The sequence below is a fragment of the Hypanus sabinus genome, chromosome 19 (assembly GCF_030144855.1).
Source record: "Hypanus sabinus isolate sHypSab1 chromosome 19, sHypSab1.hap1, whole genome shotgun sequence".
In the NCBI taxonomy this organism is placed as follows: domain Eukaryota; kingdom Metazoa; phylum Chordata; class Chondrichthyes; order Myliobatiformes; family Dasyatidae; genus Hypanus; species Hypanus sabinus.
Genome location: NC_082724.1, coordinates 43,114,624 through 43,186,712, shown reverse-complemented (window position 1 = coordinate 43,186,712; position 72,089 = coordinate 43,114,624). Strand labels below are relative to the sequence as shown.

General features: G+C 40.2%; 1 long non-coding RNA gene across 1 annotated transcript; it reads right to left on the bottom strand.

The window, feature by feature from the left end:
* Window positions 1–30,076: 30,076 nt before the first annotated feature.
* LOC132377898 (uncharacterized) lies at window positions 30,077–56,282 on the bottom strand. The gene is made up of 4 exons (XR_009506830.1): window positions 55,446–56,282; window positions 49,103–50,441; window positions 43,978–44,073; window positions 30,077–33,589 (listed from the first exon to the last, which is right to left on the bottom strand). It is a non-coding gene; the product is annotated as an uncharacterized LOC132377898 (long non-coding RNA).
* Window positions 56,283–72,089: the final 15,807 nt, after the last annotated feature.

Sequence of the window (72,089 nt, the reverse complement as noted above, 5' to 3'; positions counted from 1 at the left end):
TAGCTAAGGTTAACATGAAGTATGGGATTTGATTTGCGTCTAACACTGGAGACTAGACTTGCTGATGTTCGCTGTCCCTACATGAGAAAATCTCCTCTGATTAATGCCACCATTGGATTTGAAAGGCCCAATGATCCTAATGGGGCTTCTATGTCCACAGATTAGGAGGCCAATGGAAATAAAAAGGCGAGATTTGCTTTTACTTATCTTGAATTAAGTTTCAAATATTTTGTGCTTTCGTTTTTGATAATTTTCTTCAAAACGTTGTTTGAAATATCTCTAAATATCAGAGACTTGTAAAACTTTATGAAATATACATGGAAACACAAAGTGAAAACAGATGCTGGAATCTGAAGCTATAAAACAAGAGCCGAATGAATTCAGCAGGTCAGACAAGAGCTGTGCCAGATGATGAGTCGTGACCTAAAAGTCAACTGTGCATTTTCCTCCACAGATCCTACCTGGCCTGCCGATTTACTCCAGGTCTCTTTTTCTCACATACAGAATATATCATAGTGTCAGAGAGTAATACAGCATGAAAACAAGCCCTTTGGACAAACTGGTCCATGATGACCACAGAATCCTCCCCATTGCCCACACTCAGCCCATAACCCTCCAAGCCTTTTCCCCCCATCCACCTATCTAAATGCCTCTTAATTGCACCGGCATCAACCACCTCCTCTGGCATCTCATTCCAGGTAGTCACTGCTGACATTATAGGAGTTACCTACCAGGGTTCTTTTAAATCCCTCCCCTTTTGTCTCATATCTGTGTCCTCTAGTTTTGGACTCCCCAACCCTGGGAAAAAGACTATGGATGTCTCTAGCCTTATCCAACCCCTCATGATTATATAAACTTCAGTGAGGTTTCTCCCTTCATTCTTCCATGTTTCAGAAACAAATATTCAACATGGCAACCTCTCCCTATAACTCAGGCAGCATCCTTATAAATTCCTTCTGCATCTCTCCAGTTTGACAATTTTCTTTTTGCAATAAGGCAACCAAAACTTCACTCAGTACGGCATATGGGCTCACCAACAACTTATATTAAAGAAACATAATGTCCTTACTCATAAATCTGATGCCCAGGTTGAAAGCCAGCATGTTAAAAGCCTTCACAATCCTATCTACTTGTACAGCCGCTTTTAGTGAACTGTGTACCTGTCCTCTCAGGTCACTCCGTTCCACAACCGTTAATAGTGCACAGCCATTCACTGTATTGAATGTCCAAAATGAAAGCTGTCCAATATAACAGGTTGGACAGAGAGCAAGTCATTTCTCTCAGATTTGTCAGCCATTCGGTGATTCAGGAGCAGGATCCCAGGTCGAATCTCGACTTAGTGTTTGTTAAAGAGGCCCTGACTTTACACAGTCAACAGACAAGGCAGACAAAACATGTGTTGTCAATGGACGGTTCTCTAAGTGGTTTTCTTAATGATCACTCCACCAATCCTCATCACTGTCAGTGGGGTTATATTTTTATTGCACTTGGGGCATTGATGCAGTTAATGTAAAATAAGCTGTAACAACACAGGTACTTGTGTCCTATTAAGTCAAACCTGGTTTTTGCAATTAAGTTTGGCAGCACTATAAACAGCCCATTGGAATGTTTTCTTAAAGACTAAAGAAGGCTTGTTCCAAAAGCAATTAATCTCAGCAAGAATTCAGGCAGGCAATAGATCTTTGAATACCATCAGTCAGTGGAGGAAATATTGTCTCCAATAACAGGCATGTTGAGTTCAAACTTCACATGGAGGGATGTGACATTGATTAATTAGCTGAATCAAAGGGATAGTTTTTAATGGTCAGATTATGAACCGAGGCAGGAGCATCAAATCAGAAAGGTGAAGATTATGTTCATCTCTGATGTGTAATGGATGATCCAGGTCACAAATAATAATACTTAGAGCATAATATTCACTGTAGAAGTTGTAGAAGTAGTAATTTTAAAGTCCTCTCAGTATGAGTGATTGTCTTTCATATCAGTGAATAAAACATTGAACAAAAGAAATTGAGCCTTGACTGATCATTGTGGGGGTACAGAAGATGATAGAATTCCCATTGTGGTATCAATGGGCTCAGGGACCATTGGAATGGTTCATTAACCAAGTGCTAATCTAATTAGAGAGCTGTTATAAGTCAGAAACATTTGAATGCAGTCATACATATTCTGGATATGACAAGTAAGTGCAGAGTCCTTCTCTATGGGGTTCTATATATTCTTTCTGTGAGTGATCACAATACAGTATATTCTGATTAATTAGAACCAGTACATTTTAGCCCAATTACAAGGTTGCCCCACTTAGCTGAAGTTTCATGGAAATCATTACAAAGGTATAAAAACAACAAGCTATTGTTTAACTGAGTAACCAATCATGTATTTAAATGAAATACAGAACAAGTTAGAACACTATCAATACTAGTACAGCACTATAAAACTGTGTTAGTTTCTAATAGTTATAGAAGGAGGAGTTCACTGTCCGCTGCTGTATTCTTTTGATTGACTGTAATTGAACAAAATCAATGCAGTATTGTAGTGTAGGTAATGGACTAACTTCACAGGATTTTATCGATGACTGTATCCTCCAAGTCTTCCTTTTCATTGTACCATTCAAGTTGATTGTTGATGTCTTCAAATTCTTTGTAGTTCCTATCTTGAAGAAGTAGTGAAATTGATTCATTTTCACTCCCAGCTGTTTTTCGCACCTCCAAGCCAGAACGTTTGAAACCACAGTGAACAAAACAGTTCTAAATTGTCTTACTGCCTAGTTCTCACCAACTATCAGTGACAAAAATCCCAGCTTTTTGAACGCAAACACACGCAACTGACATTATTTGAAAACTGTTTGCTCTTAGCACAGTCTTCCAGCCACACGTGCATGTGACTTACACTATTAGTGACTGTTTGGCAATTACCTCCTGCCCCAATTGAATGGCATATATCCGAATTTAATGAAAGGAATCCCAGCTACTTTCTCGATTAGTTTTTATCCTTTGACAATTGGTCCAAATAAGCGGCTTCCCCAATTAACTGATGGCCCAACTAAATAAAATCCACAATTATTTAGACAGAGGATTTCAGTTAAAAGAAGCAGCCATAATTACATTACTTGTGCAGAAAGGACTTTGGGCAGAGAGTAACTGGAGGTTACTGTGCTATTTCTTAAAAAGGGCTCTTGCAAATAATGGATTGGATTGCAGGAAGGAAATTTTTAAAACATGTAAATAACTGTGCATTTTTTAGTGCATCAACGATTCTAAATGTCTTGACACTTGCTTAATGGAAATGTCAATGTTCAATTATGCAAAATGAATAACTAACAACATTCTACTATAGATTTTTGCAACAAAGTGCGCCATTCAAAAGGCTTGCAGACCACAAGTGGTGTTAGGTATATAAGTAGATGCACAGAAATAACAGAGTGATTAAGTAACCAGAGTATTAATCAAGACTCCAGACCAACAATCTGGGATTAAGATTTTAAATTTAGTTATTAAAAAATCTGGATTTAAAACAAAACCACTTGTTTCATTAAAGGTTGTCTTAAACAATAACATAGCTGTAAAAAAAAATATTAATCTCACTGATGTATTCAGAGGAGAGTCTAACTCAGGGGTTCCCAAACTCTTTTTTTGCCATGGGCCCCTAATATTAATCAAGGTAGGGTCTAACTGCTCTAACTACATTTGATACTAGACCACAGTTCTTCTAAAATATCCCAGTAAGCCATTCAATTTACATTGCAACAGAATTAGTTAAAGCCAGACAGGCTGCCTGGCTTCAACTAGATAACAAACTGCGAAATGGCAAAATCGCTCATGGTCCAGCTGGCCTTACAAAATCCTCTTCATGAACATCTGGGAACTCAAGTATTATTTTTAATCCCCCCTCTACCAGTGCACAGTGGCAACATTGTGTATTTTTTCTTCAGTAGTAGTTATGTCAAGTCCGACTCTTCGTGACCTCATGGACCATAGGATTTTCATGGCAAGATACAGAAGTAGATTGCCAGGCCATTCTTCCATGCAGATACTGCTGCTGCCCAGGTTGGGACCTGGCTGGGTTTGAACTCAGGACTATCTGCCTTGAAGTCCAGTGCTGATCCCAACTGGCTACATTGTGTACCAAATACAAAATGGAGTGTGGTTAGTTAGCAAACACGAGGAAATCTGCAGATGCTGGAAATTCAAACAATAACACACACAAAATGCTGGTGGAACACAGCAAGCCAGGCAGCATCTATAGGGACGGAGTTCTGACAAAGGGTCTCGGCCCGAAACGTCAACAGTACTTCTCCCTATAGATGATGCCTGGCCTGCTGTGTTCCACCAGCGTTTTGTGTGTGTTGTGGTTAGTTACCTTGGCTACTGTGACAGTACTTCTCCAATCCCTGGCCTCTACCTTCAAGATAGACAAGGGCAGAAGATACATAAGAAAATGTCTACCTGTAATTTTCCCTCCAAGTTGAGCTCAGTTCCAATTTGGAAATACATCACCAGTTCCTCCTCATAGTGGGGTCAAAATCCTGAAACCTTCACCCAATAGCACTGTCGAGGTATCTTCACCAGAAGTACTGAAATGATTCCAGAAGGCTGCTCATCACCTTCACTAGGGCATGAACCTTTGGGCTAATGATAGGTCTGCCAACGATGGCCACATTCTGAAAAAGGGTATGAAGTATACATGTTAATATGCAACATTTATATCTTGTATTTATTTCTTCAGATGTAAAATTAACACTTTTTTCAACAATATCATCTGAAACATGTGCCAAAAATTATAAAATTCCAAGAACAGTATCCAGAGGTGAAGGAATCAAAGCAAGACTGCAGTTAGGAATAAGAGATTATTTGTAATCCATCATCCTCTTCTAAAGTATTTAGAAACATAGAATCGTAGAACCTTCCAGCAATGAGACACCATTATATCTGTGCCAAGTTTGTTGTAAGAATTCTCATTGTAGTCCAGTTCCCAGTGCCTTCCTTGTAACCTTTCACATTAGACTTATAAATTATTTAAACAGCTCTCTTCTAAAAGCTATTATGGATTCTGTTTCAATGCTGTTATTGGCAAGGCCTTCCACATCCTAACAACCATCTAAACAAAAATAAATTTTCCCAAACTCTCCCTTTGGTTTTGATAATAAGTATATGGCCTCCAGCTATCAACATGCTGGCCCATGGAACTGAATTTTCTCCATCAAAAATCCTCATAGTTTTGATCATCACTGAAAGATTCTTCAATGAAACGTGCCCAAATTTCTCAGTGAATCCTTCTCTCACTATATTCCATCCCGATCCTCAAGAAAAGACGTTTGAAACTACTTGTCACTCACTTACTTTTGCTAAATGCAATGAATTGTAAGTGCAGACCAGCCCTCTTCCTCCCAATACTCTCCCATGTGCACAACACCCCACAGACCAGACAGGCTGGGCTTCAAGTTGTGAATAGGCCTCAAGCAACATATCCTGAGGCTTTGCTCTTGGAACAAAAGACTTCATCAAGATTTGCTTCAACTAATTTGGCAAGGGGGGGGAGGGGGGGAATGGGAAACCGGAGTGATAGGGCTGAGAAAATGGAAAACAGAAGTAAATCAAAGATATGTGCAACAAAGATGATAGAAAGAACAGGCAGGAGATGAAACATAATCACAGCCAGTGGGATGAGTCACAGTGCAATAGAGGTGTGGTGCAGTTAAAGCAGAAAGCAACAAATACTGGACTGAAAGTGTTATATTTTAATGCACGTAGCATAAGAAATAAAATCGACGGTGTTGAAATTCAGCTACAGATTGGCAAGTATGATGTTGTGGCTGTCTCTGAAACTTGGCTAAAGAATGGCTGCCATTGGAAGCTGAATATCCAAGAATATATGGTGTATCAGAAAGATATGTTGGGAAGAGGGGGCAGTGTGGCCCTCTGTATAAGAAATAATATTAAATCTTTAGAAAGGGATGACATAGCATCAGAAGGTGTAGACTCTATGGGTTGAGTTAAGAAATGGCAAGGGTAAAAAGACCCCAATGGCAGCTGCATTCAGGCTTCCAAACAGCAGCCGGGATGTGGATTACAAATTACAGCAGGAGATAGAAAAAGGTGTGTCAGAAAGGCAATGTCCTGATAATCGTTAGGGATTTTAACATGAAGGTGGATTGGGAAAACTAGGTCAGTACTGGACCTCAAGAGAGAGAATTTGTAGAATGTCTAAGGTTTGGCTGTTTAGAACAGCTTGCTGTTGAGCCCACTAGGGGATCGGCTGTGCTGGATTGGGTGTTGTGCGATGATCTGGAGGTGATAAGTGAGCTTAAGGTTAATGAACCCTTACGGAACAGTGATCACAATTTGATCAAGTTCACATTGAAATTTGAGAAGGAGAAACTAAAATCAAATGTGTCAGTATTTCAGTGGAATAAAATAAATTACAATGGCATGAGAGCGGAACTAGCCAAAATTGACTAGAAAGGGACACTAGCAGGAAGGACAGCAGAGCAGCAATGGCTGGAGTTTCTGCAAAAAGTGAGGGAAGTGCAAGGTATTTATATTCCAAATAAGAATAATTTTTTGAATAAAAGAAGGACACTACCGTGGCTGACAAGTGAAGTCAGAGCCAAAGTAAAAGTAAAAGAGAGGACATGCAAGGAAGTCAAAGCTAGTGGGAAGATAAAGGATTGGGAAGCTTTTAAAAACTTGCAGAAGAAAACTAAGAAGGTCATTAGGAAGGAAAAGATGATTTATGAAAGGAAACTGTCTACCAATATCAAAGATACTAAAAACTTGTTTTAAGTCTATAAAGTGTAAAAGAGAGTCAAGGGCAGATATAGGAGAAATAGAAAATAATGCTGGAGATATTGTAATGAGAGACACAGTGGAGGCAGAGGAACTGAATGCGTATTTTGCATCAGTCTTCACAGTGAAAGACATCTGCAGTATACCGGACATTCAAGAGTGTCAGGGAAGTGAAGTATTTGCAGTGAAAATTACAACTGAGAAGGTGCTCAGGAAGCTTAATGGTCTGAGGGTGGATAAATCTCCTAGACCTAATGAAATGCACCCTCGGATTCTGAAAGAAGTAGCTGGAGAGACTGAGGAGGCATTAGCAATGATCTTTCAAGAATCAATAGATCCTGGCATTGTACTGAATGACTGAAAAATTGCAAATGTCACTCTGCTATTTAAGAAGGGTGGGAGGCAGCAGAAAGGAAACTATAGACCTGTTAGCATGACATCAGAGGTTGGTAAATTGTTGGAATCAATTGTTAGAGATGAGATTATGGAATACCTGGAGGCACATGACAAGAAAGGGCAAAGCCAGCATGGTTTCCTGAAAGGAAAATCCTGCCTGACAAATCTACTACAATTTTTTGAGGAAGTTACAAGCAGGGTAGACAAAGGAGATGCATAGATGTGGTGTACTTATGGTCTTATGGTCTATTATTGACAGACACTGGCATTTAAAATCAATTTTCATAATTCTTTTTAAAAAAGCTTCTTTTAAAATAGGAAAACATGCATTAAACTACCAACAAACAATTAAAAGCAATATAATGTCAAGCAGTCATCTGTATTTTCCTGTTTCCACTGGGACGATGGTCCTATCCTATTAACGAGGTTACCATTCACGCACCCACTACCCTGTTGTGAAGGTGAAGTCTGGAAGTGTAATCACTCAAAGACTCTCTTTAGTGCTCCACTGCAATGGGACAATAGAACAGACTGCCTGATCCATTGGTTGCCCTCCGAGCAAATATTCACAAATCATGAGATGAATCTGAAACACTGAGAGTGGTTGAAACTGGGTAGTTCCAAAGTTGGCTCATTAATCTAATTTCAATCCAATCAATGATTTGTATAAGCTTTAGCATATTATCATTAAATTCATAAGGATCAAGAATCAAGTTTAGATGTATCAGATATTTGCTGTGGTATGCTGCCATGACATTCAACAATTATGAAGAATAAAGAATTATATAAAATTCAGGTTAAAGTATGCATAAGGAATAAAATATGCATAAATACATAAATGCCAGCATACATTTACAGTGTAAACATTATAAGATGTGTTTTAAAGTACTTACTGTGCAGTGACTGAGATAATAGGTAGATGGAGTGCGGGGTGCTAACTAGAATGGTTGATCAGATTAACTTTCAGATGGTGTGAAGTGTTTCTTCCAATAGCCCTATAGCACTTCCTAGAAGGGAGCTTTTGGAAAAGGCAGGTTGCAGGGTGGGTAGGGTCTGCAATGATTTTCTCTGCTCACTTCATTGTCCTGGACACATGCATGTCCTGCAGTGATGGCAGACAGAAGCCAATAACCTTTTCTGCTGACTTGACTGCTTGCTGTAGTTTTCATATATTGTGAGGATGGGGCACCAAACCAAACTATAATGGCTGACATTGTTCTACTTCTCAAACATAGAATTCCATTTTTTGAATATTGATGTATTCCAGCCATTTTTGCTTTCAAGTCTGTCCTGTGGTTCTTAGGTGACTGATGAAGCCATAGTGACACTGTATGGGGGCAAGGAGTGGGGTTTAGGAATTACATGTTGGGCTCGTGGTTGTTAATATTGAATGTAGTGCTCTCCTTCCCCAGGTACTCCCATGTTCCACAATGAAGTGACTCTAAGTTCTCATTGCCACTCTAAATGCTCCTTGGAGTGTTTTATGGTCCATGCACACAGATCCAAGCAGGCTGGAGATGAGGTGCCACTACTTCCCAGCTCCTGTAAACCAGCAGCAGAGCACAGAGGTTCTGGTTGGACCTTCAGGGAGCACGTGGCAACCAGTTCCTCATTTTCACCCCAAAGAGGGCTGATATATGCTGTTAATTCCTTCCAGTACTGTCGCTGAGCAGGTAAATGTATGGGGTATTTTACTTTATTTTCATGCCTTGAAATAGATTGCTACTATTTTGAGATTTTTTTTGAGCATTGTCTAAATTTATTTCATTTCTGAAGTACTTTAAATCAATTTCAGTATTCTTTAGAAGTTTCTCCATGGTCTTAAAACTCTTGTGAAAACCTAGAGAGAGCTGTCTGTCAATGGACAACATCAGTGGTGGGGAAAGCTAATTTTGCTATTTTTAATTTGAGTTGATTTAAATGCTTTATATGATTTCTGGCATTCTGATAAGGGGCGTTACTATAAAGAATGCAATTTTTAAGCACTATTTTGAATTATAATTGATTTTGAATACATTTGAACGCTTCTGAATGTCAAAAACATCCATCAATGTTCAGTCATGCTGACAGCTAGTTAGCTTGAGAGTGTGGCTTAACAAGCTCTGAAACCAATTACAGGGTAGGGCCTGTCAGTTTTACTCACAGAGGTCCTGCACTGCCCTGGGTCTCACCAATAAGCTGAGAGCCAGTTTCCCTGCAGACAGAGTATCCAGGGAACCACTGTGGGTAAAGGCAGACTTCAAAAGTGAACAGCTGTTGAGCTCAGGTGATGAAAGGTCCATACTGTTAAATTTCTTTATTTGACACCAGCAAAACAATAAAAGGGTTAGAAATCAAAACTGTGCCTTTTTTCCCATGGAAAAACTACAGAGATAACATTTCACAAACAAGAGAAAGTCTACAGATACTGGAAATCAAAGTAATACACACAAAATGCCAGAGGAATTCAGCAGACCAGGCAGCATCTATGGAAAAGTGTAAACAGTTGACGTTTCAAGCCAAGACCCTTCATCAGAGTAACATATATTCTTTTGCAATCTCACCACAAGCTGGTAAGATTTAGAAAACCTGAAGATTATAGGAAGCAAATATTGAACCTTTATTCATATTTACAATCATGGAATAAGGTAACACCAGTTGTGCACTTTTCACTTGCATGCACATTTCTTTTCCCAAATATGCCTTGATTATCTGTAGAATTCTCAAAACTTAATTAGTTGCTCCGGTATTGTCATAAGTATTTCTAAGATATCACGTGACTGACAGATTTTCCTGTTGCTCATGCTGTACAGTCAAATGTCTATTTTTGTTCTCGATAAACATCAATGGCTAAGTACTCCATGCAGGGGCCTGTTTCCATGATAACGATCAAATAATAATAATTGATGCAAACACTTTCAAATCCACTAGTTGAAGCTGGGGCCTTCAACACACCCATTCAAATCTTGAGAAGATCTTTATTTAAAGAGCCTGCAATTGATTCACTGCTGACAATCCACACTTCTGCACCAGAATAAAATGGATTAATTTTCTTTCCGACAGGCTGCAGATTTGATTTTATTCCCTTAAGTAACACAAACAAAAATCATAGACATTAATCACCTGCAGCAATCTTGAGAGTTGTGACATTTTGCTCACCTTCAGCAACCATTAAGCAGTTTCTTTCCATTTCACTGCTCTGATTTGACACATATTGTCTGCATTTATTGAACTGACTTTTTTATGAAAGGAGACAAAACATCTTCGATAAGAGACAGGTTTTAGCAAAGTAATCCCAGGTGAATTACGCTTGCACATTAGATGTTGTCAAATTTATTTATTTTCAGTTAAAGTGGCTTTTATTTTACAGATCATGTTTAGCTAATGGATGAACAGCGAAGGCAGAATAAAACATAATGTTAGCTCAGTAGAATCTGCAGCCCAATTACATTCACTATTTTGTGGTGATTTGTTAAATCTCTTGCATAGAAGGCAGCAATTTTTTTTTGGCACACGAGTTAGAGATTGCATGACCATATGCAGACTCTGACAGAAATATCACAGATTAAATTTAGCAGCTCATGTCCACATTAAATTGCCTGTTACGGTGAAGGTTATAGAAAACCCATGTAAAACTTGAAAGCATCAAGTTGTCAAGCAGTCACGTTGCCTTCACGTGCCAAATCAAAACAAAGGCAAGAATATAACTACATCTCTGCAACTATGCAGCCAATTTGAAAGTATTTTTAATATTAAAAAAGCTAGCATGCATAATTAATTTATCATTGTGACTGAACTTCTCAAGATAACTGAGTAGGTGGAACAAAACATTTGTATCAAATACTGGTAAGTAAAAGAAAAAAAATAATCTGCCAGAATTTTTTCTAATTATTTCCTGTTTAGTAAATAGATTCTGCAGATGCTGAAAATCCAACACAACACATACAAAATGCTGGAGGAAATCACCAGGTGAGGCAGCATCTACGCAAAAGAATTAAACAGTCGATGTTTAAAGCCAAGTCCCTTCTTCAGGGTCCTGAGTTCCTCCAGCATTTTATGTGTGTTACTAGGGATATCTGCCTGGATGCTTGCTAAATGGCTGGTTAGCATTTTAAATGTTTTCTAACAGACAGTAAAAAGCCTACACTATTTTTTTCTACCTTCTGTACCTAATGAAGTGGTAAGTGAGTGTAAGTTCATGGTCTTTTGCTACTGTAGCCCATCCACTTCAAGGTTCAATATGTTGTGCATTCAGAGATGCTCTTCAACACCCACTGTAGTAACAGCTGGTTAGTTGAGTTATTGTTGCCCCCCGCTGTCAGATTAAACCATTCTGGCCATTCTCCTCTGACCTCTCTCATTAACAAAGTGCTTTCACTGACAGAAATGTTGCACACTAGATTCTTTTCTTTGTTTTTCACAGCATTCTCTATAAATTCTAGAGATTGTTGTGCATGAAAATCCCAGGAGATCAGCGGTTTGTGAGATGCTAAAACCACCCCATCTGGCCCCAGCCCTCATTCCATGGTCAAAATCACATAGATCACATTCCTTCCCCATCATGAAGTTTAGTCTGAACAGCAGCCGAACTTCTTGACCAAGCCTGCATGTTTTTATGCATTAAGCTGCAGCTACATGATTGATTGAATAGATATTTGCATTAATGTGCAGGGTACCTAATAAAGTGGTCACTGAGGTCATTGTTCTATGTGGTAAATGCTGCCCTTGTCTGTGATGTTCATATGTTGAAAATGAATTAAGAAATGCTTTTCAGCAAGACAATACAGTAGAGGAATGTACTTAACACAAAAGAAGCTGGAGGAAGTCAGCAGGCCAGGCAGCATCTATGGAAAATGAGTATAGTCAATATTTTGGGCCAAGACCCTTCAGCAGGACTGGAGCAGAAAACATGAGGAGTCAGAATTAAAAGGTGGGGGAGGAGAGGGAAAAATACAAGGTGATAGGTAAAACCAGGAGGGAGGAGGGGTGAAGCGAAGAGGTGGGAAGTTGATTGGTGAGAGAGACACAGGGCTGGAGAAGGGGGATCGAATAGGAGAGAAGGCCATGGAAGAAAGAAAAGGGGGAGGAGCACCAGAGAGAGGCGATAGCGAGGCAATGGGCAGGCAAGGAGATAAGGTGAGAGAGGGTAAAGAGGATGGGGAATGGTGGGGGATGAGGGAACAGCCATTACCGGAAAGTCGAGAGATCAATGTTCATGCCATTAGGTTGGAGGCTACCCAGATAGAACAACTTGAGTTCCAACTTGAGTGTGACCTCATTGTGAAAGAAGAAAGGCCATGGATTGTCATGTCGGAACGGGAATGCAAAGTGGAATTAAAATGGGTGGTCACTGGGAGATCCCACTTTTTCTGGTGGCCTGAGTGTAGATGCTAGGTGAAGTGGTCTCCCAATTTATGCCTGGTCTCACAGATATTCAGGAGGTCACACTGGGAACACCAGATACAGTAGATGACGCCAACAGACTCACAGGTGAAGTATAGCCTCATCTGGAAGGACTGTTTGGGGCCCTGAATGGTACCATTCAGGCCTCTTCCCTCACTACCATTCGTAGTGCTTTTCATGAGAAATATAGTGCTTTCATTTGGGGAAACAGACTCTGCAATGGATTATTAAAGTTAAGTTGAATACCTCAGCTGGCTCTGTGGATTAAAATTTCATGCTAGAATCCTCAAGTTCAAAATTAGGAAGTATTTCTGTATGCAAGGGATAATAGACGTGCAACTGGAAAATAATATAGGGACAATTAAGAACATTAAATTTAAGATTGATATATTTTTTCCTAACCAAAAGAATGATTCATAAAGGTGATTATTAAGGGAGGTGGAATACTGTCATTTATTACCTGGAACACAGAACTGAAGAGCAGAGAATTCATGTTAGGATAGTCTCAGACACAGATGTAGTTTGAAGAGTTAACTTGCACGTTATATTGTAAAGCTAACAGCAAGACAACACTGCATTTTTCCTTCACTGAATCAGTCAGATCTGTTTGCTGCAACAGAATGAAAAATAAAAGATACCACAAGGCCCAGGTGAGGCATGTGATAACTGGAGATAAAAGTACACACTAGTACTATCACTATGGTAACTAAGGCCTTAACTGAACAAAGGGAATACAAGGGTCTCCAAGCAGGAGATGAATATGCAGGTGATGTCAGAGGCAGCTGATTCTGTGCATCCTCATCTTGTGTTGGTCAGGAAAGACGACTGAAAGTCTGTGAAGACTTTTTCCCTTATCTACAGTACCTTATATAAAAATAACATGTTTTGCACAATTGGAAATAAAGGGTGTGACCACACCCTGAAATTGTATTGGCCTCTCCCTTACTGCTCACTGAAAGACTAATAGAATAAATATATTTGACCTGAGTCTGGACTGAATGAGTGATGTTCTTGCTCCACAATGGCATACAAAATAAATTAGGCTGTACAGTTTTAGTCACCACATTACAGAGAGAAGATGTTTGCAGTTGGGTCTGGAAATTTTTATTTTGAAAAGAATGAATATACCAGGATTCATTCCTTGAACAGAGGAGGCTGAAGAAAGATTTAACTATAAACACAAAAGATTCTGCAGATGCTGGAAATCCAAGCCACACACACAAAATGCTGGAGGAACTCAGCAGGTCGGGCAGCAGCAATGGAAATGAATAGATCATCGATGTCTTGGGCCTAGAACCTTCTTCAGGACTGAGAGGGAAGGGGGAAGATGCTAGAATTAAAAGGTTGGGGGAGGGAAAGGAGGCTATCTGGAGAGTGATAGGTGAAGCCAAGTAGGTGAAAAAGTTGAGGGCTGGAGGCAGGTGGTGCAGAGGTGCCCAGCAAAGCGGTCTCACAATTTAAGATGCGTCTCTCCAACATGGAAGAAGCCACATTGGGATATAATAGACAACCCCAGCAGATTCGCAAAAGAAGTGTTGCCTCACCTGGAAGGACTGTCTGTGGGTCTGAATGGAGGTGAGGGAGGAGGTGTATGGGCACATGGAGCACTTAGGCCACTTACAGGGATGTGTTGGGAGGGAGATTAGTGGGGAATGATGAATGGACAAGGGAATTCCAGCGGGAGCAATCCCTGAATAAAGTGGAGAGGATGAAGAGGTAAAGATATGCTCAGTGATAGGATCCCTCTGGAGTTGGTGGAAGTTATGGAGGATAATGTATGGGATGGGGAGGCTGGTGGAGTGGTAGGTTAGGACAATGCTATCACTGTTAAGGTGGCAGAAAGATGGGGTGAGCCTGGATATACAGGAAATGGAGAAGATGTTGGTGAGGGCAGAATTAATATTGTAGGGAGGGGAACCCCATTCTTTAATGAAGGAGGGCATCTCTGATATCCAGGAATGGCCATACCGGGAACAGTTGTGGTGGAGGCGAAGAAACTAAGAAAACAGAAGAGCAGTTTCACAAGAGATAGGATGGGAAGAGGTATAGTCAAGATAACTGTGGGAATCTGAACATTTATAGATGATGTTGATGACAGTTTGTCCCCAGAGATAGAAACAGAGATTGAGAAAGGAGAGGAAGATCTCAGAGATGGACCAAGTAAATTTAAGGACAGGTTGGAAGTTAGTGGCAAAGTTGGTAAAATTGATGAGCTCAACATGGGTGCATGCAGCTACCATATATACCTATTTTGGGGCCAGCACATTGATTCAATCATTTACTTAGATTTTTTTTTTATTTAGAAATACAGCACAATAACAGGCCCTTTTGACCAATGAGCCTGTGCTGCCCCATAACACCCGTGCAACCAATTAACCAACCAACCCATACGTTTTTGGAATGGGAGAGGAAACCAGAGCACTTGTAGGAAGCCCATGCAGTCACTGGTAGAATGTACAAACTCTTCACAGGCAGTGGAGGGAGTTGAACACAGATGACAGGCCTTCTAAAGCATTATGCAAACTTCCAAACTACTTTGCCACTCTAGTATGAAGAAGACACACCAGCATCTCTACTTCCTTGGCAGTTTAATGAGATTCAGAATTGCACCAAACACTGAAGAACTTCAAAGTGGAAAGCATTCTGAATGGTTGCATCAATTCCGAGGCATTGATCGTGTGAATAGTCAGAGGTTTTTTCCCAGGGCTGAAGTGGCTAGCACGATGGGGTACAGGTTTAAGATGCTTGGAAGCAGGTACAGAGGAGATGTCAGGGGTAAATTTCTACACAAAGAATTGTGAGTGTATGGAATGGGCTACCGGCGATGCTGGTGGAAGAGGATATGACAGTGTAGCAGTGTGCTACACGCAGCGCTAAAATTACGACATGGAGTCGGTAACTGCAGTCGAAGGAAAAAACTTTATTCGAAAACTTCAGCCTCACTTTTAAGCCTCCCTCAACCGACCCCCCATGGCGCAGAGGCTCCAAAGCTCTGTGCTCGCAAACCCCCGTAGGCTATCTAATTGTGAGTCGGTTCGGATGCGCCAGGAAATGGGTCGCCACATAACCCCCCCCCCCCCCAGAACCGGCGATACACCCCCCAATGTCCACAGTCTGGGCCAGAACCTGCTTGGGAGGTCGGCCTCTGCGCCGAGGCGCCGGAAACTCAGCCGGTTGCGCCAGGTCCACATGGGCCAGTTTGAGGCGGTCCACCGTGAAAACCTCCTCTTTCCCCCCAATGTCCAGCACGAACGTGGACCCGTTGTTCCGGAGCACCATAAACGGCCCCTCGTATGGCTGCTGCAGCGGCGGCCGATGCCCGCCCCTTCGTAGCGCTACAATTGGTGACACGGAGTCGGTAACTGCAGTCGAAGGAAAAAACTTTATTCGAAAACTTCAGCCTCACTTTTAAGCCTCCCTCAACCGGCCCCCCATGGCGCAGAGGCTCCAAAGCTCTGTGCTCGCAAACCCCCGTAGGCTATCTAATTGTGAGTCGGTTCGGATGCGCCAGGAAATGGGTCACCACAACAGGGTCTTTTAGGAGACTCCTGGATAGTTACATGGAGCTTAGAGAAATAGAGGGCTATAGGTAACCCTAGGTAATTTCTAAGGTAAGGACATGTTTGGCACAGCTTTGTGGGCCGAAGGGCCTGTATTCTGCTGAGGGTTGTCTATGTTTTTATGTTTTTATCACAACCTGGTATGGGCACTCCACTGCTCAAAAACACAAGAGAGCATTAGATTCAGCCAGTTCTATCACCAAGACAGCCAGAAGAAGTCAACATCCATCCAATGCACAACATCTGGTCCATGGCTACTTCGAGGAGCTACCATTAAGCAAGAAAAAACAGAAGCCTAAATAGCCATACCTGAAGCTTTAACAACAGCTTCTCTCCCACTGCTGTCTTAATCTTGAAAAAAACTGAAAAACCATCATACCAGCTCAGACTATATATTTCATTCTCTATCTCAAGCATACATTAGCATCATTGTTTAATTTGTTGTTTATTTTACATATTTGTAACTTATGAATGAATTATGTTAATCTTGCATTAAACTAACTTACGTTTTTTTTCTCATCATGTAATGCTCAGTGCTGTTGTTGCATAAAGTTATTTTTATTACTTTCATAGTCTGTGTATAACATCAAAGTATAATTTATTATTGAAGTATGTATTTACTATTATATTTTATTTTCATTTCATTTTCATTTTTGAGATTTGCCTTGCAGGCATTTACAGGGAAAAAATAAATACAATAGAATTTATGAAAATCTCTAAATATAAATAAACTTTACAGCCAGTGAAGTATTTCTGGCCACCAATTACTACAGTAACGTGAGGCAATTGGTTGCTGATTAGAACCCAGGACTTTACAGAAAATTAGTGTCTACATTTATCTAGTAGCAAACAGTTAATATACTTACATTGGAATTGATAGATGGCTTGGAAAGTGAATGGTGACAATTCAGGCAGTTCTTCATTTAATTCATCAATGTGGAAAGCTATTTTATTTTAAATTGTTTGAAATTAAAATTTAGGAGCAATAGGATTTCCCTAATTATTAACAATGTGAATATAATGACAAGGAACTGTTTACAAAATATGAAGACCAATGAGTGTAATTAATTTATTTTCTATAGGATCATAATTTCACAAAGCATGCAAGACATCTAAGGTACAGAATGGAATAAAATGCTTTGGGTAGTGTAGTCAATAATGTAAAGTTCAGTTGCTATCTTCAATACCAGTTATTAGAAAACACCTCTGGATACAAGGGTAAGCAGTGGGAAGAGGCTGAATTGGTTTGGAGCAGATCATACCTGCAATTGATTCAGATTTGATCCTTGCAACTTATTACCTTGTTCCAAAGAGTAACTTAAAAGAAGAGCCCTTTCTGTATTATCATGGGAAGCTTTAACCATCCTTCCTATAACAGGTGCAATGTCTGACAGAGGGAGGCGAGACGGCATTAATAGCATTTTCACTAATTCTTCAGATTAGGAAGACTACCAAAGAGGAAACGTATATAAGCAATGGTGAAGCATGTAACCTTACATTTTACAGTAAATTTATTTTTTAATAGTTTAATACTACTTTATAACATTAAGCGAGTCATGTTTTCATTTGTAAGTTAAGTCAAAGGATAAGGAGTAAGATTGTAGGATTAATTGAGGAGAAACATCTTCACCCAGAGTGGTGAACCTGCACAATTCTCTATCACAGAAAGCAGCAGAAGCCAGATAATTGGGTATTCAAGGAGTTTGATATTGTTCTGAGACCAAAGGGATCAGGATTTTTAAAAGCTTCCCAACCTCTAACATCCCAATACTTTTTTGCTATATTATATGCTTCCCCTTAGCTTTTGTGCTGTTTTTTGACTTCCATCTTCAGCCAAGGTTACTTCATCCTCCCCTTAGAATACTTCTTCGTCTTTGGGATGTATCTATTCTATGCTTTCCGAGTTGCCCTCAAAAACTCCAGCCATTGCTGTTCTGTTATCATCCCTGATAGTATCCCCTTTCAATTAACATTGGCTAGCTCCTCTCTCATTCTACTATTATTTGCTTTACTCAACCGTAATACTAAAACATTTGACTTTATCTTCACCCTCTCAAACTTCAAGGTGAACTCTATCATATTATGATCACTGCCTGCTATGTCTTCCTTTCCCTTAAGATCCTGAATCAAATCTGGCTCATTACACAACACCCAATCCAGAACTGCCTTTCATCTAGTAGGCTCAACTACAAGGTGCTCTAACAAGTCATCTGGCAGGCTTTCTACAATTTCCCTCTTTTGGGATCCAGCATCAACCTGACTTTCCCAATCTACCAACATATTGAATTCCCCCATGACAATTGTAGCATTGCCCATATTGCATGCCTTTTTTTTTATCTCCCACGGAAATTTTTGCCCCACATCCTGGCTATTGTTCAGAGGCCTGTATATAACTCTCACTAGGGTATTTTTACCCTTGCAGTTTTTTAATTCTACCTACAAGAATTCTACATCTTGATCCTATGTCACCTCTTTCCCAGGATTTGATTTCATTTTTTACACCCTCCATCTCTACCCATCTGCCTGTCCTATTGATACAGTTCAGCCACACTTCAGTGATATCCACAATGTCATACCAGCCAATCTCTATCTGCATTACAATATCATCTTCCTTATCCACATACTGCATGCATTCTAATATAACGCCTTCAACCCTGTATTCTTCACCCTTCTCAATTTTGCCCATGTTACACTTCAACTCATCCCACTGACTGCAATTTCACACTACCATCTGCCTGTCTTTCCTCACAGTGTCACTATACAATGCATCTACTTGTATTCCAACTGCCCCATCCTTAGCCCTATCACTTTAGTTCCCTGTCAAATTAGTTTAAACACTCACCAACTGCTACAAGTTCATCTACTGTATTCTGTATACTGCACATCTATTAGGGTCTTTTTACCCTTGCAGTCCCTTAGCACAATCCATAATGATTCAACACTTTCCAACTCTATGCCATCTCTTTCTAATGATTTGATTTCATTTTTTACCAACAGATCAATATTACTCCCTCTGCCTTTCTGACAACCCTTTCCATATAATATGTATCTGTGGATATTAAGCTCCCAGCCATAATTTTTCAGGCATGATTCAGTGATGGCTACAACATCATACCTACCAATCTGCAACTCTGCTGCAAGTTCATCTACCTTATTCCGTTTACTGTGCGCATTCAAATACAACACCTTCACCCTTTTCGATTTTGTCTGCCTTATGTTGCAACTCATCCTGTTGACTGTAATTTGCCCTATCATCGGCTTCTCTTTGCAAGGAGTCTCACTACAAACTTCTGTTGTTTATAAATCAGGTACCTCATCCTCAGCACTATCACTCCAGTTCCCATCCCCTTGTCAAATTAGATTAAACTTTCCTGAACAACACTAGCAAACCTTCCTGCAAGGATATTGGTCCTCCTCACGTGTGACCTGTCTGTTTTGTACAGAGATTGCAAAGATCCGGAAATCTGAAACCCTAACCCCTGCACCAACCCCTCAGCCACTCATACATCATTCTATCCCTGAAGATTACCACCTTGAAGGTCCTGCTCTTCAGCCTCTTCCCTAAGCCCTATACTCACAGCACAGTGCCTCTTCCCCTTTCTACCAATGTCATTGATCCCAATGTGAACTAGAAACTCTGGCTGCACCATCCACACCCTCCCACCTCTTGAGAAACTTCTGCAGTTGCTCAAAGTCGTTCTGGACCCTAGCACCTGGAAGACAGCACATCATCCTGGTGTCTCTTTCACGGCTACGGAACCTCCTGTCCAACCCCCCCCCCCCCCCCCAACTATAAAGTCTCCTATCACTATCACTCTGCCTCACTTAGCCTCAGAGCCAGCCAGAGTGCCACTGATCTGGCTCCTGCTGTTGTGCTCTGATGGGTTATCCTACCAGCAGCATCCAAAGGGTTATGCTTGTTGCTGAGGGGAATAGCCACAGGGGAAAGCTACACTGTTTACTCCCCTTACTTCAACCATCTACTATCTGAAGCCTGCATTTTGTGTATCCCCCACCTCAGCAAAAGTCCCATCTTATTAAGTTTTCAGCTTCCTAAAATGGTCCTGAGTACATCCAGCTCCAGCTCCACTTCCTTGACCTTGTCAGTCAGGAGCTGCAGTTCAATGCATTGTGCACAGATGTAGTCATCAGGTAAGGTGTTAGGCATCTTGAAACTGTAAATCTCACAGGAGGTACTACTCCTAAGGGCTTAAAGATCCAATCACAAACAAGAGAAAATGTGCAGATGCTTGAAATCCGAGCAACACACACAAAATGCTGGAGGAACTCAGGAGGCCAGGCAGCATCTATGGATGCAGAAGGACTTAGACAAAGTAGGAGAATGGGCAAGAAAGTGGCAAATAAAATACAATGTTGGAAAATGCATGGTCATGCTCTTTGGTAGTAGAAATAAAGAGCTGGGAAGTCCATTAGTGAAAGAGATACAGGGCTGGAGAGGGAGGAATCTAATAGGAGAGGACAGAAGTCCATGGAAGAAAGAAAAGGGGAGAGGAGCACCAGAGGGAGGCAATGGGTGGGCAAGGAGATAAGTTGAGAGAGGGAAAAGGGGATGGGGAACGGTGGAGGGGGAGCATTATCTGAAGTTTGAGAAATCAATGTTCATGCCATCAGAATGGAGGCTACCCAGATGGACTGTAAACCACTGTTCCCTTAACCTGAATGTGGCCTCATCGCGACAGTAGAGGAATATAAGGCATTGTTCCTCTAACCAGAATGGGAGTGGGAAGTGGAATAAAAATGGGTGGCCAATGCCTGACCTTTTCGGGTGAATAGAGTGTAGGTGCTGAGTGAAGTGGTCTCCCAATTCATGTCAGGTCTCACCGATATACAAGAGGCCACACCAGTTTCACCGGATACAATATATGACCCCAACAGACTCACAGTGACACCTCATCTGGAAGGACTGTTTAGGGCCCTGAATAGTAGTGAGGGAGGAGGTGTAGGGGCAGGTGCAGCACTTGTTCTTCTTGCAAGGATAAGTGCCAGAAGGGGGCTCGATGGGGAGGGATGAATGGACAAGGGAGTCATGTAGGAAAGCAGGAAGTGGGGAGGAAGGAAGGATGTGCTTGGTCGTGAGATTCCGTTGGAGGGGGCAGAAGTTGCAGAGAATTATGTGCTGGACAAGAATGCTGGTGGGATGGTAGGTGAGGACAAGAGGAACACTATCCCTGGTAGGGTGGTAGGAAGATGGGGTGAGAGCAAACGTGTAGAATTGAAGACATGCAGTTGAGGGCAGTCTTGACAGTGGAGGAAGGGAAACCCGTTTCTTTGAAAAAAGGAGGACACCTCCTTCAATTCTGGAATGAAAAACCTCATCTATAAACATCATTGGTTCTTGTAGTAACTTATCTGTCCCCAGGGGACTTACACATGCTAATGTCTTTCAAAACTTCCAACACCGCATCTTTCTTAACTTTGTTCACCATAAAGTTTCAGTACATTAGCCTGCTTTATGCCGATCTCACATTCGACAAAGTTCCTCTCTGTAGCAAATACTGAAGCAAAAGATTCATTAAAAACCTCTGCTACCTCTCCTGACTCTAGGCACATATTTCCTTATTTATTCTTGATCAGTCCTACCCTCATTCTAGTGATCCTCCTGTTCTTCATGTATGTGTATAACATACTGTGTTTGTTTCTTCTTCCTTCTCACCAATCCTTCTCAAGTTCACCTCTAGCTCTCGTCAGCCAATTCTTCAGCTCCTTCCTGGCTACCTTATAACTCTCTAGCTCCTTGGCTGATCTTTGCTTCTTTAGCCTTAGGTATGCTTCTTTCTTCATCTTGACTAAATGTTCCACATCTCATGTCAGCCATGGTTCCCTCACTCTACCATCCTTCCCTGTTTCAGTAGGTCAAACCTTTCCTGAACCCCACGAAAGTGATCTCTAAACGACTTTCGCATCTCCACTGAGCACATCCATGAGCACATCTGTTCCCAATTTAAGCTTCCAAGTTCATTCCTAAAATCACTATAATCCGCCCTCTCATTATTTAATACTTTTCTATACTATCTTACTATACTATACTATCTTCTATGTTCCTATCCCTGTCTAACGACATGTTAAAGGTCAGGGAGCTGATGTACAGTCTCCAGAATGCCCATACTGCAAGAGATTTGACATCTGACCAGGTTCACCGCCCAGCACCAGAAACACTTTGGCCTCTGCTCCAGTCAGCCTGTTTACATACTGTGTCAAGAATCCTTCCTAGACACACCTAATAAATTCTGCCCCATCTAAATCTCTTGCATGAAGGAGGTACCGATAAATATTAGGGAAGTTTAAGTCACCCATGACAACAACTCTGTTACTTTTGCACTTTTCCAAGATCTGCCTCTGAGTCCTTGCTGCTATTCAGGGACCTATAGAATACTCCCTTCCTGCTACTGACTTCCACCCATTGCCTCAGCAGACAATTCCCCCATGAGACCCTCCTGTCTGCAGCTGGGATACTATCCTTAAGCAATGCCATTCCCCCACCTCTTAAATTTCCCTTCCTGTCTCTTTTGCAGTATGTAAACCTCAGAACACCCAGCAGCCATTCCTTCCCTTGTCCAGCCATGTCTCTGTAATGGCCACAATGTCATAGTTCCATTCTCAAAGTTCATCGCCCTTGTCCCTAGTATCTCTCACATTAAAGTAAACACATTTGAACCCAGCCAACTGTGAACACTGATGCCCCGAGCAGTAATAGTATCATGCTAACCACTATTTACCATGGCACCCAAAGATGGAAATATTTCACAGAAGAGTCAAGCTTCCCCTGATAAATTAAGAACACTTTTTTTGAACCCCTGTAACAGTGGCAAGTGCTCTTTCCATTGCAGCTGTTAGACACAGTTCAGCCTCGTGGCAAACAGGTAACACTCTTTTCTCATATCCAGGAAGATGCTGGTTCATAAGGTACTCTGGAGGTTTGTGAACGCAGAAGCAAAGACAACACTACTGCTGAAGGAATCTTTTCTGAGGATGAGTTTTGCCTGCTTTCTGGTAGTGATACAAATCACTTTTACTTCAGTTAACATATGATTTCATAATTTGACGCAACTCCCAGTGCATTGAATGCATATTCCTTCCATCAGTGGTGTACAGTCAATGCGATGTAAAGTGCAATGCATGTATTCCTTAGCTAAAAATAGAAAGCTGAACTCTTATGGAAAAGGGCAGCAGGAAAAATGAGAATGCCACAATGTGCCCTTTTCCTTCTGGGCAGCACAGCATCCTGACTTGAAAATGTATCACTGGTGCTTCATTGACATGATGTCTAAATCATCGAACTTATGACCCACAGCACTGTGGGAGTACGTTCACCAGAAGGACTACAGTAGTTCAAGAAGGTGACTCATCCCTTCAGCCTCAAGGGTAATTAGGCATGGGTAATAGATGCTGACCCTGGTAATGATGCCCACATTCCTCAATTGAATAAATAATTCAGTACTGTTTATGGAATATGGTGTCGCCATATCTTTTAACATTAAAATGCTTACAGTCTACGGCATAAGTTGCAAAGAATATTTAGATGAACAAGGTTACAAAAAGTGCCATGTAGATGCTTTCTCATTCTTTTGTTTATGCTACTGGAAAGGGCAGCATTTCTCCCAAAACATTTAAACACCCTAAAATCAGTCTACATATTTCAAGATCAACAGGATGCCATCTAAGTGGGAAGCAAGGAAATAAAAGGACATTTTTGATTTTCCTACTGTCATAAATATATATTTAATTTATCCTAGCAACTGCGTACATATTAAATAAGCAGAACGACTGTGTGATGAAACAATGGTTTAAGCCCTACAATTAACATTCTTTTCAACTGTGTCAAAGAGTGAGGTAAAGAGCTATGATATTACTGGAAATGCAAATTTATTCAGCAGGTAGAATTATGACCCAAGTGTGCAATTGCTCTTCCAACTTAAAATGGTTTAACAGCTCCCCTGAGCTCTATTAGGGGGAATTTTATTACAAAAACACTTTTCTTGACACAGCATTGTACAGAACTCTGCAGAAGCTGTGCTTAGCAATAATTTAGTGGAACTAAATTTTTTTTTAATAAATGTGCTTAGTCATAGCAAGTTGGAGCAGATGCTTTCTTGTGTCCCTTAGGAAACACCTCTACACGTGCCATGCAGATTAGAGAGCCCAATGAAAGAGCAATTTATTCTGAATTTCATTTTACCGATAAAACAGATCATTTGTTTGCAAATTATAACCATGAAATAGACTGTTATTGCACGTGTGAATAAAGTGTATGAACTTGAATGAAGTAGAAGTTACATTTCACCAATTTCTAATGCTGTTTTTTTTTGGTTATCCACAAAGGAAGAAGCATTGTTCGCTTATACAGTTCTGCATTTGAAAAATAACTCACAGCATACTGATAGTAATAAAGCAATGTTTATTACCTACAAGGTCTGCATTTTCAAACATCAGTCCTAATGTCTTCCTGTCCAGATGTTTTATACACAATTCTCCCCTTTATTTTTTCCACTAACCTCAGAATTTGATTATACTGAATTCCTTGCTATGGGGAGTAAGAGGATGGAATGCATTTGACAAGCAAATAATAATTGAAATATTTAAATAGTAATCAATAATGTACAGTGCAATTTATGTGATATCAACTTTAATCTGACCATTTCCAGCAATTTCCTAATAGGATTATTAATTTTGAGAGGATCAAAGAGCAAGGTCACATTGCATATCGGCTGTTGTCGAGGAGCATAATTTGAGATAGAACTACAGTAACATTGACTCAGTTGGGAATAGGTTAATGCATGTTGTGTGGAGCAGCATGTTCCATTGTATATACTTGGATTTTCAGCACTTAAGGTAAGGCTCATACATGGCCTTGTTGCAAAACAGTGCCATTTACTGAAGTTGTAAAGGAGTTAAACATTGCCACCATGTGGTGAATGTGCTATGGTTCCATTACTCGAAAAATAGTTGAGAAGTATTTCTGCTTTGCTCTACTTGCACGTTATAGGTTTTGCATGGTTGTATCAATACTGCTTAATTTTGAAATTTATTACAGAACCAAGAGGTCAAGAGACGTAGGGTGATCTAGAGCGCCGTTGCACATGATTTGCGAAAAGCTAGCTACAGATAGACTAATTAATTAGGCAAGGGGAATTCAATACACAATTTAGGATCTTGTGCTTCAGCTACATAGGACTGTCAAAACATCTGGTGTGCTGTGTACAGGTCTCCTTATTGAAGAAACCATATTAATGCATTGAAAGCAGTTCAGAGAAACTTCAATAGATAGAAACATTGGATGTGGTGCAGTTTTCTCTTTTGAGGAACAGTTAGACAGGTTAGGTTTGTATCCACTGGAGTTTAGAAGAGTAAGAAAGGACTAGATTGAAATATAAAATTTTGAAGGGTTTGTGACAGTGAATAGAGAGAATATTCCCTTTAGGAGAAAAATTAAAACTAAAGCTCACTGTTTAAAAATGAGATGTTTAAAACAGATGATCAGAATTTCTTTCACTTAGAGGTAAGTGAATCTTTGGAACTTTGAATATTGTTTTAAGGCAGAGGTAATCCAGGGTGAAAATTGCCATGGTGTGTATAGGAATAGATATTTGAGGCTACAGTCAGATCAGTTATGATCTTACTAAATGGCAATGCAGGCTTGAGAGATTTGGTGGCCTCTTACTGCTTCTGATTTGTAGGTGCATGTTATTCTAACTTGTGTTTATAAACCATAAGCGGTGATAAAGCAGATTAAATGATTTTCAACAGTTTGAGGGACTTTGCTTCCCTAGAGTGACAGCACAATTTACAGATCAAAGTAAATGTATTATCAAATTCATATCTGTCACCATGTACAATCTTGGGATTTGCATTCGCGGACATACTCAGTAAACCCAAGAACCACAACAGGATCAACAAAAGACCACAAGGTGACCAGACTGCAATGTGGAAAAGATAATAAACTGTGCAAATACAAAAGAAAAAAATTAATTAGTAATAAATACTGTAAATAAGCATTAAATATCGAGAGCATGAGATGAAGATTCCTTGAAAGTGGGTTGGTAAGTTGAGGGAACAGTTCAGTGATGGGGTGAGGGAATTAGAGTGAATTTATCCCAACTGATTCAAGAACTTGATGGTGAGAGTCTTGAGGCTCGTGTACCTTCTTCCTGATTGCAGCAGCAAGAGGAGAACCTGACATCTCAACAGGAACAGGTCATGTGATTACTTCCACGTTCATTAACACAATCACCTAAAGTCAAATTTGTTGCAACTCCTTTCCGAATGCTTGTTTACAGCAGTATATATAGAGTAATACCAGCCCACCTGTATGGTTCTCTCTATTTCTCTTTTCTGATTTCAAAACCATAAATATTAAAATCTCTAGTTTAAGTTTTAGAAGCATCCTGCATTGTTGACCTTTGTACGCATCAATAAAACATTTCTGTGATTATCTGTTTCATAATTCAGTGAACAATTTCAGCTGAATTAAAATTAAGTAGAGGGAACATCTTCTGAATTATTTTGAACTGTCCACTGAGGTATATATATGCATGCACACATGTACACATATATTCAGATGTACAGTTTTTTTCAGAAGGGTGAGCAAAAGCCATCTCACTGATTACCTGATTAACAGAAGGCAAAGAAAGTCATGTTAATTGGGAGAAAGTGCTGAGGTGAGATCTTTCCAAATTCTGCATGATGGGTTGACAAATCCATCATCCTGAATTTGTAAAGTTGAAAATATCTTAAAGGAGTTGGATTCCTCCAGTTTAACTCAATATCCTATACTCAACTTTTGAAGGTTTAGATTCATTCCCTTCAAGGAATCCAGAAATTTGAGGAAGGAATTTCTTTCTTTCTTAAGAAAGATTCCTTTCTTACTTATGGACAACCTAGCACATAGGTTTAGCATTTGCAAATCATGCAATGGGGCACCAGGAATGGCCAAGTCTACAGTAATGTTCTGCCCTGCAATATAGTATCATTCTAAAATGACAACATTCCTCAAACGCTTCTCAGCCTAACAGAAACCAGCCAGATGCTAGGCAGGGATTCCATTCAATACTTTAAAGCAGGCCCTGGCTATAATTAGAGTGAATGGTGAAAGAAACATATTCCTGTAGACTTCACAAAATAAATTTAACCTTTATATAATTCTCCCCTGGCTCCATGATATAAATGGCTCATTGCCTCTTCTTAAATAAGATATATATAAAGTTATTTCAATAAAAATTTCCCTTGTATTTTTCAAAATTATTTCAAAATTGGATACAAAAATATTAAAGTATCTTAGTTCATAGCTGAATAAATGATATCGATATATGCTAGAAAACAAGACAGGTTGCATGAGTTGAGACTGCATGATCGAAATTTAGTTCACTGGGTCAGAGCTGGCAAATTTGGAAAAATTACCAATAATATAAATAGGGAGTGAAGAAACCAATCTGAAAATCAAGACGAGTGCAGGGTGAAAAAAAAACTTTTTTTAAATCAATAACACGAGAGATTCTGCAAGAGCTGGAAATCCAGAAATCTTGATGAAGTGTCTCAGCCTGAAACATCAACTCTTCATTCCCCTCCATCAATGCTGCCTGACCTGTTGAATTCCTCCAGCATTTTACATGTGTCAGTTCTTGAATCAATATATTTTAGCCTATTGAGGAAAGAAATGGAAATAAAAACAGAAAATGCTTAAGGTGTTCAGAAGAGATAAACAGAGATTTAGTGACTATTCATGATTTTTGCTCTGTTTCTCTCTTCATAGGTGCTGCATGACATGTTGAGTATCTCTAGCATTTTCTGTTTTTATTTAACATTTCCAAAATTTTCAGACTTTTAGTGTAACACACATAATTCTGGAGGAACTCAACAGGTCAGGCAGCATCTCTGAGGTCAAGAGAAAGAATATTTTGAGTCAAGACCCTTCCTCTGAACAGGAAATGATGAGGAGGATTGGGAAGAGCAGGGGATGGTGGGTGAAGTAGGAGGAGTAGGATTGATGTAAAAAGCTGGGAGGTACAGTAATAGTTAGAAGTGACAAAGACTAAAAATGGAATCTGAGAGGAGAGATCAGTGAACCCAAGAATAAAGGGAAGTAGGTGAGGAAAGGAACTGGAGGGAGGCATGCCTTTGTGATGGGCAGACTGAGAGGAGTGGGAGAGGAAAGAGAAAAGGTAAGGGGACTGGTCAAAAAGAGGAAACAGAGCCGTGGTTACAGGAAGTTGGAGAAATCCATGTTAATGCCATCAGGTTACATTCCAGCAAAGTAGAATATGAGCCTTTTTTCCTTTAATCTGCACCTGGCCTCAAATTAGCAGTAGGAGTTCCTCTAATCTGTAATCTCCTATCTGTCCTTTCAATATCTTCATCACACACACATTATCCCTCCGGTTTCCTGCCCCATTCCTTCACTTTATTACATGGTCCACTTTCCTCTCCTATCACTTTCCATCTTCTTCAGCCCTCTCAGTTCCTTCCGTCTTCACAGCATCTGGTCTTGTTCCAAACCTAATGAGATGTCCTCTTTCTTCAAAGAAAGGGGCTTCCCTTCCTCCACTAAATGCCGCTCTCACCCGCATCTCTTCCATTTCACATACATCTGCCTTCACCCTGTCCTCCTGTCACCCCACCAAGGATAGGCCTCATCTTGTCCTCACCTACCACCCCAGCAGCCTCCACGTCCAACACATAATTCCCCAATGGGATCTCACCACCAAGCACATCTTTCCCTCGCCTCCACATTGCACTATCAGCACGGATCACTCCTTATGCCACTCCATTGTCCATTCATTCCTCCCCACTGATCTCCCTCCTGGCACTTAACCAAGTTCTACATCTGCCCCTTCACTTCATCCCTCACTACCATTCAGAGCTCTTAACAGTCCTTCTAGGTGAGACAACACATCACCTGTGAGTCTGTTGGGGTCATCTACAGTATACAGTGCTCCCAGTGTGGCTTCCTGAATCTCAGTGAGACCCGACATAGATTGGAGACTGCTCCATCCACCAGAAACAGCAGGATCTCCTGGTTGCCACCCACTTCAATTCTACTTCCTGTTCCCTTCCCTCCTCTACTGGGGCAATGAGGCCCCACTCAGGACGGAGAAGCAACGTCTTATATTTATCTGGGTAGCCTCAAACTTGATGGCATGAACATCAATTTCTCCTGGTAATTGCAACCCCTTTCAACATTCACATTCTGGTTTCCCCTCTCACCTCATCCCCTTACCTGCCCATCACCTCCTTCTAGCGCTCCTCCCTCTTCCCTTTCATCCATGGTCTTTTGTACGCTCCTATTAGATTCCCCTTCTCCAGCCCTTATCTCTTTCACCAATTGACTTCCCAGCTCTTTACTTCACCCTCTTCTTCTCAGTTTCACCTATCACCTACTACCTTGTATTTCTTCCTCCCCTCCCCCCACTTTCTTACTCTGACTCCTCATCTTTTATCTCCAGTCCTGCTAAAGGGTCTCGACCCGAGTTGACCATACTCTTTTCCATAGATGCTGCCTGGCCTCCAGCATTTTATGTGTGTTGCTTGGATTTTCAGCATCTGCAGGTTTTCTCATCTTTGTGCTTCAGTTCTGAGAACTGTGAAACATTGCGGTGGGTGAAAATAAAAACATTTAGTATATAATAAGGTTTAAAGTAGCTTGGAGAAGGACTCAAAAAAAATCATTAGTGAAAATGCCAAACCCAAATTTCAGTGATCTGAGAAGGAATCTAACACAGATGGATGGAAGTAGGCTAGGAAGACAGTGAGTGGTCAACAGCAGACCTTCATATGGAGACAGTAAAGATCGAAGTCCTCACAACTACAGATTGAGATGTTAATAAAGGAGTTAATTGTCATTTTGTTTGACAGAAGATAACAATCAGTAAATTGTATCTAATTAACTCCACTCAGGTATTTGATGAAATAACAAAGGACCAATCAGGATAATAGGGTAGATTTTTTATTTATAGACTTTCAAAAGGTACTTGATATTCAGTTTGTCATTCACTGCAGTTCACCCGCATATAAAAAAATCACATTCATTGGACAATGTATTAGCCCCCAAACAGCTTGCACAGTACTGAAGGCCAATTTTGCACATCATGCATAGTGATTTTTAATTCCAGCTTAAAAGTCATAGACAATAATTCAACAGTTGAAGTTAATTTTGTTATTATATTTTAAAATATAAAACTATTATGCTTTTCTTTTCAGTTTGATATTAGTTGTCAGGAATATCACTAGGAAAAATAAGGAGCAGCAAAGAAGTTAGTAGATTCAGCAATTTGTAGGCAAATTGAACAATCAACGAGTGTCAAGTTTACTTCATACAAAATATGTTGTAATTATAGAAAGCAGATATTATAACGGAAAAAAGATTAATGTTTGAATCATGATAAAAGTGTGACAACAGAAAGTCAAGTGGTGCAGACTAGAACAGGTTTTATCAGAGGCAGGTCAGGGGTGGGGGTAGCAGCTGGCTAACCAACTATTGACTGCTAAGTCAGACAAAAAAAAAGAGGTCATGTGCCACCATTCGTGCTGTATGATATCGGGAGGCTGGGGCTCCCAGCCTTCAAGAATTCCAGTTGCAGGATGTGATCGAGGAATGACAAACTTCAGGTATACCTTTTACCAAACCACATTTTTTTTCAAGAAGCTCAGGCTTTATTTTCCTTGGCCTCAGCAAGTGTACGTTCATAAAATCAGAGCCCAATGATCAGGTCATCACCATCCCCTTGTATTACATATCCTGACACCCCATTATCAATGCCCTGCCACAGTACACTTAGATAACTTCTGCTTTCAAGGATCCACGATTCCCTATGCCCGTAATTTCCTCTAGTGTCACGACCAAATTTCCCCAGTTTATCTACATATACATTTCAAAATTCTTTGACTTCATCACTAACATAAAAATTGAATGGTTTAGGAGAAACATGAGAAACCATATGCTAGATCTAACCTAGTAGGAGTAATAGCAAGGAAGGTTGACTCAGTAAGTTTATGTTGGTCTTCATTGCTTTTTAATGTCCTATCTACTAACAGCAGCTGCAGTCTCTTGGTCCAAGTCTTTGACTGATGCCTGGCAGATGTCCATCGTATTTTTTCCACTGATTGCAATCACTGGACTCACTGAAAGCAAGACTTTGTTGCCGCACAAAGGAGTCGCTCAGAGCATCCTCTTCCCCATAATAATGCCTGCAGCTCATACTACTGCTTTGTAAGGAGCAGAGAAACAAAATGTGAGATTATTGCAGTTCAGACCATGCAGCACAATAGCATTTCAGTTCAAATCACATGTCTCAATTGCTTCAGCAAGCCATCCGTCATTCTCCGCCACCTCAGTTGTCAGTAAAGGAAAAACTTCTGGAAACAGAACAAAACTGGTATTCCTGAGCTCCTGCCATATACATTTGGCAAAGAAGCAGAAGTTGGAATGCGCTTCAAAGATATTTTGTTTTGAGTAACTCACACGAAGAATAATGACTCTCGTTTTTGATATAATTTCTTCAGAATACACCCTGAATCGCTCCAAGTGGACAGACAGCCAATTGGTCAAATTATTGCTGAAAATAATGCTGTAACCTAAGCTGTATTTCTTCAAAAATTCACATTGATATAAAATTATCTTACATAGATATTGGCCAGAAATTGGTGGAATAAAAAGGGAATGAGGTCAGCCTTCTGACACCTGACTGCATTAAACCAAGAATGCAGTGGACCTCCGATATGTAGTAAGAGTTCCTGTAAGTCACAGAAAAAATAATATTTCACTCAATGCAAACCACACTATAAATATAATCATACTGTTGGTGGGAGTTACTGAGATCATTACAAATTTTCAAGGTGTTTGATTTTCAAAGAAATCGATCGTTCTCGTCTCCTCTGCCCTAATATTAAACTACAACAGCAAAAAAACTACTGCTCTCTGTGTATAAACATTAAATCACTGTGAAATCATCCAAAACAGTAAACTTCATCTTCCACATCAGGGCTGATGGAATACAGTTCCTCTTCACTGCTCTTTCTTTTGAAGTTCAAAGCTCAATATTTTTTTTATCAACTTATGTATTGATAAATAACCTTGAGATTCATCTTCTTGCAGGCAGCCATAAAACAAAGAAGCACAATAGAAACCACAAAAAATCCCACATGACTTTCACACAACCAACGTGCAAAAGAGGACAAATCGCAACACATAGTTAAAAATGAGTAAACAAAATGTACATAGAACATAAACTGTGGAGTCATCAAAGGTGAATCTACAGCTGCAAAGCCAGTTCATTGCTGAGTGAGGCCGGTCCAGGAGCCCAGTTCCACAACTGCATCTGAGCCTGGTGGGGTGGGACGCAAGACAGCTGCACCTCCCGCACAACGGTAATAGAGAGAAGAGAGGGAGACCAGTCAATCGCAGGCAGATGGCACTGAACACCTGTTTATTTTCCACTCTCAGCCTCAATCATTTTAATCTTGCTCGACACTTTAATTGGCATGGGCTCATCTTCCACTGTCTGGCCTTAATGCAGCATCTGACCCAGCGATGGCCACTCCAGCCATACCTGCATTCTCGAGGGTCTAGTTCATTAAAACCCCCAGGAGATCTCAAAATCATCAGTTCACTCAGATGTTTCAAAAGTACTTCCTTTAAAAGGAAATTACAGGCTTTCCATCCCTCTACTGCTTCTTAATTGCTCATCAGCTTGTCTGACATTTGGCACTGGATGAACAGATATTTCCTTCAGTTAGATTCTGGGATAATTTAAGTCCTTGGTCCACTGCACAAACCACAGCCATGGCCACTGATTTAATTCCTCTGCTGGTCAATTGTCTGAAGCTGAACCACTTTGTTTGCAACTTCTGTCATATCTGAACCATTAATGAGCTTTGAACTAAATTTCCCCACCATCAGTAAGGTAATTTAGTTTTATTACCATAACCTTTCCTGGCAGCCAAAACCTGTATCCAAGGTTCTGATTTCTTTTAGATATGACTACTCCATAGTAATCCTCGCCAGATTCCTACATTTTACCTTCTGTAAATGTGAGGTCATCTAAAGCTTTGCTGCTGTCCTAATCTGCATTATTCTGTTCACTTGTTACCCTTGTGGCTTGCTGCCCAACTTTGGGTTCTGATTAAGGTGCATTTCAACGTTAATATTCTTTGCGAGTATTTCCAAAGCCTCACCCCTGTCCTTCTCTCTATTTCCTCCAGCTGTCCAACCTCAAAGATACCAGCTTTCCTCCATTTCTCTCCTTTCATTCACCTTGCATGCTAACTTGTTAATTGTGCCACCACTGTTGATAGACTTAAGGCTTTGGTCACCCTCACCCAATATCCAATACCCTAAGAGTGCCCCAAAAAATCCTTTTCTAAACTACTCCACATTTATGCCTCCTTTTATTTACCTTAATAACACTTCTTTTATGTCTGTGTATCCAATTTTGTTTCATAATTCTCCTGTGATGTCTATTAAGATAAGCACATTAAATAATTATCTTTTTATGTTAATGCACAATAAGGAGCAACAATGAGACATATAAAAGGAGGAAGATGAAACCCTAGAACAGTAAATAATCAGTTATAACTATGAACATAAATTATACATAAGTCATGTCCAGTCTTTACAACTGAAATGAAATTACGGTTGTACTAATTTTGCATTAATAACCAACAGGTGAATATCAAAAAAAAAGGAACAGACAAAAATGCCAGAAACTTGTACAAACAGAACTCTCGAAGGTATTCCAGCCACAGGAATGTTTTAAAAAGTTGTAATATAACCTCTCTGCTGTTGTCGTTCAGAACCCAGGCTCTCGTGAAGATGCACCTTGTCATATTTTACAAATATAGAAACCCCAGCATTGGTTTATACTTATTTTACTTAAGAGAACAGGAAATAATTGATATAGCACGTGCTAACTGATACTTCCTTTTCATGTACGAGGCTTCAACTCATTGTGATGCTGTATGAATTTACTATTTAATCTCTTTTTCAATAATCGCTCAGTAACTAACCAGGAGAAATAGCAATCCTAACACAAGAACCAAAGGTAATTGACAAAGAAAAAACAACAGGCAGGACAGGAACTTTTACTTCATGATGCATTGACAAGATCTGCAACTCAATGTCTAAATTCATGGTTACAACAAAATCAAAAAGAAATACCTAACAATGGTAACTTAATAGCTCTTTTAAAAAGCTTGTATAGGCATATAGCAACTACTGGTGTCTTTCTGTGCTGCATTCAATGATGATAGTGCTCTTAGTGTTAGCCCAGGCATGGGCAAACTACGGCCCAAGGGCCATATGCAGCCCGTTAAGCTTTTTAATCCGGCCGGCAGAACTTGATGAAATTATATTAATAAACCTTGTTAACGTTTTTTCCCCGCAATTCTGGCGTCTTCCCAATAGATGACGCACTCTATATACATTGACCTTTGTTGAGGTGCAGCGTATTACTCCACATTTGCGCTTTACTATGTGACCTTGTGGCAACCCATTTCCTGGCACAATCGAACTGGCTCACAATTAGCCAGCGTTCCGGCTAAGGGAGATGGCTTGCAGGGATTTGCGAGCACAGAGCTCCGCATATTGGCGCGCTCTCACTGTTCTGTCATTGTGCAGTTCATTGTTGAGTTTTGGCACATGGGACAATTGAATAAGAAGGAGCAGGACAAGTAGACCTGCATCTCCTACCGTTTTTAAAATAAAGACAGTCAGGAGGAGAGTGATGATGATAATATCTTGAAGGATAACAGAATTTTCAGTGCTTTAAAATAATAACTGTTACTATTAAAAAAAAGCTGTATTTTATTCATTTAATTTTCAGTGTTTTAAAAGACATTTCAATAAATAGCTAAATACCATGGGACTTCAAAGACAGATATTTTGTTGTAATGCATTTGTTCATTTTCAATTGAAATTAAAGCACATGTTTTCTACATATCCCATGATATTTTATTTTCTCTTATGAGGTGTATTACCAAAACACTCCGTCCATCTGCTCCTGGTCCGGCCCCCCTGTCATATTTTAGAACCCTTTGTGGGCCTCAAGTCAAAAAGTTTGCCCACCCCTGTGTTAGCCTTTAGTCTAGTGGCTCCCTCCAATGGATAATTTAGAAAGTACTCCCCTTTACAAGCTATGGCTTTAAATGGATTTTGCAAGATTCACAACAATTAGCAGCAGCTTTATCACCGTGCAGGTAGCAATATGTGCTGCCTTTAATGATGAGCTTTACCAGGCGATTGAAACCAATAAATGCAAACACCATATTCTAAATTGATTAAGGGATGGGTAAGCAAATTTCTTGTACCTAGGAGTGTTAAAACCCCAAGAAGTGCAAAGTGAAAGGGTAAGAATATGCACTTCATGTCTTAAACAGAGGCAGTCACAGGAGGGCAGATAAATGTTTGGGCTATTGGCGAATGGAACAGAGATGAATAGATGAACTGAAAATGGTGGGAATGAAAGAGAAAGGCTGAGGGCAATAAGCTGGGAAATGAAGAGAAGGAAAACCTTGTTGCTGTCCTGGATACAAGAAGGAGATGTAAGAGCCAATAATGAGGTACTGTAATTTGATTTGACAGAGTAAGAGTCCAGTCAAACATAGAATGCTCATTCAAATAATGGGGAAACACTGGTATTGAACTTGAGATTGATGGAAGAGAAGACCGACAAACTAAGAGTGGAAAGCAGACTTTAGAGGATACTGGATAATAGGATAGCAGTAAATGACAGCATCTGCACCAATGTAAATTCTACTTGTGACTATAACATAGGATAAGAGAAGTGTAAACAAGGCAGCAGTCAAAAGGCTTGTCATAGATGCAAGCCAACAGCCCAATTCAAAGGATTAGGGTAAAGAGCTCAAGGTAGGGAAATAAAAGTAAGATTTAAAGTCAGGCTATATAAAGATGGAGGAGGATTGGAAATTGAAAGTAGCATTGATTAATTTTTATTGTTAGGTCAGGTTATTGTAAAATAAAGAGGTAGAATAATTCAATATTGGCACTTTTTTAGACAGATAAGGATATCTGGGTTTAATTGTCTACAGTCAAATAAACTGACCAATAAACTGTTCTGTAAATTCAGCATGGCTTTCAATTTGTGAAATTATCATTTCACGAACAGCCCTAAATAGTAACAACACTAATACATTTCTTGAAAATGTACAATGCCTCTCACCCATATGTTATTCAGATGTTAACCAAAAATTGTGAACTTGAACAGTAAGCCATAATTGCAAAATGGAATTTACATTGCTTCAGATGTGTCCATTGTTCATTTGGCTTCTGATGCCTTCTATGCTCACTATGGTACAATGAAATCAGGTGTTTAGTACATTTCAGTATAACTTTGCCCCTACAATATGGATGAGGATAATTGTTTAATTTTTGTCAATTATTGCTGCAATTATAGCAGATTGCATTCCTTTTAATTGACTTCGATCTATAATTGGTTTCTCTCTTCATGTTTGTAAGATCCTTAATACTAGCGATTAGAACATTTAGTTCATTTGATTCGTATCCAGATTTCCTGGTCTCTATTTTAAAGCTTTCATCACCAATGGATCAGTTATTATTTCTTCAAAATGTGCTTTCCTTAAACAATGTTATTGTCTATCTTGACCAGAGGAAAGTAAGGTTTAAACCATTGAAGCCCCATAAATGATCTTGTATCAGGTAATGTAGAATAAAAGAATAAAGGATGACAAAGCGGATTTGATGATCAGTGTACACAGATTTACTACAAATCATTAAATCAAGAGAGGAAATAGACCAGAATACATTGCCCAAAAGTATATTTTAAAAGGGAACTGGAAAGGAAATACTCTGCAAGGACATGGAGGTAGAAAAGTTCAAAGTTCAAAATTCCAGGTAAATTTCTTATCAAAGTACATATATGTCATGAGATACAACCCTGAGATTCATTTTCCTGTGGTCCTTCATAGTAAATAACAAAGAAACAACTAGAAAAAATAAGCAAAAATAACAATATTAAATAATTAAAGGCTTCCTTGTGAATGCGGAGCAGCGCGTATCATCCAGGTAGGATGCACAATGGAAACCTGCATCAGGGAGCACAGGAGGTGTATCCATTTGGGTTACCTGAAGAACTCAATGGTAGCAGAACATTACATTTACAATGGCCATAGGATTGACTTTGATGACACTAAACTACTGTGTTGTGCCAATGGCTTTTGGGAAATAAAACCAGAGGGAGGAAAAGAATGTTAACAGAGACAGAGGACTCGCTTTAGAAAGAACTGGAATTTGACTGTAAACACGGAGGGACAGCGGAAACCTGATTGATTGAGAAATAAGTAATCAGGATAGATAGAGGACGGGGGAATAAATACCAACGGATTAGACATGCCCAGGCATCAACCCTGATGAAGATGAAAGAGTTCATTTTCCTTGTACCAGGCCACGAGCTCTAAAACCTTCCCTCTCTAGTACTTCTCATCATTGTTGGTGATGAGCCCCACCACTGTTGTATCATCAGCAAACTTGATGATGTGATTGCTTGAGTGTTTAGCCTTGCAGTTGTGTGTGAGTAGAGTGTACAACAATGGGGTCAGCACACAGCCCTGTGGGCACTTGTGTTGAGCATGATGGTGAGGGAGCAGTGGTTGTGCATCCTGACCATCAGAGGACTGTTCATTGGGAACTGTTAACTGTTGGGGTGAGTGAAGTAATCCCCTCTGGATCAAGAGCCTGATGGTTGAGGGATAATAACTGTTCCTGAACCTGGTGGTGTGGTTCATGAGGTTCCTGTATCTCCACCTCCTTCCTGATGGCAGCCATGAGAAGAGAGCATGGCCTGGATGTTGGGGGTTCTTGATGATGAATGCGGCTTTCCTGCCACAGCACTCTTTGTTGATGTGCTCAGTGAAGGGGAGAGATATACCCATGATGGGCTGGGCCATATCAACACTTTATGTAGATTTTTCCATTCACGGGACTATATTGTATTTGGAAATGCTAGGACTGGATGATTATGTAAACCATTTCTCTTGTTACTCTGATTTGCAATGCTGTATTTGCTGCTGAGTTTTCGGTAATACGTTCTACATCTGCGCCTACATCAAAACATTTGCACCAGATACTATCAGCAGAGTCATTTATAACTCCAAGATATATTATTGCCCTGAATTTCAAAGCAAAAATCTTACTTTTGTGGATAAGCATAACACTCAATGCCTAACAGTCACAATCAACATTAACCAAGCAAATTTATATTACAAAGATTGATATGGTAAGAATATAAGAAAGAAGAGCAGGAATAGGTCACTTATCAGAGAAGACCATAAGACCTTAAGATAAAGAAGCAGTATTAGGCCATTTGGCTCATTGAGTCTGCTCCACCATTTCATCATGTCTGATCCAATTTTCCTCTCAGCCCTAGTCTCCTGACTTCTCCCCATATTCCTTCATGCCATGACCAATCAAGAATCTATTAACCTCTGCCTTGAATTCTAGTTACTATTGGCCCAAAGCCATCAAATGCTCTTCATATGACAACCCATTCAATCCTGGAATAATTTTTGTGAACCCTCTTTAAACCCTCTCCAGTTTCGACCCATCCTTTCTAAGGGGACCAAAACTGCTCACAATACTCCAAGTGAGACCACATCAGTGCTTTATAAAGTCTCAACATCACATCCTTGCTTTTATATACTAGTCCTCTTGAAATGAATGCTAACATTGAAATTTCCTTCCTCACCACAGAATCAACCTGCAAATTAACTTTTAGGGAATCCTGCACAAGGACTCCCAAGTCCCTTTACACCTGTTTTCTTTTGTATTTTTGCTCCACTTTGAAAATAGACAACCCTTTCATTTCTTCTACCAAAGTGCATGACCATACATTCCCGATTCCATCTGCCATTTCTTTGTCCATTCTTCTAATTTGTCTATGTCCTTCTGTAGCCTCTCTGCTTCCTCAAAACTACCTACCCCTCCACCTATCTTCATATCATCTGCAAATTTGGCAACAAAGTCATCAATTCCATCATCCAAGTCATTGACATATGATGTAAAAGAATATAGGTCCCAACACAGACCAGTGTGGAACACCACTTGTTACTGGCAGCCAACCAGGCTCTCTTTATTCCAACACTTTGCCTCCTGCCTATCAGCCACTGCTTTATCCATGCTAGTACCTTTCCTGTAATACCATAGACATGTAGCTTGTTAAGCAGCCTCATGTGCGGCACCTTGTCAAAGGCCATCTGAACAGGATTACAATAACAATCAATTATCCTTTGTCGATCCTGCCGTCAGTGCCTCCAGTTGAATTCTGTCTTTTTATGTCTTTTCCCCCGAGCTGTCAGTCTGTGGTTTTGTATTGCCATGTGCTCCTGTCCCCACTCCTGCTCTACTCCAGCGCCTGTATTACTCTTTACCTCTCACCTGTTTCTCATTATTACTTGTTTTGCTGCCACTTCTGTCTCAATGTGCTCCCCCTATCATCTGCCTCCCTGTTTATTGCTCAGAGTATTTTCAATGTGTTTTCACCCATTTGTTGTCAGATTGTGCCAGTGAGTTTTCTTGACACTTCCCAGCATTTGTATCTGAACTCTGTCTGCCTGAATACTGACGCTGCCTGTTTCCCGATTCTGGTTTTTGGATTTCTCTGGATGATTTGATTTCTTCCTGAACTTTGACGCTGACTTGTTTCCACCTTGGGATTTGTTACTCAATTAATATCACTGTGTGCACAGTACTGGGTCTGCGATTGGATCCCTGCTCAGCCTCTTGACACCTGCTTGTTATTTCTTCAAAGAACTCCAACAGATTTGGCAGGCAAGATTTTCCTTTGAGAAAACCATGCTGATTAAGGCCTATTTTATCACTTGCCTCCAAGTACACTGAGATCTCATCCTTAATAATCGACTCCAATATCTTTGCAACCACTGAGGTCAGACTAACTGGTCCATAGTTTCCTTTCTTCTGCCACTCCCTTCTTAAAGAGTCGAGTGACATTTGCAATTGTCCAGTCTTCTGGAACTATTCCAGATTCTACTGATTTTTGAAAGATCATAACTTACACCTTCACAACCTCTTCAGCCACCTGTTTCAGAAACCTGGGTGTACACCATCTGGTGCAGGTGACTTATCTACCTTCTGATCATCCAGTTTCCAAGGAATCCAAGAAGTTATGGTAATATCACACTCTCCATGAACCCTGATACCTGGAAGTGCCACAGTACTGCTAGTGTCTTCTACAATGAAGACTGATGCAAAATACGTCCTCAGTTCATCCGCTATTTCATTGTTCCCCATTATTACATCTCCAGCATCATTATCCAGTGGTTCAATATCCACTTCCACCTCTCTTATGTATTTGAAGAAACCTTTTGTATCCTCTTTGATATTATTGGCTAGCTTACTTTTGTATTCCATCTTTATATTCTTAAATGACTTTATTTAGTTACCTTCTGTTGGTTTTTAATAGCTTCCCAATCCTCTAACTTTTCACTAATATTTGATCTATTATATGCCCTCTCCTTTGATTTTATGGTGGCTTTGACTTCTCTCGTGAGCCACAGTTTTGTCATCTTTCCTTTAGAATACCTCTTCTTTGGGATGTACATCTCCTGTGCCTTTTGAATTGCTTCCAGTAATCCCAGCCATTGCTTCTCTGCCATCATCCCTGCCAGTATTCTTTTTCAATCAATTCTGGCCAACTCCTCTCTCATGCCTCTGTAACTCCCTTAACTCCACTGTAATGTTGATGCACCTGATTTCAGCTTCTCCTTTTCAACTTCCAAGGTGAATTCAATCATATTATGACCACTTACTCCTGAGGGTTCTTTTACCTTCAGCTCTCTAATCAATTCTGGTTCATTGCACAACAACAAATCCAGAATAGCTGATCCTCTCATGGGCTCAAGCACAAGCTTCTCTAAAAAGCTATAACCTAAACTGAATTGGACTGACTTATATCCTTCATGAACATGAGGATGAAAAACTATGCTACATTTCCATCTAAATGTGCAATTTATAGAATTATAATAAATATTATGTACAACAGGATAATCAATATAACATAGAAATACAGATGTGTCAGCATAAGTTAAGCAGTCTGATGGCCTAGTGGAAGAAGCTGTCCTGGAGACTGTTGGTCCTGGCTTTTATGCTGTGGTACCATTTCCCAGATAGAAGCAGCTAGAATAGTTTGTGGTAGTGGTGACTCCAGTCCCCAGTGATCCTTCAGGCTCTTTTTGTACACCTGTCTTCGTAAATGTCCTGAATAATGGGAAGTTCACATCTACAGATGTGATGGGCTGTCCGCACCACTCTCTGTAGAGTCTTGCAATTGAGGGAGGTACAGTTCCAGTACCAGGCAGTGATGCAACCAATCAGGATGTTCTCAACTGTGCCCTTACAGAAAGTTCTTAGGATTTGGGGGCCCATACCAAGCCTTCAACTCTCTGAGGTGAAAGAGGCACTGTTGTGCCTTCTTCACCACAGAGCCGATATGTACAGATCACGTCAATCTTCTGTGCTGTTTATACTGAGAAACTTAAAAGCTGTTCACCTCTCAAACCCAGATATAGTGATGTCAATAGGGACTAGCCTGTCTCCATTGCTCCTGTAGTCCACAACCAGCTCCTTTGTTTTTGCGACATCATGGGAAAAGTTGTTCTCTTGACACCATTGTGTCAGGGTGATGACTTCTTCTCTGTAAGCTGCCACATTATTATTTGAGATCAGGCCAATCAGTGTGAAATTGTCAGCAAATCTAATTAGCAGATTGGAGCTGTGGGTGGCGACACAGCCAGGGGTATACAGACAGTAAAGGAGGGGGTTTAGTACACAGCCCTGACGGATACCTGTGTTAAGGGACAGAGGTGAGGGAGCCCACTCTTAACACCTGTTGGTGATCTGACAGGAATTCCAGGATCCAGGTACACAAGGGAGGGTGAAGGCTGAGGTCTCTGAGCTTCTTGTTGAGCCTGGAGGGAATTATGGTGTTGAATACTGAACTGTAGTCCAAGAACAGCATTCTCACATAAGCATCCTTCTTCTCCGGGTGTGTTAGGACAGTGTGTAGAGCTGTGACTATTGCGTCAGTTGTGTCAGTAGACGATTTGTATGGGGTCCAGTTTGGGTGGTAGCATGCTGCAGATGTAGTCTTGACCAGCCTCTCAAAACATTTGCATATTATTGAGGTGTGTGCAACAGGACGCCAGTTGTTTAGACATGTCACCTTGGTCTCTTTAGGTATCGGAACAATGGTGGATGTCTTGAAGCAGGACACTCTACACTGGGAGAGGGAGAAATTAAAAATGTCTGTAAACACACCTGCCAGTTGGGCCACGCACATCCTGAGTACTCGCCCTGGGATGCCGTCCGGTCCCGTGGCCTTGTGACTGTCCACTCATTGGAAACACCTGCGTACTCAGAGATGACAAAGCTGCAGGTCCCTTTGGCAGCTCTCCTCAAGGACTCAGTTTTCCCTTAGGCACTCTAGAAATTCCCACACACATCCTGATTACCCGCCCCGGGATGTGATCCCAGATTCCCGCCTCAGATCTTTCACCTCAACATGACCTCAAAAAAAAAAATCTTTGGCCATGAAATATCCAATATTACTGAACTCTGAGTGGAATATAATCAAAGCCTGAATACCTAGGCACTGTGGATAATTCCAATGATAATTTAAAAAACTTCTCTACATCTCAGTGCTACATGATTGATTCCTTTTCCTGAAACTCTAAATGACTCTAGACACCCCTGCCAGCCAAATCATTATCCAGTATCAACCCTGCCAAAATCCACAGATTTAAACATCTTTCAATAATAGTTCTTCTAATTTCGGGAGAATATAAATGAAAACTACCAAATTACTGTCAAAGGACTTCATTTAATGAACTTTCATTACGTTCCTCCTAGCATTTTTCTCCATTAGACTTCATATAGTTTCATCAATGCTCTTACCGTAGATCTTCATCTTTGCAAGAAATCTTTTTTTACTCTTATTCTTCAAAAATCTACATTAATTGCTTACCAACGTACCAGTTTGCTAACTTCCTGTACAAGGGCAGAGGTCACTCCAAGTGCAAGTACTTCCCAATCTCTCACCGTTTGAAAAGTATGCCATTATTTTCTAATTTTCCTTTACATTCCTCCAAATTATATTTTATCTCCTTCAGTTTTGACCGTTCACTTGAATTAGTCAAGGTCAAAGCAGCTACCTTTATACTTTGCATCCTCACAAAATATCAATACAGTACACACACTACTGATCTCAGTTATAAATATGATTTTTAGGTAGATGAGGTCCAAGCATACTTGGATCAATCTACTAGTTACAACAAGCCCATCTAAAAGTGACCCATTTTACCCACTCTCTGGTGTCTTGTTGATTGTACTTCTTCAGTAGTCCAGTCGCACTAATAAATAATTTAATGACCTGATGACAAATCCCAATATTGGAATTTCAAGTCAGTTAACTGCCTGGTTATTGTTTCATAAACACTAATCGCTAGTGAGGGTTGTTATCTAAGACCCTGTCATTCCTACAGGGAAGGAGGTCTGTCTGTTCTAGCTATAAGTGACTCCAGAGATATTTCTGTGGATGTCATCTGGACTGGCCTAGCAAGCCAGTCAATCAAGGAAGTAGAATGGACAATAAATACAATAAGCAGAGCTGCCATATTCAGTAAAATTAAAAAATGAACAAATAAGTGTTCAATTTATGCTGTCACCCATATTGTGAGCCCTGACATTGTGTATCTCTTTGAAAATCTAAAAACATAATATTTCCCTGTGGTTTTAACCTCAGTTCCAGACAACTGAATTGAATTTTTCTGTCCCTTGTTATATGTCAATTAGCACTTACCTTACCAGTGGTTTGCTTTTCCCTCCTTGCCTCGTTGAAAGCAGAGTCACGTATGGTATCTTCTAATTCACAGCCTTTTCAACAGTCTGGAAAATTCTGAAAGAACAAGTGCATTCACTAACCCTATAGCAACTTTTCATACTCTAAGTAGAAGCATAGCTAGTTAAATATTCTAATCTGCCAGGTTTTTACCATAATAATGTCTTTAAAATTAATTTATGCTCTTCGTTTCTACTGAAACTATTGTTTTCAGATCACTTTTTATCCTCTACAATGAAAACCATCATAAAGTATTTATTTCATGGCTCTTCAAATTTTCTGATACACATTATAATTTCTTCCATCTCCAAATGAGGTGGAAGATTTTTGTTACCACTGACTATTTTTATATCTGTAGAAGTATTTACCCATCAGTATTCAATTTACTTTTCAAGTTCATACTTGTACTACCTTTTTTTCACGTTTTTCCATTCTAGTTACTTAAAAATTTAATGCTCATCTTATTTCTTTATGACACGGAGTTGATCATTCAGCTCTATTCCAGTTCTCATTCCCATTCCTGTGCTTATTTCTCTGTAACCAATTTTCTTGCACATGGCCATTAACATTGCCTAATTCCTTAAAATTGTTTCAATATTCCAACAACAGTCATAAGTCTTGCCTTTTAATCCAATGATAGTTTTAGTTTCTCTTGTTATCTACATTTATCATTTATACTTGCAGTCTTTATCACTTACTAGAAAGCTCTTTTTAATTATGCAACAAGATGATGGGATCACTACAAAAATTAATTCAAGAGTTGTGAATTTAATAGTTTACCGGAAATAAATTTAATTTGTAAACACTAGTTGGGAGATGAATTTGACAGGACAATATGCTACTATTGGAAATGAGTAATTCATTTCTCAAATTTTGAAAAAGAACTTGGAGAAAGAGTTGCATTTACCTTTCTTGAAATTTTTTTATTATCATCCATTTTTTTTAAATAAAGAGTTCCCCTTAAGAATGGAAGTGTCCTAATTGAAAACAGAAGGAAGCATAATTTTTCATACTAGTACCCACGATTTTGTATGTAATGATACTACTGAGTTTTAATCACACGATGCATAATCATTGAGTTTGAAGAAGTTTAGTCTTAGGAAAGCAGGAGTGCTGATGCTAACAATGATCAAAATGTCAGGTTTTCAGATTCTTTCCCCACTTCGCTAATAAAAGTTACTCACTTCTTAAAAGTTGTTTTCATTAAAATATTAATTTTTGAATTAATTAAGATTAAAATTAAATTATTGGGGTTCCTGGTAGATTGCCTGAAATGCGGTGTATATGCTTTTCAGATGGGCTAACATTCCAGAGTTTATTATACACTTCTGCTCCAGTGATTCTCCTAATTTGAACTCAATAAGGGATTTGTGTTGAGGAGAATTAAATTACAAAGTTGTTAATGCTGAAAACAAGAAATAAAAATGGAAAATATTGAAAACATCCAGCGAGTCAGGCTGTATCTATGAGAAGAGAACCAGAATCAACATTTCAGGGTGAAGACAAAGGATCTGACAATCGACATAACAGGACACTGAATGAAGTGGCCCTGGACACACTGGCTGCAAATTTTAAAATTCCTTAAACTCTGGGGCAGTTCCAACATATTCAAGGGTGACAAATGTAATTTCACTGTTTTAAAAAAAGGAGAGAGAGAGGGGAAAACATAGAATTGTCGACACTTTGTCTAACATCAATAAGAGGAAAAATACTTGACTGCTACTCTTGGATAAAATTAGGAGGATTAGAGAATTGCATTATGAAATTATGAAATTATGAAACAGAAGTCATATTTAACTAATTTATTGGAGCTTTGTGAGGAAGTACGAAGTTGAGTGGATAGGAGAAGCCAGTTAATGTATATTAGGACTTTCAAATGGCATTTTATAACAGACTTGTTATGCAAAACAAAAGCACATAGGATTGGGAGAAATATAATAGCATAAGTAGAAAACTGACTGACAAGCAAAGAAGAGGGAATTAGAAATGGAATTTGTTTATTGCCACATATCATAAACATAAGTGATTCTACAGATGCTGGAAAGGGCCTCAGAAAGAAACGTCAAGTTCTAATGAAGAGTCTCAGCCCAAAACATCAATTGTTCATTCCTCTCCATAGATGTTGCCTGACCTGCTGAGTTCCTCCAGTATTTTGTGTTTGTTATTGTCACGTGTACTTAGATATAGTGAAAAGCTTGTCTTGCATACTGTACATACAAATTAGGTCATTACATAGTGCCTTGAAGGACAACAGGATGAAAATATAACTGAAGCAGAACAAAGTGTATTAGCTACAGAGAAAGTGTGATACAAGTACGTAACATGGTGCAAGATCGCAACAAGGTAGATTGTGAAGACAAGAGTCCATCTTTTTCTCGGGGATCATTCAATATTCTTATAACTGCAGAAAAACTGCCCTTGGGCCTGGTGGTACATTATATCAGGTGTCTGTATCTTCTACCCAATGGAAGAAGAGAGAGGATGTCTAGATTGAGTGGGGTATTTGATTATGTTCTGCTTTACTGAAGGAAGGAGAAGTAAAAACAGAAGTGGAGTGGAGGTTAGTTTCTGTGATGTGCTGAGCTGCGTCTACAGCCCTCTGCAATTTTTGGTGGTCATGATCTGTGATGCATCCAGAAAGGATTCTTTCTATGGTGCATTGATAGGAATGGTCTGTTCCTGCTCTGTATTTTTATATTTCTATGCTTTTATTCTTTGGGCATTGATATTAATGTGAATGATTAAGTTAACTTACTGGAATACAGGAGAATCAGAATCAAAGGACCAATACTGAAATCTCATCAGGCACATATGACTGGTAGTCTTAGACTGGACTGATCACAGGATCTTGGGGTGAAGAAAGCTAAAATGTTAAGAACATATCAGGAACTGAATACTCAAGAAAATTGAAGTTTGGGATTCACTAAGAAAATTGAAAAGACTCAGAGTGTTTAGGACTGTTTCAAAATCTCTTCAACTATGCCAATGGCAGCTCATTTAATTTGCAGTAGTGAACCTTTAAGATCATTCAGCTCCACAATATCCCTTTATTAGAATTGTTTATAGAGGCACTCGACCTAAACTACGTAATTGCGAATTGCTTTTGAAAGACTGATGTTTCTGATTATTTCTCCAAGGAGGATGTGCAAGAGCCAATAGCTATTAACTCAGCAATAACATAATACTAAATGTCATTTTCCTGGTGAGGAATGCTTACAAATATGCCATGCTAAGCTGACATCTTGCAGTGTTGATGTCATATAAATATTGGGCTAGGATTAAAGTTATTTAAAACACAGAAAAAAAAATAATTCAAAGAAAATTGTTTCCTTTCCTCCATTGCCCTCATCTGTATTTCTTCAACTTTGTGCACATCTGCTTTCACCCCACCTCTCCACTGCCACACCAGGGATAGGGTTTCCTCTTGTCCTCACCTACCACAAGACTCAACATCCGGCACATAATTCTCCATAACCACTGCCATTTCCAATGGGATCCCACCACCAAGCACATTTTTCCTCTTACCCCCACCCCAACTTTCAGCTTTCCGCAGGGTTCGCTCCCTATGGGATTCCCTTATCCACTCATCCCTCAACATTGACCTCCCTCCTGGCACTTACCCTTGCAGGCGGAGCAAGTTCCACACCTGCCCCTAAACCTCTTCCCTCACTACCATTCAGGACATCGAGCAGTCCTTCCAGGTGAGGCAACACTTCACCTGTGAGTCTGTTGGGGTCATCTACCATATACAGTGCTCCTAGTGTGCCTTCCTGTATATCAGTGAGACCTGACATAGATTGGGAGACCAGTTCACCAAACACCTTCACTCTATCTGCCACAAAAAGCAAGATTCCCCAGTGGCCACTCATTTTATTTCTACTTCCCGTTCCCATTCCAACATATCAATCCATGGCTTTCTCTACTGCCACATGAGGCAAACTCAGGTTGGAGGAGCGACACATTATATTCTGTCTGGGTAGCTTCTAAATGGATGACATGAGCATTGATTTCTTGAACTTCCAGTAATTAACATCCCCTCTCTTCTTCACCATTCCCCATTCTTGTTTCCCTCTCACACCTTCTCTTCTTACCTGCCTCTGGTATTCCCCCCTTTCCCTTTCTTCCATGGTTTTCTGTTCTCTCCTATCAGATTCCCCCCTTCTCCAGCCCTTTATCTTTTCAACCAATCAATTCCCCATCTCTTTACTTCAACCCATCACACTCTCCCAACTTTACCTATCATCTGCAACCTTTAACTTCGTCCTCCCCTCTCCCAGCTTCTTAATCTGACTTCGTCCCCCTTCCTTTCCAGTCCTGATGAAGAGTCTCGGCCTGAATCGTCGACTATTTATTCCCGTCCATAGATGCTGCCTGACCTGCTGAGCTCCTCCAGCACATTATGTGTATTGCTCTAGATTTACAGCATCTGCAGTACCTCTTGAGTCTGGGATATTTCACTTGTGTCTTGCGAAAAGTGTAGCTCAAAGATTGATGCGGGAGAAGTGTGTTTGAATTCATAGGACTTTAGCTCTAGTTTGGGGAAGGAGGGAGCTTGTTCTAATGGGATCAGGGTCCTGATGAATTGAATAACTGGGGATGTAGACTGAGCTTTAGTATTAGAGCAGTAGGTTCAACAGCTTGGAAAAGTAAGGATAAAGTAAAAGGGAACGAGAGTACAAGACATATTGTGGAAGTCTGTTGAATAAAGTGTAAGACAAATTTAGAAAGGGATGAAACTTAACTTCAGGCTACTTGGAGATGAAATAGAAATGAATGGTAGTGAATACAGAACTGAATGTGTTATATTCAAACATACACAGTATACAAAATAAATTGGATGATCTTGTCGCACAGTTGTGGTTGAAAGATGATCATATCTGGGAGCTTAACATCCAAATTCAAGTTTATTGTCATCTGACTGTACATCTATACAACATTGTTTCTCTGGCCCTCGGTGCACCCACACAACATGCACCACACACAGTACATAAGCCAAAATATTATACTATAAATAAGTTAATAAAATATAATTCAAAATGCATGTAGTAAAGTGCAGAACAGGAAAACGGAACAGTAGGCAGCTCACTGTCTTAGTGATGAGACCTCACTGGTGGCAGGGTATTCATGAATCTGAAAACATGAGGGAAGAAGCTGCTACCCATTTCGCAGTCCTAGTCCCAATTCTGTAACTCTTTCCTGATGATAGAGGGTCAAAGAGATTATGGGATGTATAGTACGGATCCTCAACACATCCTTTAGGCTCTTTGTCTGCAACACTCCCAGTAAATGTCAAGAAGAGTGGTGAGGGAGACTCTGATGATCCACACAACACACACAAAATGCTGGTGGAACGCAGCAGGCCAAGCAGCATCTATAGGAAGAAGAACAGTTGACGTTTCAGGATTGTGGGAATAATGGTATTAAATGCTAAGCTATAGTCGATGAACAGCTCTCAAATATTAGTAACTCAAATATTACAGCTCTCCTCCCAGCTTAGCTATAAATTCCAACTCACTTACAGAATATCTATACATATGTTGAGTTTCACTGTACGATGTGGATCATAATATGTCAGTACAGTGTGTGACATCACCATTTCCTTTATCCATTAAAAAGCTACTTCACACGGCTTCACTATTTCCTTGCCATTTGTCCACTGCCATTTCTTTCCAATCTGGAGTAATGATTTCAAGAGTAACCAGGTATGACAGGAACCTGTTATAGTAATTGAAAGTCATAAAATGGACCGCAACTGTGATATGTCCTTTCGCCTTGGTGAGTGCATCAGTGTTTGAATTTTCTCAGCACACTTGTGTAATGCTTGTGCATCGACGGTGCGACCACAGTAAGAGATGCTTGGTTTAAATAATTCACACTGGTTTCATCGTGCTCTGAGCCCATAATCTTTTTTAACACAGTCTTTTGTGTTTGGACATGTCATCCTTACTGGTAACAATGATGTCATCTAGATACATTGAGTGCCTTGGCAACCTTGCAGCACTTGATCCACAACTTTTTGCCAGAGTGAGGTGCAGACCTCCAGAACATGCATGCCCTCAAATCCTTTTGTTCCCCGGATCTGGAGTACCTTGTACTGCTGTGTAGACCATTCTGGCAGCCTAGAGAGTTCATGGCTGTTATTATCCCAGCTGTGTATATTCTGCCGCAGGCTGATAGTAATCTGCCTCTCAAGAAAACATATGAGACCATCAGCACCCAGAGGCTGCTTTTACAGCCGGAGACTTTAATCAGGTGTCGCTGACTGAAGTCTCTCTGAAGTTTCGTCAACATATCCAGGTGCGCACATGGGGAGATAGCATACTCGACCACTGCTATTCTCCTTTCCACAATGCTTCCAAAGAGCTCCTGCATCCACCATTTGGGATGTCTGACCACTCCTCCATCTGCTCGTGTACAGGCAGAAGCTGAAACAAGAGGTGAAACAAGTTAAAACCGTCCACTGTTGGTCTGACCAATCAGTCTCTGTGCTGCAGAACTGCACTGATGACGTCAACTGGAATGTCTTTCGTAATGAGGATGACTCCTTGTTCATAGAAGAAGTCACGAGCTTTATTCAGAAGTGTATCAAAGACCATGTCCACCAAAACGTGGGCAGGGTCTATCCAAACCAGAAACCCTGGATCAGCAGTTTCATGTGACTGCACTCAACACGTGAGACAGAGCTTTCACCACCAGTAACCACCAGAAACCCAAGAAATGCAGCCATGAACTATGCAAAGACATCAAGGCAGCAAAAAAACAATACAGGGCAAGATCAAGACACAATTCTCCACCAACAACACACTCAGCTTATGGCAAGCTCTGCACACCATCACAGACTTCAAAGCTAAACACAGTGGTGTTGCCAAAATCACTGCCTTTCTCCCAGATGAACAATCAGTTCGATGTTGCCAACACTAAGCCCCTGAGAAGAGCCGCCAATGTGACCTGCACCTTGGTCATCTCCGAGGCTGAAGTACACTGGTGCTTCCAACAAGTGAACAGCCACAAGTCTGTGGGACCAAACGGCATTCCAGGGCAGCCATTCAGAGTGCACACAGCACAACTGGCTGGTATGCTTGCAGACATTTTTAATCTCTCCCTCTCCTAGTGTAGAGTGCCTTCCTACTTCAAAAGATCCACCATTGACCCTGTACCTAAAAAGACCAAGGTAACATGTCTGAATGACTGGTGTCCTGCCGCACTCACCTCAATAATAAACAAATGCTTCAAGAGACTTGTCAAGGACTACATCTGCAGCATGCTACCACCTACACTGGACCCCTACAATTCGACTACTGATACAACCAATTGACTGTTGATTTGAGGCAGCCACAGCTCTACACACCATCTTCACACACGGGGAGAGGAGGGATACTTATGTGAGAATGCTGTTCTTGGACAACAGTTCTGAATTCAACTCTATAATTCCCTCCAGACTTGATAAGAAGCTCAGAAACCTCAGCCTACACCCTGCCTTGTGCAGCTGGATCCTAGACTTCCTGTCAGATTGCCGGCAAGTGGTAAGAGTGGGCTCCCTCACCTCTGCCCCTCTAATCCTCAACACAGGAACCCCTCAGGGCTCTGTCCAAAATCACTCCTTTACTCTCTGTATACACATGACTGTGTCACCAACCACAGCTCTAATCTGCTACATTAATTAACTTAATCTCAAATAATAATAAGGCAGTCTACAGAGAAGAAGTCATCACCCTGACACAGTGGTGTCAAGAAAACAACTTCTCCGTCAATGTCGCAAAAACAAAGGAGCTGGTTGTGGACTACAGGAGGAACAGAGACAGGCTCACCTCGATTGACATCAATGAATCTGGGGTTGACAGGGTGAACAGTTTCAAGTTCCTCGGTATGCACATCACTGAAGGTCTCACTTGGTCTGTACATACCAGCTATGTGGTGGAAAAAAGCACTACTGTGCCTCCTTCACCTCAGAAAGTTGAAGAGTTTCAGTATGAGTTTCCAAATCCTAAGCACTTCCTACAGGGACACAAGTGAGAGCATCCTGACTGGCTGCATCACTGCCTGGTATGGGAACTGTACTTCCCTCAATCGCATGACTCTGCAAAGAGTGGTGTGGACAGCCCAGTGCATCTATAGATGTAAACTTCCACCTGGCCAGGACATTTACATTGACAGGTGTGTAAAAAGGGCCCAAAGGATCACTGGGGACCTGAGTCACCCCAACCACAAATTGTTCCAGCTGCTGTCATCCAGGAAACAATACCACAGCATTAAAACCAGGACCAAAAGGCTCTGGGACAGCTTCTTCCACCAGGCCATCAGACTGGTTAAGTCACACTGACACAATTGTATCTCTAAGCTATATTGACTGTTCTGTTGTACATCTTACTGTACATACTATTTATTACAAATTACTGTAATTTGCACATTGTACATTCAGAGACGTAATGTAAAAATTGCTACTCCTCACATATGTGAAGGATGTAAGAAATAAAATTGAGTCTATTCAGATGCTGCTCCAAAAATGTCTATTATAACAATAAAACCCTTTGTGAGTGCTTATGGCGAGAAACTCGTTGGACTCTTCTTCCATCTCCATCAGCAGCCTCAGCAGCATGCAGTTTACTGCTCTTTTTAAAACTGCAACTTGAATTTTCAGCTTTTTTTCTTCCCTTGCAGTTCTTTTATTTTTGTCTGCCCAGCATGCTCTTTGATGTGTCCTACTTTGTTCTGCAAGTTTCACCTGTAAATCTGCATTGGTCTGGTGCATATGAACCCTGCCACAACAGTAACACGAGGAAATCTGCAGATGCTGGAAATTCAAACAACAACACACACAAAATGCTGGTGGAACACAGCAGGCCAGGCAGCATCTATAGGGAGAAGCGCTGTCGACGTTTCGGGCCGAGACCCTTCGTCAGGACTCAATAGTTACACAATTTGTTTGGCCAGGCCGGTTTCTGTTGAGATGTTGCAATTTTGTTCACACTCACTTTCATTCTGGACTGCAAGTCAATTGCGTCCCTATCTGCTATTTCCGTTGATACAGCAAGTTCAAGTGCTCTTTTAAATGTAAATTGTGCTTCAGTTAGAAGCCATTTTTCAATGCTTTCTTGCATGAATCTACAAACTAAGTGATCTCTCAGTGCAACATTAAACGTATCACTGAATTGACAATGCTCGAACAATCCTTTCAGCATCCTTTTGATTTCACTGGTGAAGCCTAAATCATTCCACAATCAACAATGGCTTTGGTTCTTAATGTTCCCTCATTACTTGCATCATATCAGCAAAGTTCATTTTGGCTAGTTTGGTTGGTGCAGATAAAATTTTAAGCAAACTGTATGCTCTTCCACCAATTACACTCATCAAAACTGGCACTCATTTTCCATTGGCTATTTTATTTGCTTCAAAAAACAGTTCAATTCACTCAGTATACAATATCCTCTTATCTCTTGTGCAATCAAGTGCATCAACCTTTCTGATGTAGCCAGCCATTTCTGCTTTTTTTAAAAAATTACTATCGCCCGGAACTCACTATTTATGAACCTGTGAATTTTGTCCATTTTCTGCCTTCTTTCACTCAACCGCCTCTCTCATTTTGCAAGAAAGCATGCTGCACTTTCGAGAAAAGAACATCTGACTGAGTTTCAACAGGTAGGTAGTCATCTTGGGTTCATTTTAAATCCTACTCTTCACTACTGTTATGTTTTGTAACTTGAGAATTTAATTGAAAGAAAAAACATGGTTGCCTGGGAGTAAACATGACTACATTAGTTTTACTTTTGGTGAGGCACGCATTTACGATGTAATAATGTACACTGTTCATGTACTTCTTACATATAAATTGTAATAAACAATGTAAACAAAGAATGGTTAATCCAACAATACAGTTGCAATATTACTCAAATATTACTGAAATATTAAATTCTCAACTGTTTCTTTAAAAGTTAACTTGCAGGTTGGGTCAGTAGGAAGAAAGTCAAATGCAATTTAATATGATTTTAAGAGGGCTGGAATATAAAAGAATATAAAAGCAAGGATGTAATGCTGAGGCTTTATGAGGCATTGTCACACCACATTTGAAGTATTCTGAGCAGTTTTCAACAGGTTTCAATAGGTACATTTAATATCAGAGTAATGTACAGTCGGCCCTCCTTATCCGCGAGGGATTGGTTCTGGGACCAAAAAAACGTGGGTGCTCAAGTCCCTTATTTAACCTGTTCTAGTGTGGTGGACTTTAGGACCCAGCAGAACTCCGGACTTATTTAACCTGTCCCAGAGTGGGTGGTATTTAGGACCTAGCGGAGCTCTGAATCCACAGTGTTTCTGTTCACGAAAGTAATCACGATCATGATTGAAAATAAAGTGGAAATAATAAAGCAATCGGAAAGAGGTGAAATGCCATCTGTCATTGGAAAAGCATCGGAACAATTTTAAAGGATAAAGTGAAAAACTCCCTGCCCCGATGAAAGCTACAATTATTACTAAGCAACGCAGTAGTTTAGTTATTGAAATACATACGTTTCTTAAGTGTTTTATATGCATAGAAAGGCAAAACATATACTATTTTCTACGACAAACATTTGACTAACTGACGTTAAATAATACTGGATGTAGCTGTTCCGACTTAGTAAGAGAACTTCTGATTTTTTGTGATCCCGATCCATGATAACCTACGCACATCCTCCCATATACTTTAAATCATCTCTACATTACTTATGATACCTAATACAATGTAAATGCTATGTAAATAGTTGTTATACTGCATTGTTTAGGGAATAATGACAAGAAAAAGTGTACAAGCTCAAACAACAAGTGCTGGAAGAGCACTTCCGGGTTTTCTTGATTGAATTTGCGCATGCAGAACTTGCGGATAAGGAGGGCTGTATACAATATACATCCTGAAGTTCTTTTTCTTTGCAACCATCCACAAAACCAGAGGAGTGACCCAAAGAATGAATGATAGTTAAATGCTGGAATACCAAAGCCCCCCACCAGCTGCCCCTGCCATATATAAGCAGCAGCAAAGCGATGACACCCCCTTAACCACCAGCAGAGAAGCATCTGCACCCTCCACCAAGCACTCAAGCGTGCAGCAAAGCGTCAATAAAGACACAGACTTGCAGTACCCCAGACGACTTGTTCATGGTAATTCAACATACCACAGGCTCCCTCTCTCCCCAATAAAGGAAAAAGAGGTGTCTCTGTTACACAGCAAGAGGGGTGACTTAACAAAAGAACTGTGGCATTTGTTGCCATGAGCAGCTGTGAAGGCCAAGTCATTGGGTGTACTTAAGGCAGAGATAGATATGTTCTTGATTAACCAGGGCATCAAAGGGTATGGGATGAAATCAGGGGAGTGGGAATGACTAAAAGAACTGGATCAGCCCTTCATTGAATGGCGGAGCAGTCTCAATGGGCTGAATGGCCTACTTCTGCTACTATACCTTATGGTCTAACTTGTCAATTTATGGTGTTAAAAGTCCGCTGCATCACTTTTTCCAATCTCAGGTCTCTGGGCACACAGCCAGCAGCCAGCTCACTGCTTTCGATCTTCCATGTACTTCCACGACACACCAGGTGACGGCACTGACCTCAAATCCGCCTGCCTGCAGAAAATCCGGAACCCTGAAGGCATGCTGGTCTTCCAGGCCTAATAACCATATAACAACCATATAACAATCACAGCACGGAAACAGGCCATCTTGACCCTCCTAGTCCGTGCCGAACCCTTAATCTCACCTAGTCCCACCTACCCGCACTCAGCCCATAACCCTCCACTCCTTTCCTGTCCATATACCTATCCAATTTTACCTTAAATGACACAACTGAACTGGCCTCTACTACTTCTACAGGAAGCTCATTCCACACAGCTATCACTCTTTGAGCAAAGAAATACCCCCTCGTGTTTCCCTTAAACTTCTGCCCCCTAACTCTCAAATCATGTCCTCTAGTTTGAATCTCCCCTACTCTCAATGGAAACAGCCTGTTCACGTCAACTCTATCTATCCCTCTCAAAATTTTAAATACCTCGATCAAATCCCCCCTCAACCTTCTACGCTCCAATGAATAGAGACCTAACTTGTTCAACCTTTCTCTGTAACTTAATTGCTGAAACCCAGGTAACATCCTAGTAAATCGTCTCTGCACTCTCTCTAATTTATTGATATCTTTCCTATAATTCGGTGACCAGAACTGCACACAATATTCCAAATTTGGCCTTACCAATGCCTTGTACAACTTTAGCATTATATCCCAACTTCTGTACTCAATGCTTTGATTTATAAAGGCCAGCGTTCCAAAAGCCTTCTTCACCACCCTATCTACATGAGACTCCACTTTCAGGGAACTATGCACAGTTATTCCTAGATCTCTCTGTTCCTCTGCATTCCTCAATGCCCTACCATTTACTCTGTATGTTCTATTTGGATTATTCCTGCCAAAATGTAGAACCTCACACTTCTCAGCATTAAACTCCATCTGCCAACGTTTAGCCCATTCTTCTAACCGGCATAAATCTCCCTGCAAGCTTTGAAAATCCACCTCATTATCCACAACACCTCCTACCTTAGTATCATCAGCATACTTACTAATCCAATTTACCACCCCATCATCCAGATCATTTATGTATATTACAAACAACATTGGGCCCAAAACAGATCCCTGAGGCACCCCGCTAGTCACCGGCCTCCATCCCGATAAACAATTATCCACCACTACTGTCTGGCCTCTCCCATCTAGCCACTGTTGAATCCATTTTATTACTCCAGCATTAATACCTAACGACTGAACCTTCTTAACTAACCTTCCATGTGGAACTTTGTCAAAGGCTTTGCTAAAGTCCATATAGACTACATCCACTGCCTTACCCTCGTCAACATTCCTCGTAACTTCTTCAAAAAATTCAATAAGGCTTGTCAAACATGACCTTCCACGCACAAATCCATGCTGGCTACTTCTAATCAGATCCCGTCTATCCAGATAATTATAAATACTATCTCTAAGAATACTTTCCATTAATTTACCCACCACTGATGTCAAACTGATAGGTCTATAATTGCTAGGCTTCCTTCTAGAACCCTTTTTAAACAATGGAACCACATGAGCAATACGCCAATCCTCCGGCACAATCCCCGTTTCTAATGACATATTAAAGATCTCCGTCAGAGCTCCTGCTATTTCTACACAAACTTCCCTCAAGGTCCTGGGGAATATCCTGTCAGGACCTGGAGATTTATCCACTTTTAAATTTCTTAAAAGCGCCAGTACCTCCACCTCTTTAATTGTCATAGGTTCTATAACTTCCTTACTTGTTTCCCACACCTTAGACAATTCAATATCCTTCTCCTTAGTGAATACCGAAGAGAAGAAATCATTCAAAATCTCTCCCATCTCCTTCGGTTCCACACATAGCTGACCACTCTGATTCTCTAAGGGGCCAATTTTATCCCTCACTATCCTCTTGCTTTTAATATAACTGTAGAAACCTTTCGGATTTACTTTCACCTTATTTGCCAAACCAACCTAATCCTTAACATATTGAAAAGCAGCTGGTCATGAGGCCCTGAGAGCAAGTCCCATGTCTGCAAAGAACTGAAGTCAGTATGTAACTCCAGGTCAGGATTTTCAAAAGAACCCTGAAAAGGAAAAAAAAAAGATATTAAAGATAGAAATAAACTGTTTCTGAAGATGCAAGCAAAGGAGCAGCCCTTTTGTTCCACCCTCAGACACCCTTCTCTTGGAAAGGATGTGCTGGCATTGGAGAGGTGGCTTAGGAGAACAATTCCTAGAACGAAAGAGTTAACATGTGAGCCGCATTTGATGGTTCTGCACCTGTACTCATTGGAATTTAGTAGAATTAGGGGCATGGACTATCTCATTGAGAATGACCAAGTATTGAAAGGCTGAGATTGAGTGGACATGAAAAGGAGGTTTCCATTAGTGGGAGAGTCTCAGACCAGAAGATACAGTTTCAGAATAGAAGTATGACCCTTTAGAAAGGAGATGAGGAGGACTTTCTTTAGCCAGCGGGTAGTGAATTTGTGCAATTCGTTGCCACAGACGGCTGTAGTAGCCAAGTCATTGGGTATGTTTAAAGTGGAGGGTGAAAGGTCCTTGATTAGTAAGGGTGCCTATGGTTATGGGGAGAAGGTGGATGAAGGTGGTTGTGAGGGAAAATTAATCAGCCATAATCCAATGGCAGATCAGACTCAAAGGGTCAAATGGACTACTTCTGCTCCCATGTCTAATAGCCTTATGTTTCAAAGCTACACTGTAACATGTCAGAGATATTATCATTTATCCAAGAGCTGTTCATCTTAACTGTGGTAAAGCCCAAGTCTAGTTAACAATAATAAATATATTTTGTGACATACAAAAATAATTAACCAAAATATCAAAAAATATTATCAAATTGTAAGCTAAGTAAGCGTAGAAATTCAAAACATTTCATCACTTCTGTATTAGAGTTCTCTCTGAAGTAAATGCTGTAGACCTGGAAACAGTTCAGCTTTCTGACGAGCATTGCATTATTTCCATGTTTCAAAGAATGGATCGCTGGATTAATTCCAAGTCTGTATGTGTGATCCTGACAGAGAAATTGTTTAGTCTGGAATCAAAGCATCTCAGTTAGTCCATTCCAATTTCTCTGACAGTTCTTCCATTAAGATTCCATAAATTTACAGCTCCAATAAACACAGTGAAAAAGCAGACCACCCACTGGTAATTTTGTTTGGAATAAAATAATAAATTTAATTGGCTCTGAAGCAATCTGCTAGCTCATTCTTGAGTCTTAGCTGGCATCAATTTGGGTCAGACCAGAGATCAATCTCTTTGAGATAAGGGAGCTATTATTTAATGAAGTGATTTTTTCCATGAATGCTTACCAATCTGCATAATTGAGATTGACCTCATTCAGATAAGAATTTGTCTTTTAAAATTTAGAAGTAATTGCAATGCAAATAAAAAATATTACTTACTATGCACTGATTGCTCTGTTGAATAGTAATCACTGTCAAAAAGATGCAAAGCAAATCAAACAAGTGCAGAAGTAAACACAATGCTGATGTATGTAATAATTGATTTCTAGAACACATTAACATTAATAGCATACCACTGATCAGCGCACCTGTTTGCAATAAGAATTGGTCCCTTTAAAATCTATCATTGTCTGTATCTATGTTTCCTTCTATTCATTATCTTCATTGCTTGATGATATTTCTCAGAAATATCATGTTGCAAAATTTGCCATTGTATTCTACGTAATATAAGATATATTTAAAAACATAAACTGTGAACAAATCAAAACCCATTTCCCTACTCTTACAAGCATCTTCATGTTGCACCAAGTGCCCTCAATCTAATGAAAAGGTTTGTTATTTGGAGAATGTTCCAAGTTCAAAGTTCAAAGTAAACTTATTATCAAAGTACATTTCTGTCACCATATGAGGAGTGATTGATAACTTTATGGCCTAAGGTAGAAGGAGTCAATTTTAGAAAACCTCGCATATTTATTTTTCAACCTAGTTCCCTCCTACACTTACACACTTCCAGCCGTCATGGAGCTATGGATCTTGGACCTCCAGAAAGTGTCCACAGATGGGTGATTGATCAGTTCATAGCCTAGGGTAGGAGATAAGTTATACAGCTCTCGTTACATGCACATGCAGGTCAACTCTTTGAGTGATTAGGCAGAAAGTTTGAAATTAATAACTCATCTCCTTCTACCTTAGACCACAAACTTATCAATCACTCCTAATGAGTTATTAACTTCAAACTTTCTGCATAATCACTCAAAGAGTTGAACTGTATGTGAATGTAATGAGAGCTGAATAACTCATCTTCTTCTACCTTGGGCCACGAACTGATCAATCACCCCTGCTGTGGACACTTTCTGAAGGTCCAAGATCCGTATGCTCCACAACCGCTGGACTAAGTGTGTAAATGTAAGCGGGGACTATGTTGAAAAATAAATGTGCTAGTTTTTCTAAAATTGACTCCTTCTACCATAGGCTATGAACTTATCAATCACTCCTCGTATACAGCTCTGAGATTCATCTTAAGAACATAAGAGCATAAGAAATAGGAGCAGGAGTCGGCCATCTGGCCCATTGAACCGGCTCTGCCATTCAATAAGATCATGACTGATCTGCTCATGGACTCATCTCCTGCCTTTTCCTCATAACCCTTTGCACTCTACTATGCAAAAATCTATCCAACCTTGTCTGAAATATATTTACTGCGGTACCTTCCACTGGGCAGAGAATTCCATGGATTCACCACACTCTGGGAAAAGCAGTTCCTCCTCCATCCAAAATTTACTCCCACAAATCTTGCAGCTATGTCCCCTAGTTCTAGTTTCACCTCCCAGTGGAAACAACTTTCCTGCCTCTATCTTACTTAGTCCTTTCATAATTTTATATGCTTCTATAAGATCTCCTCTCATTCTTCTGAATTCCAGCGAGTACAGTCTCAGGCAACACAATCTCTCCTCATAGTCTAACCCCCTTAATAACCCCCTGGAATCAACCTGGTGAACCTCCTCTGCACTGCCTCCAAAGCCAGTATATCCTTCCTCAAGTAAGGAGACCAGAACTGCACGCACTACTCCAGGTGCGGCCTCACCAGTACCCTGTATAACCTCCCTGCTCTTAAATTCAATTCCTCTAGAAATTTTCTTGTGGGCATACTCAAGAAATCCATATAGAATGATAACCATAATAGAATCAATGAAAGACTACAACAATTTGCACGTTCAAACAGTGTGCAAAAGACAATAAATTACACAAACACAAAAAGACAACTACTGTCGCTCATTTGTTCATTCTCATGCATGCTGCCTGTCCTGCTTAGTTCCTCCAGCATTTTGTGTGTGCATCCCGTACTTCTTCCTGATGGCAGCAGGAAGAAGAGAGCATGCCCTAAGTACTGGGAGTCCCAGATGATACTTCCCTTGTAGATGTCTATGTTATTCACCATGTAACACACCTGGATATTTACCTCAGGAATTGGGCCTCAATCATCTCGTTTAGTTCCAATCATTCCCAGGTTCCACTAACTACAACCACCTGCTTTCCATCAGCAAATGCAGTATAAACAGCCTGTGATCACAACAAGGAGCTGCCAGTTTATTGGTTGACTCTGGTGTGAGTAACCTTGTTTCATGGTTCTTAGGACTACCAGTTCTAGGTCTGGCATTGCTCCTGGATACTGACTCCACAGTCACTACGTTAATAATGCCTCCCGGCTCTGTCTCCATGCCTGTGTTCTGCACTTGGGTTCGTTCATTGCCATACTCGTGTAACAATTTCAGGCTTCTGGCAGATCTGTTTAGCTCCTGAGTTACAGAAACTCACAACCTTTATCACACCATAAGGATGCTATGCCATCACAAAACTCCCTTTTGTCATTAATCTATAGGAGCAGAATCAGGCCATTTGGCCTGTCAAGTCTGTTCCAATTCATAACTGATGATCCAATTTTCTTCTCAGCCCCAATCACCTGCCCACACAGACCCAGAACCATCAAATGCTCTTTATACGACACGTTGTTCAACCCTGAAATCATTTTTCTGAACCTCCTTTGAATCCTCTCCAGTTTCAGCACATCCTTTATGAGATAAGGGACCCAAACCTACTCGCAATACTCCAAGTGAGGCCTCACGGGTGCTTTATAAAGTTTCAACTTTGCATCCTTGCTTTTATATTTTAAAGCTCTTGAAATGAATGCTAACATTGCATTTGCCTTCCTCACCACAGACTCAACGGCAAATTAACCTTTGCACCTCTGTTTTTTTTTAATTTTCTCTCCATTTAGAAAACAATAATTTCATTTCTTCTACCAAAGTGCATCACCATACACTTCCTGACATTGTATTTCACCTGCCATTTCTTTGCCCATTTTCCTCATCTGTTTAAGTCTTTCAGTAGCCTTTCCACTTCCTCAAAGCTATCTGTCCTCTACCTGTCATCATATAGTCCACGAACTCTGCAACAAATCCTTCAATTCCATCATCCAAATCATTAACATATAATGTAAGAAGAATCAGTCCCAACACAGACCACAGTGGAACACCACTAGTCCCGGCAGCCAGCCAGAAAGGCTCCCTTTGCCTCCTGCCAATCAGCCACTGACTTATCCATGCTAGAATCTTTCCTGCGATACCATGGGCTCCCAGCTTGTTAACCAGCTTCATGTGGGTCACGTTGACAAAGGCCTTCTGAAAATCCAACTACACAACATCAAGCAATTCTCCTTTGTCTATCCTACTTGTTACTTCTACAAGGAATTCCAAAAGATTTGTCAGGCAAGATTTTCCCTTAAGGAAACCACACTGACTACAACTTAATTTGACATATGCCTCCATGTACCCTGAGACCTCATTCCTAATAATTGACTCCAACATCTTCTCAACCATTGAGATCAGACTAACTGGCTTATAGTTTATTTTTCTTCCTTTTTAGCAGATTTTCCAGTCTTCTAGAACCTTTCCAGAATCTAAAAGTTCTTGAAAGATCATTACTAATGCCTCCACAATTGTTCAGGAACCTCTTCATGAATCCTGGGGGTACACCATCTAGTGTAGGTGACTTAGCTACCTTCAGATCTTTCAGCTTTCCAAGAACCTGATGTCTAATTATGGCAACTTCACACACTTCATTCCCCCGATACCTGGAACTTCAATCATACTGCTAGTGTCTTCCACAGTGAAGACTGAAGCAAAATAGACATTCAGTTTGTCCACCATTTTTTTTGTCACCCATTACTACCTCTCCAGCATTGTTTTCCAGCGGTCCAATATCCATTTTTACACTTTATGTATCTGAAGAAACTTCTGATATTCTCTTTAATATTATTGGCTAGCTTACTTTCCTATTCCATCTTTACCCTCTTAATGACCTTTTTAGTTGTCTTCTGCTGGTTTTTATAAAGCTTCCCAAAACTTCCTATTAATTTTTGATCTATTTTATGCCCTCTCTTTGGCTTTAATATTGGCTTTGTTTTTTTCTTGTGTCATCTTTCCTTTAGAATACATCTTCTCCTTTGGGATGTATATATCCTATGCCTTCCAAATTGCGTCCAGCAAATTCAGCCATTGTTTCTGTGCCATCATCCCTGCCAGTGTTCTTTTCCAGTCAGTTTTGACCAACTCCTCACTCATGCTTTTGTAATTCCCATTACTCCACTATAATGATGATACATTTGACTTTAGTTTCTTCTTCTCAAGTTTCAGAGTGAATTCGATTATATTACGATCACTTACCACTCAGGGTTCTTTTACCTTAAGCTCTCTAATCAATTTTGGTTCGTTGCACAACACACAATCCAGAATAGCTACTCCTCTAGGGGGTTCAACTACAAGCTGCTCTAAGGAGCCATCTTGTAGATACTCTAGAAATCCCCCTTCTTGTAATCCAGCACCAACTTGATTTTCCCAATGTAACTTTGCTCTTTTGACATGTGTTTTTTATCTCCCATTCTAATTTGTACAGTAAACCTTACTACTGTTTGGTGGTCTGTATACAACTCCTATCAGGGTCTTTTCACCCTTGCAGTCCCTTAGCTCTACCCACAATGATTCAACACCTTCCAACCCTATGTTAGCTCTTTCTAATGATTTGATTTAATTTACTACCATAAGACCATAAGATATAGGAGCAGAAGTAGACCATTCAGCCCATCGAGTCTGCTCCACCATTCAATCATGGGCTACATTCAGTTCACCTACCATATTCCATGTACTGCGCACATTCAGATATGACACCTTCAGTCCTGAATTCGCCCTTTTCAATTTTGTTGTACTGTGCTCAACCTTTTGATTCCTAACTTTGTCTGCGGTCCTACAAACATCTGCCTCCACAACCTCTCCACTAACTGTTCTGGCACTCTGATTCCCATCTCCCTGCATGTCTGATTTAAACCCACCTTGCAAAACTTACAGACCATCTCACTAGGATATTAGACCCCCTCTAGTTCAGATGCAATCCATCCCTTTTGTACAGGTCCCACTTCCCCTGGAAGAGAGCCCAATGATCCAAAAATGCTATGCCTTTCCTCCTACACCAACTCTTTAGTCACGTAGTCAACTGTATAATCTTCCTAGTTCTGGCCTCACCAGCACGTGGCATGGGTAGTAATCCAGAGATCACAATCCTGGAGGTCCTGCCCTTTAACATAGCACCTAACTCCCTGAATTTTCTATGCAGAACCTCATCACTTGTCCTACCCATGTCACTGATACCTACTTGGACCACGACTTTTGACCGTTCACCCTCCCACTTAAGAAAGTTGAGGACTCGATCCAAGATACCCCAGACCTAGGCATCCAGAAGGCAACGTACCATCCGGGAATCTTGTGCTTGCCCATAGAACCTCCTGTCCGTTCCTCTAACTAATGAATCCCCTATCACCACAGCGGGCCTCTTCTTTCCCCCCTCCCTTCTGAGTCACAGAGGCAGACTCAGTGCCAGAGATCCGACCACTGTAAATTAGCTCTGTTACTCCAACAGTATCCAAAGTGATATTCCTGTTGTCAAGGGGGATGGCCACAGGGGTACTCTGCACTGGCTCCTTAATCCCTTTCCCCTTCCTGACTGTCACCCAGTTTCCTGTGTCCTGCACATCGTGTGTCACTATCTGTCTATATGTTTTATCTACCACCCCTCAGCCTCCAGAATGATCCAGAGTTCATCTCCTTTGGCATCTCATTAGCAGCTTAAATCTTTCAGATGACAAATAACCAAATTCTGGAGGGACTGGATGATATACTAATCTTTGGAGCCTCTTGTGAGGAACATGACAAAAGAATGGAAGCTGCCTTTGAGAAACTGAAACAGGCTGGAATCACCCTGAACAAAAATTTGCAAAGTTGGAGATAAAATTAGTCCACCCATTGTCCTCAGAGGGAGCACAACCAGATTCAGACAAACTGGCAGGAGTTCCGAATATGGAACGACCTACGAGTGTATCAGAGATCCACAGTTTCCTTGGCATGGTAGACAGGCTGGCAAAGTTCATTCCAATTTTAGCAAAGAAAACAAAGCCACAACATGACCTCCTCTTTCAGAGAAATGTTTGGACCTGGGATGCACCACAGAAAAGGTTATTTTCATCACTTAAAGCACAGCTTACCTCTCCACCAACATTGGTGTACTCTAATCTGCAACTAAAGCTTCAGCAGATTTCTCTTCCTTTGGCCTGGTGGGACTGTTCATGCACTACTCCAGTGGGGTCTGCAAACCAGTGACATATGTGTCAAGAGCATTGACTCTCACTGAAAGCATAAGGCGACGCTGGCTCTCATGTGGGCTTGTGAATGCTGCAGCTGCTGTTTGATAGACACTAAATTCCTACTGAAACAGACCACAAGCCACTTGTCAGCCTCCCCAGCTTGAAACACTGGGATGATTTATCTCCACATCTGCAGATTCAGAATGAGACTTATGTGAACCTGTTATGACATTGAACAATACTCCAGCAAATCTTTTACAACGTCAGACACTGTCAAGGATGCCATGCAAAAGGGAGTAGGGAAGCTGACTCGGCCCTCATGAAAGACGCCAACATCTACTTAGCTCGGTACGTGAAAGCTTTCCTGCATCACAGAGTAAAGTGGACGACATTCGTGCTGAATTGAAAAAGGACCAAATCTGCAGCAAGGTCATGCAATACCGTGTGCAAGGATGGCCAGCTGTTCCAAAAGCAGCTCACAAACTCAGACCATACTGGCTTGAAAGAGGCACACTCTCCATTCCTGATGATTTGCTGCTAAAGGGCTCCAAACTTGTCATTCTTACTTTTGTACATGCCAATTCATCAATCAAATTCACCAAGGATGTCAAGGCATCGTGAAATATCATCTAAGAACAAGGCAATCTGTGTAGTGATCTGATCTGAGCATACAGCTCGGAGATGATGTAAAGCAATGTGAAAGATGCAGAAAACTGCACAAAGATCATGCTGAACCTCTCTGTCCCACAGAATTCCCAGACTTCCCACGGCAAATTGCAGGCACGGACATTTTCCAGCTGAAAAGTGAAAATTTACTTCTCACTGAAAATTACTGCTCATGGAATGCTGAGGTGCCAAACTGTCCTATACATCCTCAGCAGCAGTTATGCAGCCCCTGCAAGCTGTAGTTGCTTGCCATGGAATACCAGAGGCACCTGTGTCAGACAATGGTTCACAATTCAACTGCTCAGAGTTCAAAGCCTTTGCAAGGGACTATGAGTTCAAATAGCAGACAGTCTACTGTACATTCAGGCAAGCTAATGAACATGACAGTGATGGACTGGGCCTGATCCACTACTTTTGTAGGATTTTCCATCCAAAGGCATTGGTGTTTCCCAGGCTGCGATGCAGCCTGTCAACAAACTGTCCACTACACAGCTATCGATGTTTGTCAAAGTTCTAGATGTCATGTTAGGTCTTTGCAAACTCCTAAGGAAGTAGAGGCATTACCATGCTTTCTTTGTAATAGCACTTATGTGCTGGGCCCAGGGCAGGTCATTTAAAATAATAACCCTGAGCAATTTGAAGTTGCTGACCCTCACCATCTCTGATCCTCCGATGAGGACTGGCTCATGGACCTTTTGTTTCCTCCTCTTGAAGTCAATAATCAGCTCCTTGGTCTTGCTGACATTGAGTAAGAGGTTGGTGTTGTGGCACGACTCAGCCAGATTTTCAATCTCACTTCTATATGCTGATTCATCACCATTTGTGATAAGGCCTATGACAATGGTATAATCGACAAATTTGAATATGGCATTGGAGCTATGCTTTGCCGCACAGTCATTAAGTGCAAAGCGAGGAGGACAGAGGGCTAAGCACATGGACTTGTGGCGCTCCTGTGCTGATGTAGATCATAGAGGAGATGTTGTTGCCAATCTGAACTGACTGCGGTTGTAGTTTGTATGAGTTTGAACGCAGCAAAAAGCTAGTCAGGAAAATAGCTGATTAAATCCAGCCATACGCTCTGTAAAAACTCAATAAATCTCCTATCCTGTATTTCACTGTCTTTCAGTTAGGCTCACAAGTACTTGCTTGTTTACCAAGGCCCAATCTCAGTGACATTTCCACGTCTATCTAAAGTAGGATATCAAAAGCATAGCATTAGACTGACAATCATCCTCTGTTCTCTGTCAACTATTTTTCAGTGATCAAGTGCCCTTTTTTGAAACTATAGTAATTTTCCTCAGCAATTCAGATGCTGTCATCATTCTATATTGTCAATACCTAGAAATGTAATACTATAGCCTATTTTGTTCTTAATATTAAGCATAATAATAATGATTTCTGGGTGGTCCAGATTTCTATAGAAATTCAGACTGATATTTATGGATGCCAGTCAACATGTCCACAGGTGTAATTTTGTATCAGTACCACTTTGAAGCAATGCTGGTATTTTTACCTCATCGTGAAAGAACTGTGCTGGATGGAACAATTAGAAAATAACTTACGTTCATCCTTTGCACTGACTTACCTAACCACACACCCTTTCTGATGCTGCCTTAACATTACAGTGGTAACCGGGACTAGTAACCAGGAACTCCACATGGCCACAGTAGACAGATCACAGGTGCTCAGTTAAGCATTTGCCATCACCCCTAGAGAGAAGGGCACCTCAAGAGCACTAAATGCAACAAATAAAGTTGGAGAAGTTGTGTGGGAATTATTACCTCCATTAGAAGGTCTGTTAAGGGCCCCGGATGGTGGCAAGGTTGGAGTTGTAGGAAGAAGCTATTGCTCCTGGGGAGCCCAGAGAAGGGAAGGGATGGGTGGGGAGGAGGGAGGATTACTTGCACTCCATTCGCTATGACTGTCAATCACAAGCCATTTTAACTCGCACATTAACGTGCCTGTTCTCAGCCTCCTGTATGCAAGTGTGAAGGCCAATACAAACTAGAGGAACAGCACCTTATATTCTGCTTGGGGAATCTACAACCTGATGTCATGGATACTAAATTCTCCAATTTGAAGCGAACTGCACCCATGAATCCATGAACACTAACTCATTATTTGCCAGGTGCACCATTTATTCATTTTGTAACATCGTCATTTTTAAGCCTTGCATCTTACTGCTGCCACAACACATCAAATTTCACAACATATTAAATTTGATTCTTATCCTGATCTCCTGTCCCCTTTTTCTCGAGTTTATCGACCTAGTTCCACCTGCATTCACTACATGCCATCCCATTAAACTGTCTCTTCCCCATTCTTCACCTATTCTATCTGCCCATCACCCACACCCTCATCCCACTGGGACTTCTCTCATTCCTGCTCCCATCTGCCCACTCCACCTCCCTAATTTGGTTTCATGCTTCACCTTCCCTTCCTTCCAGATTTCATCAAATGCAACAAGTTGACCACAAGACCAAAACACAAAGGAGCAGAATTAGACCATTCAGCCCAATGAGTCTGCTCCATCATTCTATCATAGTTGATTCAATTTTCCCTTTCAACTCCATTCTACTGCCTTCTCCCTGTACCGTTTGACAAATTTATTTATAAAATATCTATAAAACTCCACTTTAAACATAGCCAGTGAATTGATACCCACTGCCACCTGCGGCAATGAATTCCACAGATATATCACCCTTTAGCTAAATAAGTTCCTCTTCATGTCTGTCTAAAGGGATGTTGTTTTATTCTGAGGCAGTATCCTGTGGTCCTAGACACTCCCACTATTTGAAACATCTCTCCACCTTCACTCTATCCAGGTGTTTCAATATTTTGTAGGGTTCAATTAGATCCCCCCCACCCCCATCTTTCTAAATTTCAGCAAGTACATGCTCAAAGCCATCAAACACTACTAGTACATTAAATCTTTCATCCCAGGAATCATTCTCATAAATCTCTTCAGAATCCTTTCCAATGTCAGCAAATGCTTCCTTAGATATGGGGCCCAAAACTGCTCACATTATTTCAAATATGGTCTGACCAATAGCTTATAAAGCCTTGACATTACATTGCAACACACTCAAAATGTTGGAGGAACTCAGCAGGTCAGGCAGCATCTATGGAAATAAATAAACAGTTGACACTTCAGGCTAAAACCTTTCAACAGGACTGGAAAGAAAGGGGAAAGAAGGCAGAATAAGAAGGTGGGGGAGGGAACAAGTTAGAAGGTGATAGATGAAGCCAGGTGGCTGGGGGAGGGGGTGATGTTAGAAGCTGGAAGGTGATCGGTGGAAAGGGTAAAGGGCTAGAGAAGGAGGAATCTGTTAGGTGAGGAGAGTAGGCCATGGGAGGAAAGGAAAGAGGAGGGGCACCAGGGAGAGGTGATAGGTGGGTGAAGTGATTAGAAGAGGTAAGAGGCGATCAGAATGGGAAATTAGAGGGAGGAGGAGGGGGGAAAATTACCAGAAGTGGGAAAAATCAAAGTTCAGGCCATCATGTTGGAGGCTACCCAAATGGAAAATGAGGTGTTACTCCTACAGCCTGAGAGTGGCATCCCCTCCTTGTGGCAGTAGAGGAGGCCATGGGTTGTTATGTCAGAATGGGAATTAAAGAGGTTGACCACTGGGAAATCCTGATTTTTGTAGGTAGAGTAAAGGTGTTTGACAAAGCATCCCCCCAGACTATATTGGGTCTCACCAATGCAAAAGGGGCCACATCAGAAGCACTGGACTTGACAAAGCGGTTCCCTAACCGACTTCAGGCATGACAAAGTGGTTCTCCAATCTTTTTTTTTCTTTTTTTTATTGCATTTTTAAGTAGTTACAAAATGAAGTATGGAAAAACAATGTATATAACCCTTCCCCCCTCCCCTTATCCCCTCCTCCCTAACTGCCCTATAGAAAAAAAAGAAAGAAAGAATGCCTGGTTGTTGGAAGATCTCCACATGCTCCATGGAATTCGTAATAACTTTAATATGTATATTTATTTCTTTCCCCAAATAATCAATTGTTTCATCTTCAGAACATTTATAGATTTAATCCTGTCTTTTGTAAATAAGGGCTCCAAATTTTCAGAAATGTTTCATATTTATCTCTTAAATTATAAGTAATTTTTTCTAATGGAATACAACCATAGATTTCTTTCTTCCAAGAAGCTATACTTAAATACGTATCCGATTTCCAAGTAACTGCAATAGTTTTTTTGGCTACTGCCAGTGCAATTTTTATAAATTCTTTCTGGTATTTATTTAGTTTGAGTTTTGGTTTTATCCCTTCAATATCACCTAATAAGAGTAATATTGGATTATGAGGAAATTGTGTTCCTGTAATTTGTTCCAGTAAAAGTCTTAAATTTGTCCAAAAAGGTTGAATTTTAGAACAAGACCATGCAGAATGTAATAAAGTACCAGTTTCCTGGTTACATCGGAAACACTGATCCGATAAGTTTGGAATTAATTTATTTATTTTTTGTGGTGTAATATATAATTGATGTAGAAAATTATACTGCACTAATCTTAACCGAACATTTATTGTATTTGTCATGCTATCAAGACATAGTCTTGACCAATTTGTTTCTTCAATTTTAATATTCAAATCACTTTCCCATTTTTGTCTTGACTTATGAACTCCTTGTTTAATTGCCTGTTTTTGAATCAAATTATACATACAAGATACAAATTTTTTAATATTTCCTTTTTGAATTAAAATTTCTATTTCATTAGGTTTCGGCAATAACATTGTTTGACCTAATTTTTCTCTTAAATAAGCCCTTAATTGAAAGTAACAAAATAAAGTATTATTTGATACTTTATATTTATTCTTTAATTGATCAAATGACATTAATATACCTCCTTCAAAACAATTCCCTATATATCTAATCCCTTTTTGAATCCAATTATATAAAAGTTGATTGTCCATTGTGAAAGGAATAAGTCTATTTTGAATTAAAGATCTCTTTGCTAATAAAGATTTTTTTGTCTCATCATCAACAATTATCTTATTCCATAAATCAATCAAATGTTTTAATATAGGAGATTCTTTCTTTTCCCGTATCCATTTAGATTCCCATTTGTATATAAAATCTTCTGGTACGTTTTCTCCTATTTTATCTAGTCCTATTCTAACCCATGCCGGTTTATCTTTCTCGAAAAAAGATGCAATAAATCTAAGTTGATTTGCTTTATAATAATTCTTAAAATTTGGAAGTTGTAATCCTCCTAGATCAAATTTCCATGTCAATTTTTCCAACGATATTCTTGACATCTTACCTTTCCAGAGAAATTTCCTCACATATTTGTTTAACTCTTGAAAAAACTTCTGGAGTAATTGTATTGGTAATGATTGAAATAAATATTGTAGTCTAGGGAATATATTCATTTTTATAGTATTTACTCTACCTACTAATGTTATTGGTAATGCCATCCATTTATCAAGATCTTCCTGAATTTTTTTCAAAAGTGGTAAATAATTTGATTTGTATAAGTTTTTTATGTCATTATCAACTCTTTTATACCATTTGCTGGCCATCTAAATTGAGTTTTTAATCGACATTGATTATAATCTCCTTTAGTAAGAGGTAAAATTTCACTTTTATCCCAATTTATTTTATAACCCGATATTTTCCCATATTCTTCTAATCTATAGGATAATTTGCGTAGTGAATGTAGTGGATCTGTTAAATAAAGTAGAACATCATCAGCAAATAAGTTAATCTTGTATTCTTCCTGATTAACTCTGAAACCCTTAATACCTGGATCCATTCTAATTAATTCAGCTAGTGGTTCTATTGCCAACACAAACAAAGCAGGTGATAATGGGCAACCTTGCCTAGTTGATCTTGTTAACTGAAATGATGTTGAAATTTGACCATTTGTCACTACTTTAACTTTGGGATTAGTATTTAAGGTTTTAATCCATTTTATAAATGATGTTCCTAATCCATATTTTTCCAATACCTTAAATAAAAAATCCCATTCCAATCTATCAAATGCTTTTTCTGCATCTAAAGCAACTGCCACACTCATTTCCTCCCTCTTTTGCGCTAAATGGATTATACTAAATAACCGGGTTACATTATCTGCCGATTGTCTATTTTTGATAAATCCTGTTTGATCCATATGCACTAATTTTGGTAAGCATTTAGATAATCTATTAGATAAGATCTTTGCTATTATTTTATAATCGGTGTTTAAT